This window comes from Podarcis tiliguerta (assembly GCF_965153285.1).
Source record: "Podarcis tiliguerta genome assembly, chromosome: 7".
Lineage (NCBI taxonomy): Eukaryota > Metazoa > Chordata > Lepidosauria > Squamata > Lacertidae > Podarcis > Podarcis tiliguerta.
The window spans coordinates 75,918,334-75,990,422 of record NC_139540.1 but is presented as its reverse complement, the minus strand read 5'-3'; the positions used below and the strand labels follow the sequence as shown (position 1 = coordinate 75,990,422).

Sequence of the window (72,089 nt, the reverse complement as noted above, 5' to 3'; positions counted from 1 at the left end):
TTTAAGTTAAGTCTGCTGCCACTAGATTCAGTGCAAATCCTGAATGTATTGGATTTGTGACCATTATGCTCATTTGCCTTCAGTAGCAGTAAAGCTCTGCTGGATGAAATATTAATTGCCTATTTTTTGGCGGAATCCTGCAACGTGTTTAAGTTTTTACTCTGCTAACAATATGTCGGAGTTCGCTCTGGATCAATATTGAGTAGAATTTCAGTGACAAAAAGAGGCATCGTGGGTTTTATGTGGCGTGAGTCTTACAGAGGTATAAAAAGTACAGTGGGTTTCTAGCTGAGAGGCGAGGTGTTTCAAGTTTAACATGAGAGTGAATACAACTCACATTTTCATTCTCTCTCTACAAGAACATGGGCAACAAACCAACCATGGAGTAAATATGAATGGTAGGAATGGTATTTAAGCACCAGCCTCCACTCACTGACAGAAGGGTGAGGAAGACCGGCATCCAGTAAAATGTGGACATATGTCAGTCATGTTCAGTGTAGGAGAGACTGAGACAGTGTAAACAGGAACAGTGTAAGCAGGAAGAGCAAAAATTCACTCGTGCGCTGAGCAGATATTTACTGAGACCTTTTGCAAGGCATAGGGACACGGGTGGCACTGTGGGTTAAACCACAGAGCCTAGGACTTGCTGATCAGAAGGTCGGCGGTTTGAATCCCTGCGACAGGGTGAGCTCCCGTTGCTCGGTCCCTGCTCCTGCCAACCTAGCAGTTCGAAAGCACGTCAAAGTGCAAGTAGATAAATAGGTACCGCTCCAGCGGGAAGGTAAACGCTGTTTCTGTGTGCTGCTCTGGTTCGCCAGAAGCGGCTTAGTCATGCTGGTCACATGACCCGGAAGCTGTGCGCCGGCTCCCTTGGCCAATAAAGCGAGATGAGCGCCGCAATCCCAGAGTCGTCTGTGACTGGACCTAATGGTCAGGGGTCCCTTTACCTTTGCAAGGCATATTGGTACCCATGGGTGCCACATTAAAAGGTAAAAGTAAAGGACCCCCGGAAAGTTAAGTCCAGTCAAAGGCGACTATGGGGTTGTGGCGTTCATCTTGCTTCAGGCCGAGGGAGCCTGTGTTTGTCCACAGACAGCTTTCCAGGTCATGTGGTCAGCATGACTCAACCGCTTCTGGAGCAACAATACACCGTGACGGAAACCAGAGCGCACAGAAATGCCATTTGCCGCTGCAGTGATACCTATTTATCTACTTGCACTGGCATGCTTTCGAACTGCTAGGTTGGCAGGAGCTGGGACAGAGCAATGGAAGCTCACCCCATCGCAGGGATTTGAACTGCCAACCTTCCGATCAGCAAGCCCAAGAGGCTTAGCAGTTCTAATTTTTGACAAATGGAATACGGATTATTTGATCCCACTTCAATCTCATGTACAGCTTTATTCTCACAATGCACTGCTGGTGACATATAGCAGCAGGTACAGTCATTTAAAACACAGCCAATACATTTGAAGCGCACATTCTTAGAACTGTCTTATTAAAATATCATTTAGAGAAGAAATATTTTGTCTCAATGTGTCCTGATGCTGCTCTTGTGCAGCAGGCATTTTTAATTCCCCAAATGTAAGAACACAAGACATTATATTCCAAGATTTTGAGTCAAGCAAATAACATATATTATAGCTGTTGGAGTGTTGTTTTCAGAAAATATGCACAAGATAGTGTGTTTTTTCACTGGGATAACCTGGAGGAGGAAGGAAAAGTGGGGTCCCATTGATATTCTTGGGTCCATGGGCTCACCAAAGCCTGGAGCCAGACATAACCCATGACATCTTTTGACTAATCTTACCTAACTATTTCTTCTCTCAAAATACCTCAGTTATTTCCCCTACAGAGGAACCTTGAAATTCACCTTCAGATTTCACTTCATGTGAAAATGCAGCAGTGCCTCCACTTATCTGGGACTACATAAAATATGTTACAGTTCAGAAAAGCAAAGTTTGTCATTTGCTTGGTTTGTGACTTTGCTAAGCTTTTATTGGCTCAGAATTTTAATTCCTCTTGAAGCAGTTTTTCCACTTCTAAAAAAAAAAAAAAAAAAAGGAGAAGCAGGGATATGTTTTGCCAAGATAACTGTCTGCCAAATTATGCCAGGGACATTACACAATCAAGTAGCCCCCATACCATGGGAACAGAAGGAAAGTATTTAGCAGTAAATTATGGAAGGATCATAGTAGGCTGTTTTGTGCAAGCAGAGGTGTATTTCAAAGTTTAAAACAGGAGTTTGAATGTCATTTGTAGCACTCTTCACAGCTTAGGCTTGCTTGCTCAATATGTGTGCATTACACCAATAAGGAAACAATGCATAGTAATTTATTTATATCCACCAAAAGGTCAGTATCAAAAATACTTCTTCTCATATTTCTTAAATCAGAGGTTTGTAGACACCATTGCAGTCCTTATAAATATTATTTTTAAGTTCATTTGCAGCCACAAAACGTCTACTTTCTCATAAGGACAACAGCTTATTTACTTATCAGTTATGTCAAAGGGCAAAATGTAGAGCCAAAATGAATTTGCTTCGCAGAATGGTCATCTAAGAAACTTGTCATCTAATATTTCCAAGATATTCTTAGAAGACTGAAATATTTGCTGAATAGTCGCTGAATATTTTGAATGTGTTTTGACATCTGATGATACTTGATTTTCTGCATTAATTTCTTTTCAGCTATTATTTGGCTACATTTGAACATTGATGTGCAATTTTCTACGATGCATGAGATTTGAGACCTGTCAAAAAAATTAAAGCACTAGTGATGATATCTATAGCTCTTAAATCACAAACTTTACACTCAGGTTTTTGGGGTTTTTTGCAGGTGAAGAGTTAATAGAAGGGTCAAACTAGAAGTAACATTCAATGTCGCTTTTAATCTCTGTGTTGTTGTTTTTTAATGCAAACAGCAGCCACTGGGTAAATTAATAAATATCAGCACTGAAGCAGGGAGGGGTGAGATTAATTGGCCCTCTGAAACTGTTATTTGCATCAAGAGGAAATCCCTATTCATCCCTGTGGAGGGAAGTAGGGTATTAACATTCTTACTCTTTCAAATAAAGCTGAACTCCCACTTCAACGGCTTTCCTAAGCTCATGCAGCTGCCACCATTCAGTCTACTTTATCAATAACCCAGTAAATGAGGGGTAAAAGTGTGGAACGAATCCAGACAGATACTGATATTATATTAAACAACACTATTGAAATTTATTTATTACAAGATTATTAAGTGCACAAGCTTAAGCAGTTACTTTAAAATAGTTCAGTGTTGTTCAGTGAGCACATACTTTCCTGATATTGTTATTGACATTAAGTATGAACAGCTTAGGTTCAACTATTAATGTTCTAGTAAGACGGTCACTTTTGCACTTAGTAACCCTCTTAATGTCCTTTAGACAAAAAGGGAAGGGAAAAGGAGAATGTTAGCCACTTTGAGACTCCTTAAAGGGAGTGAAAGGCGGGATATCAAATCCAAACTCTTTTTCTTTTTGGGTTAAGAACTTAATTCATTCCGGAGGTCTGTTCTTAACCTGAAACTGTTCTTAACCTGAAGCACCACTTTAGCTAATGGGGCCTCCCACTGCCGCCGCGCCACTGCTGCACGATTTCTGTTCTCATCCTGAAGCATAGTTCTTAACCCGAGGTACTATTTCTGGGTTAGCCGAGTCTGTAACCTGAAGCGTCTGTAACCTGAAGTGTCTGTAACCTGAGGTACCACTGTAGATAAATAGGTACTGCTGCAGCGGGAAGGTAAATAGCATTTCCGTGCGCTCTGGTTTCCGTCACAGTGTTCCATTGCTCCAGAAGCGGTTTAGTCATGCTGGCCACATGACCCGGAAAGCTGTCTCCCTTGGCCTGAAAGCGAGATGAGCACCACACCCTATAATCGCCTTTGACTGGACTTAACTTTTACCTTTTACCTAGTTCCCTTGGTATCTTCCCCTCTGGTACTCCTGCCAGATACAAGAGACGAGCATTCCTAGATGATTCCCAGTTCTGCAGCCAATCCTCACCTTTTCTCTTCCATCTAAGCCAAGTGATTCAGTAACCTCAAAGGAGGTGGGAGGGAGCTTCAGCCACCAACCCACTCCATCTGCCCCTCAGCTCTTCCTTCCCCTCCCTCTGTTGTCTTCTTCTTCCAGCTGACTCCACAATGGTCAAGCACCAAGAACTCCAACTCTCCAACCAACTGCCATCTAACTGATCAGCACTGAGCCATATATACACTTGCTGTGGTCCCTCTAGTTCAGCCCCAGCCAATCACAGTCTAACAGAAAATTCTAAGCCTGCACCCACCAATCAAAATAGGCCTATCTCCTATCCTTCTTTTGCATCCTGAGACTTCTAACTTACAACTGTCAGTTAAAGGCCCCACATGACAGCTGAACTCACTTTCACTGGACCAGACAAAATGTGCCCCAAATACATTGCAATATACATTACAATGCAAATGTCACAATACATTACAAAATTCACATTAAATCTTAATTCAGATTAATGTCATTGCTTCATAGCACTGATGGGGGACTTTCTCCCAAAGCAAACAGCAGCTTAGGAAGAGTGAATTTCACCAGGACTTTAGCCTTTTCATTTTTGATATTCCGCCCAGTTTCTGCATTTTTTTTTTAAAGAATATATATCTTAAATGCAAAGCTACGTTTAATGTCCCATTTATTTGGCGAATACCAGAACTGTTTTCAGGCAAGCCTTTTTCCTATAGCTACTTGGAGAAAACTGTGGTTTTGTTAATAGGTACAGTTGTATTACAGATTATTTTACAAACCTCAAACCCATAAAAGCTAGGTAGTTCAAGATAAGCCAACTAGTACGAGATAATTATTGTGCATTACAGAAATCGTTATGGATTATGCATAGTGCTGTTGTCTAGAGCAATACAATGTTTTACTGCTAGCTTGCATGCTTAAGTTTATTGACAAGAAACTGTAATTTGTAAGTGCCGCTGTTACTTAACATTGCAATGAAACGATCATATTAGATAGCTATGGAGCCACCGTAAAATTTCCTCCAAAGAAATCAAATGTGTTCTAATCGATAGACTGTAATGCGTATGTAAGTACAAAGTCCCCTTATTCTGAGTCAAACCATTGGTACATTGGTATCACGGCTAACAATAGCCTAATGCAGTGCTTTTTTTCTGGGGGGACGCAGGGGTATGCATACGCCCAAACATTTCATGAATCTAAGTTTGGCCTCATTGAGGGGCAGTATTTCAATATGAATAGGGAAATGAGAGTACCTCTAAACATTTTTTTTTAAAGACAAAGAGCACTGGCATAATGTACCAGTGCCGCATGGGATATCAGGAGGGGCAGCCTTAAACTGGGAGGGCTAGCCGTGGCTGGTACCAATAGGAAGCAGAGCTGTGGGCAAATGGCCTCTCAAGATTCTCCATCCTATTTATGGGCAAATGAATGGAGAGGATAATTCCACCAAATTTCTCCAGGAGGAGGAGAAATTCTGCAACGGTTTATTTATTAAATCTCTATACCGCCCTTCATCACAGGGGCATGGACAATATGAACAGTTTCTCAGGGATAAGGCCACACAATAATGCTTCTCTTTTCCTATGGATGGGCTGTTGTTGTTTTTGCCTGCATCACATTATGGATAGAAAATGTTCCTTTATCACCAGAACTTTGTGTTTTCCTGCCCTTACTACATCTTTTACCTGTGCACACAATCATTTCTGTTCCTCAGCCCATATAGGTTTTTTTCTTGGCCTCCCTTCCTTCAGTCCCTTATATCTTATGCCTTCTCCAAAGACTCCTCTCTCATATGCACTCTACCCTCGTGTCTCCTTCATCCCTTTGTGCCTTTTGAGCCATGTGTCATGAAGTTATCCTATCACACTGAGAGCCAGTGTGGTGTAGTGGTTAAGAGCGGTAGACTCGTAGTCTGGTGAACCGGGTTTGCATCTCCACTCCTCCACATGCAGCTGCTGGGTGACCTTGGGCTAGTCACACTTCTTTGAAGTCTCTCAGCCCCACTCACCTCACAGAGGTGGGCGGTTCGAATCTCCACAGCAGGGTGAGCTCTCTTTGTTCTGTCCTAGTTCCTGCCAACCTAGCAGTTCAAAAGCATGCCAGTGCAAGTACAGTGGTACCTTGGGAGCCAGTATGGTGTAGTGGTTAAGAGCGGTAATCTCGTAATCTGGTGAACCAGGTTCGCTTCCCCGCTCCTCCACATGCAGCTGCTAGGTGACCGTGGGCTAGTCACACTTCTGTGAAGTCTCTCAGCCTCACTCACCTCACAGAGTGTTTGTTGTGGGGGAGGAAGGGAAAAGGAGAATGTTAGCCGCTTTGAGACTCCTTAGGGTAGTGATAAAGCGGGATATCAAATCCAAACTCTATCAACTGCCCTTTGCTTTCCTTGTCAATATTTTGTGTCTATGACTGCCGCTTGCATGTCCCAGCACAAGCATTCAGCTATAATGAGGGGCACCGTTCATATCACAGCAGCTCATTCATCCTTGTTCAGTGGGTTAAGGAAAAACTATTGCTATTGAAAGTTAATTAACCTTCCGATCCAACCTGTTAGGTATGCATCTTCTCCGACTGCAAATCCCTAGAACATGTACCTGTCCAATTAAAATGTCCTGTCTTCTGCTGGCATGTCAGGTAAGGGGAGCACTTTCCCCTACTATTAGGGATTAGCTTCTAATTGTAAAACCTATTTCTGCTTCAGTAATTTCCTAGAAATCGGATTGAGCAAGCCGTTTTGTAAGAAGTTGTGTCATGGCAACTTCCACATTGAAGTACATACTTGGATGGTTCAATACGAAGAGCAGTAGCTTTGCAGAAGACACCAACGGATGGTGAATAAGCATTAATAAGAACGGAAATAATTGCTTTTGCCATTTCCAATACAAAATTCAGGGATGCGAGCAAATCCGGAAAAAAATGATATAGGAAAGACAGATCAATTAATTATATTTCTGTGCCATTTTCATTCAAACGAATCCCAAAGTGGCTTGCAAACTATAAATAATAACACAATATAACAGAACATCACAAATACAGCATAAACAATAGAGAATAGTAAACAAATAATTAGTAAAACAATTACAATCTATAAAACACTATTAACAAGGCAAGAACTAAAAAAAATAAGCTCAACGCCACAATTAAAGAAAAAGTCATATTATACGATTAACAAATCAATACAGCATTTATAATCTATAAAATAACATTGATAACAGTATTAACAAAATAGCAGCCAAAAATAAACTAAGCACTGTTAAGTTCATACACTCTCTCTCTCCACACCCCATGACTCTTAATCTTTGACTCTATTAAGCTAATTGAAATACATACACATAATGCCCATGACAGCAACTCCATTCTTAAGGTCCCTCAGGTTGGAAGTGGGGCCGCATAGGTAAAACCAACCATCCCCAAAGATCAACAGAGTCTATCTTCCCTCACAGTCTCCCCTCCCCCCGAAACAGGTCCCTATGAAGGCTCCTAGGGCTGGAGGGTGGACAAAAACCATGATAGCCAACACAGAGTCTCTCTCCCCTTCCACGGAAATATTCCTTAACTGAGGATTTCACCAAAATTCAACTTCAACCTACCTTTGACACATACACAAACCTCAGCTATTTATAATGCTGAATACTAGTCAGGCAGTACTTTGTAATCTCCGCAACTTGGGTGGCTAAGGATTTTTTGAGCCAGGAGTTGTCTTGCAACATTAGGCTGTGTGCAAACTATACCTTTAAAGCACTTTTGATGCACATTTTCCCCTGTCAAAGAATTCTGGGCACTGTAATTTGTTAAGGTTTGCTGGGAATTGTAACTATGTGAAGGGTAAACTACAATGCTCAGAATTCTTTAAAGGAAAGCTTTGAATGGGCTTTAAATGCATAGCATGCACGCAGCTTTAGTCTGGGACTTGTGGATCAGGTCAGTCCATTTCAGAATCAGCACAAGTGAATTCTTCCCTGCATCCTTAGTTAGAGACCAGCATTACCAGAGATCTTCTTGATCTTAGCTTCAAGAAAGGGACTGCCCAAAACTCCATCATTCAATAGCTAGGGGGTCAGAGCTGAATTTCAGACTGAAAAGAACAAGGAGCAATAGAAAGGCACGTACAAGATGATAATGAGCTAGATAGACAAAACCTAATCTAGTCTATTGCCCAGACAAATATCAAAGCTTGATCTAGAATCCAGGTCAGGGACATCAAATGGGCTGTCTAATGTGGAACAAGGCTGGAGATTTAAAGAGGAGAGACTCTTGAAATCAAGCCATTAAATTATTCTGTAGGACCCCTAGAAACAAGGATCTGGACTCAGACAACACTGAGTCAACATACAGGTTTATTTCAGAGTTCTTTCCTTGCATTCAAATATTTGCAGACCATTTTCTTGATTTCAGTAAGGCTTCTGGCAAAGTCCCCCATAAGAGAAGAGCTGGTAAAATGTCAGATGAACGAGGTAAGTATTAGGTGGATTTGTAGCTAGTTGACTAACCAAACTCAAAGAGCGCTCACAAACTGTCAGGGACTGGGCATAGGAGGAATGGTGGAGACCACCTCCCCAGCCTGACCCCTCCAAGGAGGAGGAAGAGGGAGACAGTATAGATTTACAACAAGGGTTTGTGGGAGGTAGCAACTCAGAGGCAGATGAGGGGAAAAGCTGGGAAATCATGGGAGAGCCAGGACAACCCCCGGCTGACATGTTGTCATTAGAAAGCATTCCAGACCCTCCATCTCCCAGAACCCGGCATGCCTTAAAAGTAGGAGAGCAATGAGGTCAAAGACAGAGGGCACATAGCAGCACCCATAGAAGAGAAAACGAGAATGAGGAATGAGGAAGTGGGAGAGACGAGGGGTGGAGAATCATGTTATTGGGATAATGTTATTATCCAAGAGGCTGGGTTCTATAGCCTCTCTTTGTAAAGACTGAAATAAAAAAGGACGGTAAGAAACTTTCCCTTGTCTTTATACAGTGGTACCTTGGGTTAAGTACTTAATTGGTTCCGGAGGTCTGTTCTTAACCTGAAACTGTTCTTAACCTGAAGCACCACTTTAGCTAATGGGGCCTCCTGCTGCCACCACACCACCGGGGCACGATTTCTGTTCTCACCCTGAAGCAAAGTTCTTAACCTGAGGCACTATTTCTGGGTTAGTGGAGGCTGTAACCTGAAGTGTATGTAACCCGAGGTACCACTGTACTTTCCTGGGCAACCAGCCAGGAGCTGCTGACAGCATCCTGACACAAACATTGCACACCACCTTGGGGAGAAAGTGACAAGTGAGGTACAGCAAGGTTCTGTCCTGGGACCATTGATGTTCAACGTCTTTATAAATGACTTGAACAAAGGAATTTGCAGATGACACCAAACTGGGAGGGGTAGCTAATGTCACAGGAGACAGAATGCAAGATGAACTTTACAGATTGGAGAACTGGGCCCAAACTAACAAAATTAAATTCAATAGGAGCAAATGTTAGGTTCTGCACTTAAGCAGGAATGATCAGCGAAGCTCATGTGAAAAGGATCTAGGAGTATGAAGGGGGCTGGTAGGTGCAACTGACTTAATATTCTTGCACACCTTCTTGGAATCGGGGACCCTTGAAGCATAAGTTATCAGTCATGTTATGGGACCAGGATCCCACCCACTCCAAACCACTTGCTAAATCATTCACTGCATCATTTTGCAGGATATGATATTCCTCTCTAATCACTTGGAGGCTTCTGCTTCTTAGCTGTTCAATGAAGGATCCAGTGCTGGATCTATATAGCAAGGGAGCGCAGCCCCTGCAGTGGCTAAAAAAACTATAACAGAAAAACGTTGGGCATAGGAAAAAGACTTGTATTGCTGATAACCAATGATGTCGAATCTGATAGTTGTTGACCCTTGTGAAACTTTATTTCACTCGTAATCTCTGTAGCAATGGCTGTGGGACATCTGAAGGGGGGGGGGAGAGAATCATTCGCCCTCCTCATTGGTTTGGTTTCCATTGAGCTGGGGGGAAATTGCTTCTTGAGCTTCTTGATTATTTGTTTGATGAATATTTAAATTCAATCAATATTTTATTGGAAAATTGTCCTTAGGCCTCAACTTGAAAGCAGGGGAAAACAAACAGAAAATAGCAACTAATAATGCATTCCACACTAAACAAGAAAAATGGTTGATAAAAAATACATAGATATAATACAGTATGCACAGCAGACAGAGAAAACATGCAGTATTGGATGAAAACATGCTTAACATGTCACAGATCAAAACGTGTCAGTTTTAAAGGCATGTTGAGGATACAATGTAATTCCTACGTCACACTAGGGATGGGCAAATCTTTCAGTCAATTTTTCCCTATTTCTCATTTTCCAGGTCTAAGTTCATTTCACCACACTTCTACACCAGTTTCAATTTTTTAAAAGGAAGTCCTTATGAAAAATTAGCAGCATTTTAGTGCAAGTTTCTTCTAATATGTACATTCTCGTAAGAAATTATTGGTTTGATTTGACTGAATATTTATATTCTGCTTTTACCTTATTTTGCTTTTGATCAAATATTTATATTTTTATATTTTTATAATTTTTCATTTTCAATTTCTGTATTTATATTGCTTTGTATTCTGTTTTTCCAACAACAATCCTGAGCTCAAAGTGGCTCTCAGTCAGGGTTGGCTTCAGGTTTCTGGGGGCCCTCGGGCACAGGGCATCAAGTTGAACCCTCTATTTTATTATTTAATAGATTTTAGATACCACTTGATCATCAGATCTGTTTGCATAAAATATACATTAAAAATGCAGATAAGATCAGATTAGTCTGGACATGCAGTGCTTCCATGAGGCATTACAACAGAACAACTTCCCAAATTAAAGATGTCCATAGGAACAGCCCAGCAACAACTGTGTGAGATGGGAAGAGAGGAGAAAGAGAACGAATACACAAAAGCCCTGTGGATCTGAATCCTAGAAGCTGGCCTGGCCTGTAAAAAAAGAGGAATACAGTCGTACCTTGGTTGTTGAACACAATCCGTTCCAGAAGTCCGTTCAATTTCCAAAAACGTTCGACAACAAAGGAGTGGCTTGCAATTGGCTGCAGGAGCTTCCTGCACTCAATCAGAAGCCACGTGGAACGTTCAGGTTCCAAAGAATGTTCGCAAACTGAAACACTCATTTCCGGGTTTGCAGCGTTCGAGACCCAAAACGTTTGAGTCACAAGGCATTCAAGATCCAAGGTACAACTGTATGCAGTAACACAACCAAGGAAAAGGCAAATAGAATGGGATGGGATTGATGGGCGGCTGGTTGGGATGGGGCTGGAGAGTGTGGTCTGAGGAGAAGCCGAAAGGGATTGGACCCAGCCACTTGCAATAGAAGCGGTTCGGAGGGAAGGAGGGAAGGAAGCTCGCGTTGGCTTTGGTCTTCTGAGCAACGGGAAGGAGGAGTGCCATGGGTTCTGCAATTGCCAGGCAGGCCAGGTTCAGGACCCTGGCGGGCCATATCTGGCCCGCGGATCATAATTTGAGGATGCCTGGTCTATTGGTTCACTCACCAACCACCCTAACCAACGTACCCTGATCCATTTTGGTTTGGATTCAATGAAAATCAGGGACTTCCTGCTCTAGGTGTGGTGATGTCATTTCCACACTCCAGACTTTCCCGGGAATCTATGTTCTTTTCCCCCTGCTACCCCATTGCCTCCCCTCTCTATTAGATGCACTAAAGACAACTTCCTTCCCATGCCTTGGCCCAGTATACCTGAAGGAGCGTCTCCACCCCCATCTTTCTGCCTGGATGCTGAGGTCCAGCACCGAGGGCCTTCTGGTGGTTCCCTCACTGTGAGAAGCAAAGCTCAGGGAACTAAACAGAGGACCTTTTTGGTAGTGGCACCCACCCTGTGGAACGCCCTCTCACCAGATGTCAAAGAGATAAACAACTACCTGACATTTAAAAGTCATCTGAAGGCAGCCCTGTTCAGGGAAGTTTTTAATGTGTGACATTTTAATGTATTTTTTAATCTTTGTTGGAAGCTGCCCAGAGTGGCTGGGGAGTCCCAGCCAGATGGGCGGGGTACAAATAATAAATTATCATCATCATCATCATCATGCCAAATAGTGGCTATGGTGGTGAAGAGATTCCTTGGGATCATGGCACAGGGGAAATGATTTCCTCACAAATCTTCCCTTCGTTGATGTCTTGACAATGCCCTTATCTGTTTAGCCAAGTGTGTAGTTTGGTCCTTGGAAAATAACTCCTCTAGGGATGTGGGGAAGTGTGGCTGGTTAAATTATTGCTTGTGCTGCCATTGTGCTTTGAGGTCATGGTGGAGGAAGTCACAAAGAATCAATGGAAACAAGAGACACTTTGGAGTCAGCAAAATGACAGGGCCCAGGGATTTGTTTATTTCCTCCTCGGAAGTATGCTGAAGGTGCAATTAAAAGGGGAGGACAGAAAGCTTAATTAGGAAGTTGCTTTTCTTCTTGTGTCCCTAAATGTTCCCTGTGTTAATTAAAACTGAAACCCTTAGAGGAAGTTTGCAAACAAAATGAAACAATGCCTATTTAGCCAGATAGCCTGTCTTCTCTTCCAAGCAATTGACTGCTTTGCAATATCGCTACAGTTTGGGTGAATTTGCCCAGAGATAACTAAGAATACAATTGTTCATGAAGGAAACATTAGATTTAACTGAGTGCCTTTTCCCTTCAGTGCTCCAAAGATTCAAATACAGAAAGAAATGTTGATGCAGATATTGCTCTATGAGTAAAGACACTTTTGTTATTGGTTTCCTCCCATGTGCCAACATAATTTATCCAGAACACGTAACACTTCCAGAGTTTAATAAATCCTGGTGCCAAAGGGTGAGTTTCCCTCTTATTAAGGGATGTTTCTATCGCCTCTGGGTCATTCCATTCCATTTTTACATGAATAACATCACTTTGAATACATTTTTTGAACTTCTTCATGCTTAAAGCAGATTTATGAATCAATAATTGTGATATATTTGCTTGTTTAAATTCCTCTTTTTGGAAAAAGAAGTACAGCATGGGGCAATCAGTTTTACAGATAAAGCACATTACCTGCAATGTGGCAGTATTACTATAGAGGTATCTACTGATGAAAAAGTAGCCAGACAGGGCCTGTGGACAACGTAACACCAGCTGAAGAGAGAATCTGAACCATATATTCTTAATGTTTATTTTATTTCAACTATCTATGCAGGCAACTCCCAATTGACGCAGGGGTTCTGCGGGGGAGACCCTCCACAGAGCCCAGAAAGATCTAGTTCAACATCCGGGGAATCTCACAAGATTAAAGTGGCCATTTGCAAAAGAGGACAGAACTTCTATCAGATCTGCAGGAGTTGGTTTGTCAAGCAAAAACCTCCTCTCCTACTCAACTGTTAGACAAATGCAGAAGTCCTGTCCCTTTTTTCACCTGACCATCCTATGTAGGGTTGCCATAAGTCCGGAATTTCCCAGACATATCCGGGATCCAGCCATCGGGCGGTAATCCCTTTAATGTCTAGGAAAATCTGAATGTATGTCAATCCTTATTGGAAGTGGTAATCTTGGCGATTTCTGGGAAAGAAAGCTCTAAAACCTCATTTTTTGTGTGTGACTTTGCATGAGAAGCTCAACCACCTTGCCTTAGAAAGCTCAACAACTTTTCTGTCCGGATTTACACTCTCTGAAATATAACCAAGACCCAGGACCTTGCCCCATCCAAAGGATAAGTCTGCTGGCTGATTTCGAGAAGATAGATAAACTGTTCAGTAGATCCCAGGCCTTCAGGTTTTCTAAGCGATTGGTCCTTTGCTGTAACCACTAGGAAACTATTTCCATACTCCTGGGCAACAATGGATTGCACTTCTATCAGAGTAACATTTCAGATTAATAAACACAACTTTGCCAAACAAGGGAGCTCCTCTTTAAAAAAAAAAGAAGAAAAAGGCTCTCGCCCATCAAAGCCAACAAAAGTGCACTTTGTAATTCTAAGCATGCTGCCAACCCCTGCAGAAAGAGAACCTTTTGCTTTTCATTCTCTACACTTGAGTATTGATTAGCTTAACAGCAGCTGTCTCCGGTTACTTTGAAGAGGCAAATGGCTGTAACACTGACTGATGTCTTCATGTTCAACCACCTGGAAGAGATTAACCTAGGTCTTACCCCAGGTAGGCAGCCTGCCTCAGGAATCGACTTCAAATGTTTCAAATGAAGCTTTTGAGCGCAGAGTGCAACTCAGCCCCTCACGTGAGCTGTCTGATCTCAGCTCTGGCCCCCCTCAAGTGACATTTACAGTCAGGCTGTATTACCCCAACTTAGGCTGAAGGAGGAAGCCACTGTAGTATGCATTTTGCTGTCCAGCTGCTCTGTGCAATGGGGTGCGCAGAAATGAATGTTGTAAAGGATTGGGGTTTTTTTTAAATTAAAGCGATCTTGGTACACCATTGCCATTTGAAGTAGATCAGGGGTAGCGAAGGCAATGCCGCCCCATGTTGTCAGACTACAACTACCATCATCCCAGGTTGCTTGCCATGCTGGCAAGGGCTGATGGGAGTTGTAGGCTACATCCATACCTCACATTCAATGAGTTATGATACCACTTTAAGATTCACTTACAAATCCTATCTTAAGGGCATATTTGTGTATGAATAGAGTGAGCTTGTGACCTGGATTCAGGAACTAAAGTGTTAACCATCACAAAAGAATGGCCAGGTTGCCCAGGTAATGCAACCAGAGACCATTCTCAGGTATCATCTCAGGCAGACAGGATTTCTGCTGTAGGCCACCTCCTATGATGTATGTATGACGATTTTGGGGTGGTCTTTGGCTAAGGGGGTTGGGCAATGTCAAAAGGATTTAAAGGTTCCTGCACACTTTTGTTCTGGGTCTCTTTCTCTCCTTGGGGAGGGAACTCAGTTGCAACAGAAAAATAAATATCGCCCTTTCCACTGCTTTCCACTGGATCCTGCCTCCATCTATTTTTCTCTGACCGACCATGGACTTAGGGGACTCAGAGTCTCATGGGGAGTTGAGCAGCAAAAGCCAAACTCCAATTTTTTCACCAATGGAAAATCGTATTGCGTGGACAGGCGGAGTCCCCCAAACCCTGGGTGGCCCCCGTGTGGAATAATGACTCAAGACAACGTGCTATGGGATTAAAATTGGCCACAGCTTTATTATGTTTCAGATGTGGGTAGACCTTGGCTCAGGCATTGGGTGTTTATCCCTCCCAGTCCCCCACCGGGGATCTGGGAAACATCAGGGTTATCCAGTGTGTGTGGGGAGGGGATGGGCTGGCTCTGGAGAACATATGTTCAAGAAGAGAGAGCCTGCCCCCGTTACGCCGCCGTCACAGGGGAGAGCAATGACAACCTCTAGGCGTACTGCCAAAGCCTCCCCTCAAAACAACCCCTTTAATGAAGAACCTATCACCGCCGCAAAGAGAAGGGGGGCATGGGTCACCTCTACATGCCGAACCCCATTTAGAGAAGATAGACTAAAGGATTCTGCACAAGGTCTGATACCGCCAAAGTTGTGACGTTTTGCTACGGGAAAGGCAAACCTGCCAGCTCAGGGGAATTCCTTTCTGGCCCTTCAACAGCGACCTTGACATAGCAGCGCCCGCATATCTGTGGAGAAAAGGTTAACCTGCAAAAGAAGTCTTAACTGAGGGTGGGTAGGTGGGAGAAACTCTGGATCCAACTGACGATTCTCAGGTGAGACCCTCCCCCTATTGTGTGGGCAGGGTGGTCCCTCCCCCACCTGGCCTGATCACCTTGGCAATGCCTCCCCAGGTGGGATTGGGCAACTGGCTGAGGTAGGCGGAGACCTCCAGGTATCCCACCTGGGGAAGGCGAAGCCAAGCCTGTGCTAATGGTGCCACATAGGGTCCAGGGGGCTGCGCGTGACCATGCAAAGGGTGCCCCCCATTTAATGTGGGGAGTGGTCATTCCTCCTTGGGACCTTCTGAATGAAAAGTGTGTGCTCTGCCATTGAGCAATGGTTCCTGCTCTCCGGTAAAGGGAAAGACACTGCATTAGCAGGCAGGCAGCTTCAGCACACAGCCTTGATGTTGTTAGTAGCATGGTCACAGCAAAGGAAGGCTACGGGGCCACATAAGTAAGTGACATGCCTTAGGAAGATTGGGGCATGAGGAGGGAAATCACCGCAAGCCCAGAAGTGCTTCATCAAACACCCGTATACAAGTACCAGAGATCATCAATCAACCCATGTTGAACGAGATAGTCATTCATGGTACGCTAATTGGAAGGGCTAGGTCATTACTCTGCTGATGCTCCAATGTTTCTTATTGTAAGCTGCAATTTTTTATTGCCCAGTTGCAATAGAGCATCTCAATGTTTTTACCTTCTGTTATTTTACACAAGATTTTATTAAAAGATTGTAAGATAGAAAGCAATATGGGGGATTCTAAATGGTACACTCTGGCTATATATTTTTACTCTTATCTTCCCTCTGACTAATTCTCCATTCATCTGTAATCTCTCTCTCTCTCTCTCTCTCACACACACACACGAGTATCTGATGCCTCGTTATGATCCCATCACCTTGCACACTTCCTCTCTGTGTTGCAATTACCGTAATAAAATTCCTGCAATTTCTAGTGCAATTTGGTGAGATGTATACACAAATGGTAAAGATCACGGTTATGCAGTATTCTGTAACCTCAACATAGTCATTAAAGGTAAAGGTACCCCTGCCCGTACGGGCCAGTCGTGTCCGACTCTGGGGTTGCGCGCCCATCTCGCTTAAGAGGCCGGGGGCCAGCACTGTCCGCAGACACTTCCTGGTCACGTGGCCAGCGTGGCGAAGCTGCTCTGGTGAGCCTGCACCAGCGCAGCACACGGAAACGCCGTTTACCTTCCCGCTATAAAGCGGTACCTGTTTATCTACTTGCACTTAGGGGTGCTTTCGAACTGCTAGGTGGGCAGGAGCTGGGACTGGACAACGGGAGCTCACCCCGCTGCGGGGATTTGAACCGCCGACCATACGATCGGCAAGTCCTAGGCACTGAGGTTTTACCCACAGCGCCACCCACGTCCCTCAACATAGTCATTAATATGGTGTTAATAAGCAAAGGCAAAGAGGGAGACTAGTGTGGTTTTTTATATGTACAATATGCAGCAAAAATAGGAAAATCAATATGCTGTAATTTTAAATGCTACACAGAAAAATGCAGTTGTCCCCGCCCTCCCAAAATTAACTACAGATGTTTAATCCACACCAATCGTGATTTATCCTTAAACATATTTCCTATTCCTCCATTCATTAGGGTTTCATAAAAGGGACTCTGTTTGGAAATTCTGGCAGGGGGTTGGACCTGGGAATTTTTGCACTCAAGGCAGGTGCTTTACAACCATTCCTAAATTCATCTCCTTTTGCTTTAATTTATTCTTCATTTTGTCAAGTTCTCCAGTTAATCACAGATATTCAGGCTATCCTTGTTTACTGTGTCACTATGATTCACAGTGCACGGTGAACTTTAGCCCTCATAATGCAGTCTAGATATTTCCCAGCGCAGGTTATGTGTCTATCGTTTCCCCACAGAACATAATGCAGCTTAACTTCTTTAATTCATGGCGATGTTTATGTCTGACAAGCGTTTTCGTGTTGTTGAATTTTAATTTTTTTTAATGACATTATTTCACCTTGATACTTTCTAAATCACAATAATACTTCTAAATGAGGAAGAGACATGCTGGCATGGTATATTTTTTATGGCAGTGATTGATAGATTTCAATCAAGGAAGTGTAATTGTTATGGGAGCTACTCCTGGCAAAGCTACCGGCTGAACTCATGCCAGCATTCCTGTTACAATTGACTCATTTACAAGGGTTTAAACTTGGTCCATTAAGGTCTGCTCCAGGCTACTGCTAGATAAGCAATGTTGTTTTCAGCGAGGGTTAGGAGTGTCTTGTGATTTTTTTTTTAAGGAAATGTGAATTAAATTGGCAATGTAACTCGAAATCTACAGCAGCAAAACAAACACTAGTTGGTTATGAGGAATGAAACGCAACAGTGGCCAGGTGGGTCAGGATTTCATTCTGCCAGAGTCTGAATTAACAACTGTGTAAAGTATGCTTCTGCCTTAAATATTGTTAATGAATCTGGAACAGTTTAGTTTATGGAAGAGTTCTAGCAGTGTTTCCCAAACTTACCCCTGTTTACAGATTTAGTCTTACCACAGTACCCCTTCTCAGGTGAAGATAATTTTGGGGTAGTTTTAATAATACTATTTTCTCTTTGATTCCCCCCCCCCCCGAAGCTAAAAAAGTGTTAAAGTAAAATATATATTTTTTAAAAAAATCAGCTGTGTACTCTTTGAAATCTTTTTGTGTATCTCCAGGTGCCACACTTTGGGAATACCTGCTCTATCATATAACATCCTGGTTAGTAGATACCTGGATTAAGATATGACCAAGACTTTAAGGCATTCAGTGAGACTTGAGCCATCTTATGTTTTCAGTCCTGTCTCAGGCTCTGTTCAGAAAGGTTTTAGAGATAACACAGTGCAACAGTTTTAAAGCATTCTACTTTGCAAGACTCCTTTCGATATGTTGTTGGATGAACAAGCCCTGTATGTTATTAATTTCACTTATAGATAAAAAAGGTAAAGGGCCCTGGATAGTTAAATCCAGTCAAAGGCGACTATGGGGTTGCGGCACTCATCTCGCTTTCAGGCCGAGGGAGCAGGCGTTTGTCCACAGACAGCTTTCTGGGTCGTATGGCCAGCGTGACTAAACCACTTCTGGTGCAATGGAACTCAGTGACAGAAGCCAGAGCACTTGGAAATGCCGTTTACTTTCCGCCGCAGCGGTACCTATTTATCTACTTGCACTGGTGTGCTTTTGAACTGCTAGGTTGGCAGGAGCTGGGACAGAGCACAGGAGCTCACTCCATCATGGGGATTTAAACCACCAACCTTCTGATTGGGAAGCCCAAGAGGCTTAGTGGTTTAGACCACAGCACCACCCACATTTATATCCCATTGTCTGTCAGGAATCCTGGAGGAGTGGCGTTAAAGAGGGGTTGGCAAGTCACAAGAGTTCACAGCACTTCCTCTTATCCCACAGAGCCATAGAGGGTCACTGCCTTTTTCCATCAGAGTTCAGGCACCCTACTCATCGTTGGGGTCCTGTATACCTACAGTTAGGTGAATGTCAGTTTTGGTTCCTCTCAGTTTCTTTATTCCCTTGTTTCAATTTTAAAGAAGTCCTTGTGAAAATTCACCACACCATTTAGTGTGAATAGACACAATTTTATATGCAATTTTCCTTAACATAAACATTTTAGTCAAAATAGAGCCTCCTAACACAATGCAATTTGGGATCTTGTTTTCACTAATATATGCATTCTTTCGCAAACTTTGTTGTAGTATATGCATTGTATTGTCCACCTTACTTGGCTGGAGAATTGCATTGCAAAATCCAGAGCAGCACACATTTCAAAGGATGGCTGTTAGGTAGGTTCAGCTTTAAAATGGATGAGATTTCTATCCCACCCCTAGCAAGAACAGCAGTCACTATAAGGCTTGCTCCATGCCCAATAAGTGTGGGACACATTGGCACTGGGGCCCATAGATTGCACCAAAATATTGGGCAAGGTTTTGCCCATTATCTTGCCCATCTGATGTGCTCATGGGAAAGCCACTTTTTTCTATTCTCAAAACTATAAGAAGTATGGAATTGGTATTTTACTGTTTGACCTCTCATTTTGGCTTACCTCTTTGGTTTATTGCGACTGGGAGGTTTATATCATTGTGCTAAAAAAAAAAAAAAAGAATATTAAATATTTTCTGTTTTGGGTTACCAGGGATTAATGTTAAGTGGATGTAAAGACACTCAGCTCAGAAAATATAATCTTGCCTCCAATTTTTAATTTATGACTTGCATATCAGATGAAAACGTTTCCGTATGAACTTGTTCTTTATACTACACTCTAATTATCAGGCCACTTACAAAAAACAAAAAAACACACACCAAGAAATGTGCTTTAAATGTCAAGATTTTTTGTTCTAAAGTACAGCATTTGCATTTTATATCATAACAGACTCCAGTTACTTTACTATCCCACCCTAATTATTCTTGGCCGTACAACCGCTGTGGTTCCAGCTATTTATCAGTGTCCCAAGTGTAGGAATGTTGGGAAATTCATCAGAAGAGAAAAGCGAGTTTGCATAACGTTATGAACAGAAATCATGCAAGGAAATATGGTATTGCTTTTACAGGTAAAGGTAAAGGGACCCCTGTCCATTAGGTCCAGTCGTGACCGACTCTGGGGTTGCGGCTCTCATCTTGCTTTAGTGGCCGAGGGAGCCGGTGTACAGCTTCCGGGTCATGTGGCCAGCATGACTAAGGTGCTTCTGGCGAACCAGAGCAGCGCATGGAAATGCCGTTTACCTTCCCGCCGGAACGGTACCTATTTATCTACTTACACTTTGATGTGCTCTCGAACTGCTAGGTTGGCAGGAGCAGGGACCAAGCAACGGGAGCTCACCCCGTCACGGGGATTCGAACTGCCGACCTTCTGATCGGCAAGTCCTAGGCTCTGTGGTTTAACCCACAGCGCCACCCGCACAACTTGTCAGGCAGAATAATCTCCCCTCTCTCCCCACCACACATTGTTTTGAGGATTCTCCTAACAACCTTCGCCAGGCCAATTTGGGGTTGGCAGGGCAGAAGGAGCGAAAGCCCTGTTGTACAAGCAGAGATCCTTGTACACGGCTTCTGGTAATGCACTCCTTAGGTGACTCCCACCCTTAGTCCACAAAATTACATACACATGTTATTGTCTGCATTGTTTTAGGTGTTTCCTTTTCATTGAAAAGCATTGAAGTTCATTATGTAGTTAACAATCGTCATCACCATTAATGCAACTAATTATGTTAGTTTCAGCCACAGGAGAGAGAGCAAGACGAACAATGCAGTTTTTAGCAGAATTCGAAATGTAGAGGCACGGAAACAGCACCAGTTGTGATTAGTAGTAGTAATAATAATAATAATAATAATAATAATAATAAAAAAAAATTATATTTATACCCCGCCATCCCCGGCCAGAGCCGGGCTCAGGGCAGCTAACACCAGTAAAATTACAATAAAAATTACAATAAAAACATAATGGGGGGGGGATTTAAAATACAGGTTAAAATACAATTTAAAATGCAGCGTCATTTTTAAAGTAGTCCATGGGTCAAACTGAATTAGGACAATCATCTAGCCAGAACAGGGCTACTATTAAACAACAGGGAGCTATCAGCATTTTCAGGGGAACCCCTGTGTTTCCAGAAGTAGAAAGAAACAAACCATAAGGGCAACCCCTCCAAAATAATTCGCTTAGGGCTGAGTGGCCACAGAATACTGAGTTTCTGTTGGGGGCGGGAAGAGAATGGGGGCTGTAGGATGAATGCAATGAGGGAAGATATGGCATGGGAAGAAATGGAAGAAAAACAAAGGAAAAACACACAAAAATGAGGGGAGGGAGCTATAGAAGAGCATTGCCTGAGTCTGACAGGAAGGATTGGGGCATGATGTAAAATGAAGTAAGGATGCACTGTCTTATACAGGGCAGAACCGTTGTCAGATTTGACTGACTCTTCTGGCGGAAGTGAGAGAAGCAATCTAGACAAGGGTATCTTCCTTCACCATGGGAAAATAAAAGCATTTCGCGCTGCAATATTTTGCTGTACGTTCCGCTTACTAAGATTAGAAAGTGGCCACAGCTGGATCAAGGCACCTGGTTAAGGAATAGGCAGCTGCTCTTTAAATTAGGTTTATTCTGCATTGGAAATAACAAATGCAATAAACAAGCATAGACATACTGGGAATTATAATGCAGAAAATAAACCGAACAATCAACACGTGCAGCATTATAAAGCCTTTTCTATTGCCAATATAAACGGCAAAATCAACACAAATACACACACACACACACACACACACAGCCTTTTCCCGGTGGCCATATAAGGGCAGACATTTGAACTGATCTGGGTGCAGCGTTTTTTCTTCAGGAGGTTACACAAAAGAGAAAAAAATGAATTTGCTCCTAGAATTGGCCCCTAGAGCATACGTTGTTCTCAAACGTATTTGAAAACACAATGTGAGTATCAATTTCAAACTGATAACAGGGTTGTACATTATGAGCAATTGTACATTATGAGCAACCCATATCACAAGTACTGATGCCTAATTAGTAACGATTGCCACTATCTTCAGTGCGCCACCAAGATTTCTATTCAATCTGATTGATTGATTGATAGGCACCCAGCGCAATTCGTTCTGAGTCCATATTGCAACTGCTCATAAAACACGGCGCATGCCAAATGATTTTTGTATAACCTCCTGCCGCGAAGAACAGCTGAATTTGTTTATTTATTTACAGGAAATATGTAAATTACACACGCAGCTTGAGCTACAACACTGTTAAAGCCAGAAGCAAAAAGGGGTTCATCAAAAACTCACTGAAAATATCCTAATGGTGGTATATGTATGAATGAAGCCTCTGCATCTTCAGTATTGTGTGGATTATTATTATTTTTGGTACCATTGTTTTATTATCTTTTTTTCCATAAAATGCCTACAGAATATTATGAAGCGTTCCATGAATACAAATAATAAATAAATACATTCAGTTAAACGGTTTTGGTCACCCCATCAATTTAGCAAAGGCAAAAGAACCCCACTCACCTTGTGTTTTATGTCTACATTATTAGTCATTTCTAAGACAGAAATCTATGATGCGACTGCACTTGGACAGTACAGTAGGGTTATAACTTTCTGATTTTTTAAAAAAAGATTGCCTGCATCATGAAGGATGAGCTTTTGCTTAGAAACATTGAAAAAGGGACTAATTCTTCTCAGTTGTGAAAAAAGGCCACCATGAAATGAAAAGTTGCAATCACCATATATGTAGCGTTACTACTCGATGAAAATGACTTCAAGAACTTCTCAGAAATATCGAATCCTTACAAAACACGCAATCAAATTGATGCGGGAACTTTATGGTGTTTGCAGCAGAAACAAACTGCAACCTTGATTTATTCTAAGTGATAAGAAGTGATGTTCAATGTACAAAATATTGTCCAAGTATTAAAAAATGTGCAAGCTCTAATTTCCCTGTATTATACTAGGTAAAGTAAAGGGACCCCTGACCATTAGGTCCAGTTGTGACCGACTCTGGGGTTGCGGCGCTCATCTCGCTTTATTGGCCGAGGGAGCCAGCATACAGCTTCCGGATCATGTGGCCAGCATGACTAAGCCGCTTCTGGCAAACCAGAGCAGCGCACGGAAATGCCGTTTACCTTCCCACCGGAGTGGTACCTATGTATCTACTTGCAGTTTGCTGTGCTTTCGAACTGCTAGGTTGACAGGAGCTGGGACTGAACAATGGGAGCTCACCCCGTCGCGGGGATTCGAACCACCGACCTTCTGATCAGCAAGTCCTAGGCTCTGTGGTTTAACCCGCAGCGCCACCTGTGTCCCTGTATTATAATACATTATTATAATTATTATGTATCATATGGTTTCATATACAAAAATTGATTTACTGATTTCAGGGTGAGCTTTTTTCAAAAGATTTGGAAATGACAGTTCATTCCTTCATTTTTTGGCAAAAGTTCATCTAACTAAGCTACAGGAACATGAGGTTATAAAAAAGTTATAAAAGTTATACAGTTCTGGTTGCCTCACCTTGAAAAGAATATTGTAGAGCTGGAAAAGATTCAGAAAAGCACAACTAAAATGATAAAGGGGCTGGAGCAGCTCCCCTCAGGGGAAAGTTCCAGCATTTGGAACTCTTTAGAAAAAAAGGCAAATGAGAGGTGATAAACATTTATAAAATTATTTGTGGCACAGAGATAGTGAAAAGAGACTAGGACTCAGGGACCTCAAGTGAAGCTGAATGATGACAGATTCGGAACAGACAAGTGTCACGGAATTCTACTCAGTATTGATCCACAGCAGATTCCAATGTATAGTTAGCAAAGTAGCAGCTTAGACACGTTGCAGGATTCCCCCCAAAAATAGACCAGAGGCAATTATATTTCATCCAGCAGAGCTTTACTGCTACTGAAGGCAAATGAGCATAATGGTCACAAATCCAAAACATTCAGGATTGGCACTGTCCATAAGAAATCCAGTTGTAGCAGACTTAACTTAAACTTACAATAACTTATAATAAGACTCAACCTTAACACTAAGTATACTATGTACAGAACACCACACCAGAAGGAAAGAGATAAAAAGAGAAAGTGAAACCAAGGCTCCGTCTGGCCCTACTTTTATAGTCAGCATGACCTTGACTGGAAGAGATAACAGAACCAGTTTAAGACAGCTGGACTCAGCTTCTCTGAAGGAATAACCCAAACATTACGAACCTTCTGCTTGTTTCTTTCACACAGAGAAGCTTCCAGAACATTCTTGAATTTATTAGAATAGGAAATATGTCTACACATCAGATCAATACTTTCTGCACTAAGAAATGCAAACTGACAGCAAGTAGTTAAAGTTTAAACCATGGAATTTGTACCCATAAGAGGCAGTGATGGCCACTTCAAAAGAGGATTTGACCTAGTCATGGAACATAGGGCTATTGATGGCTACTGGCCACCATCATAGGTACGTTCTAACTCCACTGTCAAAGAAAGTGTGTCTATAAATACCAGCTGCTGGTATTGCATTTGGGTCCTGCTTTCAAGGTTCCCATAGCTACCTGGTTGACCACTGTGAGCAGGATGAGGGATTAAATGAACCATTGGTCTGATCCAGCAACCTCTTCTGTGTTGTTAACTGTTTCTTCCCATGGATAAGTGCTTTGAAGAGCCTGATGCTGTGAGATTATAGGACAAGGAGAGGGATGAGATTCTAGGGACCTTCTAGCTCTCCTGGAAGGCTGGCTACATTTGGCTCCTCCTCTCTGTGAAAAAAATCCAATTCCTGCTTGTCATTTCAGGAACTTCATCCCTGAGAAATAGTGTTTGGGTTTGCTGTCCCCCCCCCCCCATCTCAGTCCCTTTGCATTTTGTTGAATGCCTTTTAGACTGGAAGCCTGAGGGCAGGGGCTGCCTTCTAATGGATGTTTCTACAGACTTTTATTTTCAGTTTCGGCTGAGTAGCAACCTTTAAATGCATAATACAGATCTGTCTACCTATTTGTGAGGAGCAGGTATATGTGCCAAAGGCACAAAACATGAGAAAGGGGGACTTTTTGACAATTCTCATAGTTTTATAAGGTACAGTGGTACCTCGCGTTAAGAACTTAATTCGTTCTGGAGGTCTGTTCTTAACCTGAAACTGTTCTTTTCCTGAAGCACCACTTTAGCTAATGGGGCCTCCTGCTGCAGCTGCGCTGCCGCTACATGATTTCTGTTCTCATCCTGAAGCAAAGTTCTTAACCCAAGGTAATATTTCTGGGTTAGCGGAGTCTGCAAGCTGAAGTGTATGTAACCTGCAGCGTATGTAACCTGAGGTACCACTGTATACTTAAAAGTGTTATTGTGGTTAATGTTCTTCAAACAGGTCAGGTTTTTATGCAAGTTCATCAGTTCAAGAGCTCACCTTTCAATGGGGTTAAACAAGAGGACAGCTGAACTTAAGGTGGGTGAGGAATCACACTTTAGAATTACCTCTATAGAGCAGGCTTGTGGGACGCGGGTGGCGCTGTGGTCTAAACCACAGAGCCTAGGGCTTGCTGATCGGAAGGTTGACAGTTCGAATCCCCATGACGGGGTGAGCTCCTGTTGTTCGGTCCCTGCTCCTGCCCACCTAGCAGTTCTAAAGCACGTCAAGTGCAAGTAGATACCATAAATAGGTACCGCTTTGGTGGGAAGGTAAACAGCATTTCCGTGTGCTGCTCTGGTTCGCCAGAAGCAGCTTAGTCATATTGGCCACATGACCCAAAAAAACTGTCTGCAGACAAACGTCAGCTCCCTCAGCCTATAGAGCGAGATGAACGCACAACCCCAGAGTTGTCTGTGACTGGACCTAACGGTCAGGGGTACCTTTACCTTTATAGATCAGGCACGTCCAACTCTATAGAGACTGCGATTTACTCCCAGTATGATAAAACTGGCAGTGATCTACCAATTGTCATTGTCCATAGTTGTTGAGCTTTTTTTAGGGGGAAAGACCAGAGTTGTTCACCTTTTCTGAATAAAATCACTTATTCATCAGTCAACAGCCCTCACTCCTTCCCACACTTTGCCACAGATGCATGGAATAAAAGCAGCAGCACTGATGGAGGCAATAGGGCATAGCGCCAGGGGCGGGGCACGTAAAGATCACTCAGGAGCTATTGGGCAATCTCTTTTTTAACTGCCACAATCAACCTGTAGAACCCAGGTGATTACCTGTTGATCACGGTCGACCAGTTGGGCCTTGCTTGATCACCTCTGGCTTAGACTATGTAGAATCTGTAGCTGGAAGATGATCTTGAACTAGAGAGCTACCACCAAGAATGTCTCTTTGTGATGCCTGAACCTGCTGCATAAATGTGTTACCATCTGAATCTTCTCAGTGGGTCTCAGAAATTGTAATGTGGAGCTTCAGAAGAGCTATATTGGTCCAAGATAATTTTGGAATAGATAGATGATAGGTAAATGTTTGTGTGTGTGAGAGTGTGTGTGTGTTATTGTACAAAACTAATGTTAAAATGAGTCATATTATGGCTGTTGCTGTTACTGTGAATGACTGTAGCACTATTACAATTCTCATTTTTAATATACCTTTTGGTAAAGTATTGAATAAATGGAATCCAATTTGATTTTTGTTTTGCTATCACTTCCCTCACTTTAATGCATTGTGTGCTTTCTTAGCCAATACTATAATGCTCCATAGCTTTCTCAGCTATTTATAAACTGACAATTGATACCTAGATTTCTAGTGCTTGGTGATGATTATTATTAGGTCTGCCTCTCTCCTTTCTATTGAACCTATAGTTATCAACAGAATGAATAGCAAAGGTATAAATAGGCTATCAAGGCCCAAGATTATGGCTGTGATTACTTTGATCTCTGTAAAATAATAACAACCGTGAGCTACATCCAATTGTGCTCCTCCACAAACAGAAGGTTCTTCAGGATAGAGAAGAAAAATGTGATTTTGGCCAATTTCCCCTTTTTCTTGCAGCTCCTCCCTGTACCACCTAATGTGCTATTCTAATGGGACTTCCGGCCCATAGGGAAGGTTTTTCCACTGACAAAAATCTCTGCTGGATCGAAGAGTACTCCGTTACTGGAGTTATTTATTCAAAATAACTTCAACAGAGTGTGATATGTGAAACTGGAGTGTGTGGCCCAAAATACAAGATCAACATACAGATTAGACCAGGCTTACTCAACCTCGGCCCTCCAGATGTTTTGAGACTACAATTCCCATCATCCCTGACCCCTGGTCCTGCTAGCTAGGGATCATGAGAGTTGTAGGCCAAAATCATATGGAGGGCCGAGGTTGAGGAAGCCTGGATTAGACTCTTAAACCATCAGAAACATGCTTAGTACCATCCCAGCTGCACTGTATCACCAAGCACGACATTTACAGAGCACGCAATACAACAGCAGCAAACTTAAGTCAGATCATCCAACTTCTTCCTCTATCTCTCCTTCAGAGGTCTACCCACCTCAAAGCCAACTGGCAAAGTCCAACTGCCAATGTGTCTGGGTTCTTTCCTTCTCCTCTTTTCTTGTATTCTGTAAAGAAGAATTCTGTAATTTATTATTTATACCCCGCCCATCTGGCTGGGTTTCCCCAGCCACTCTGGGCAGCTTCCAAAAGAATATTAAAATACTGTGATACATCAAACATTAAAAGCTTCCCTAAACAGGGCTGCCTTCAGATGTCTTCTAAAAGTCTGGTCGTTGTTGTTCTCTTTGACATCTGGTGGGAGGGCGTTCCACAGGGAGGGCGCCACTACCGAGAAGGCCCTCTGCCTGGTTCCCTGTAACTTGGCTTCTCGCAGTGAGGGAACCGCCAGAAGGCCCTCGGTGCTGGACCTCAGTGTCCGGGTAGAACGATGGGGGTGGAGACGCTCCTTCAGGTATACTGGACCCAAGCCTGCCTGGTCACGTCTTCTAATAGGTAATGGGAAATAGTGGCTGAATGTGGCTTCCTGGTTTGTTTCCCCACTTCCATAAGGGGAGGAGTAAAGGATCTGAATGCATTTACATCAAGCTAGCACATGTAAGTCAGGATTTGATGGTGTAAATGAAGCTTCAATGGTAAGTAGTTTCAGGAAGAAGCTACTGCCAGATTGGTTTCCTTGTGAGGAGAGGTTGTTTATTGTGTTTTTCTGCTATTTATTTACAAACATTCAAGCCGAAGTAGGCACACACTGGAACAGAAAAAACACTAATCTCTACAGCAGCATTTCTTTCCCCATTAATCCATAGCATATCCTTCCTGCTTCCCTCATAGCTCTTTCGTGCCAGAATGCTACAAATTTTTGTCTCCTGCGCTGCCTAACTTCCAACTGCCTCTATTTTTCATTCTCTATTCATGCAGGTGGGGGGTGACCACCAGCCATCAAAAACCATCAATGCTAATTAAACGGGGTGCCTTCTGGCCATGGATGCCCATTTAAGAGACATCTTTGGCTGTTAACTATAGAAAAGAGCAAAAGTGAATTACTTCATTTAAGAAGTAACTAGAACTGTGCTGAAAATGTCACAAATGTATTTTTCAACCTTTCTTTGGTAGCTGGGGCTGAAATGGAACCCTCTCAAAAGATTATGGGAGGGGGTGAATTTTTTACCAAATCGCACCCCCCCCCCAAATCAAGGAGTCGGTTGTCACCTTATTTAACCTTACAAGATAGCCAAGGAGTTATGTTTTGTTTTTGTTTGCTATTTTACTTGCTTTTGCATGGATAGGCGGAGTCCCCCAGATCCCGGGCAGCCCCCCCTCCGTCATGTGGAATGACGACTCAAGACAACGTGCTATGGGATTAAATTGGCCACAACTTTAAATTGGCCACAACTTTATTATATTTCAGATGTGGGTAGAACTTGGCTCAGGCATTGAGCGTTATCCCTCCCCAGTCCCCAGCCGGGGACCTAGGGAACATCAGGGTTATCCAGTGTGGGGGGGGGGGATGGGCTGGCTCTGGAGAACATATGTTCAAGCAGAGATAGCCGCCCCCGTTACGCCGCCACTGCAGGGGAGAGCAATGACGGCCTCTCGGCGTACGGTCAAAGCCTCCCTTCAGAAACCCCTTTAACGGGGAACCCTGATATCACCGCTGCAAAGAGGAAGATAGACTAAAGGATTCCGCCCAAGCCCTGATACCGCCAAAGTTGTGATGTTTTTGCTACGGGAAAGGCAAAACCTGCCAATGCAGGGAAATTCCTTTCCGGACCTTTAACAGCGACCTTGATGTAGCAGCACCCGCATACCTGTGAAGAAAAGTTAACCTGCAAAATAAGGCTTAACTGACGGTGGGTAGGGTGGGAGAAGCTCTGGAGCCAAGTGAGGATTCCCAGGTAAGATCCTCCCTCTATTCTGTGGGCAGGTAGTCCCTCCCCTACCTGGCCTGGTCTCCTTGGCAACGCTTCCCCCAGGTGGGATTGGACAACTGACTGGGGTAGGCGGAGACCTCCAGGTATCCCACCTGGGAGAAGGGGAAGCCAAGCCAGTGTTGATGGAGCCGCTCCAGATCCAGGGGCTGCTGCGCTCGTCCACGCAAAGGGCGCCCCCCGTTTTATGCGGGGAGTGGTCATTTAAAAAGCAAAACAACCTACAACATCCTAAACATATAAGTGACATATAGTTGAATCTCTGCTTCACTGTAAAACTTCTGTTCTTCTTTACTTATTCTACTGTTTTGTTTACATTGTCATCTTATACCATCATTCCACAGAAGACCATTTGTGGTTGGTGGTTGTCAGTTCATAGAATAATAGAATCGTAGACCTGGAAGGGATCCCAAGAGTAATCTACTCCAACCTTCTGCAATGCAGGAATCTCAGCTAAAGAACCCCTGACAGATGGCTATCCCAACTCAGTTAAAAAAAACTTGTAATGAAAGAGATTCCACCACCTTCCAAGGCAGTCTGTTCGACTGTTGAACGGCTCTTAGCATCAGAAACTTATTCTTAATGCTTAGTCCAAATCTCCTTTCTGGTAATTTGAATCCATTGATTTAGGTCCTACTGTCTGGAGTAGCAGAAAATAAGCATACCATTCAGATAGCAAGTTGTCTTCCCACCTTCTAGCTATTGTCAGGTGTGCTGCTGATAGGAATGCTTTCCTTTTTATCACTTTTTTATTTTTTAAAAAAGGAAGCTCTGTCCTACTCTGTCCTCCTGCCACTCTCTGCAGTGTCCCACCAGCCACACCTCTTGGGATAACTTCTTGACACACTGTGCAATATCATATTGCTCCCCAAGGCATTCCAGGAAGTTGTGGCCAGCACAAAGCAACATGAAACTCTCTCCACAATTTTCTTCCATCTGCACTTTCTGCAGAGTTGCATTAAGGTAAGCAGCAACCACCTCCTGAAAATTTCAGAGAATGTTTTTAGCCACCCTCCCACCAAAAACGACCCCTGCAATTTTCTCAGAGGGATAATTTGTCATGGGAAACTGGAATGGGAAACCTAGTTCAGCAATCAGCTTAACAATGCTGTATGTATTGATAAACACATACCTGTCTATATTACATTAGAATGGCATGTAAGGATGCAGGTGGCACTGTGGTCTAAACCACTGAGCCTCTTGGGCTTGCCGATCAGAAGGTTGGCGGTTCAAATCTCTGTGATGGGGTGAGCTCCCATTGCTCTGTCCCAACTCCTGCCAACCTAGTAGTTTGGAAGCACACCAGTGCAAGTAGATAGATAGGTACCGCTGCAATGGGAAGGTAAACGGCATATCCATGTCCTCTGGTTTCCATCATGGTGCTCTGTTGCGCCAGAAGTGGTTTAGTTATGCTGGCCACGTGACTCAGAAAGCTGTCTGTGGACAAACACTGGCTCCCTCAGCCTGAAAGTGAGATGAGTATCGCAACCCCATAGTTGCCTTTGACTGGACTTAACTGTTCAGGGGTCCTTTACCTTTTACCTTTTAGAATGACATGTGTTCCAGAGTAGAAATCTGGTGAATTCTGATTCATATTTATTATCGTTTTATCTTTTAGGTAAAAGGTAAAGGGACCCCTGACCATTAGGTCCAGTCGTGACCAACTCTGGGGTTGCGACACTCATCTCGCTTTATTGGCCGAGGGAGCCGGCGTACAGCTTCTGGGTCATGTGGTCAGCATGACTAAGCCGCTTCTGGCGAACCAGAGCAGCGCACAGAAACATCATTTACCTTCCTGCCGGAGCAGTACCTATTTATCTACTTGCACTTTTGACGTGCTTTCGAACTGCTAGGTTGGCAGGAGCAGGGACCCAGCAACGGGAGCTCACCCCGTTGCAGGGATTCGAACCGCCGACCTTCTGATCGGCAAGTCAGTGGTTTAACCCACAGCATCACCCACGTCCCCAAGCGCCACCCGCGTCCCATCTTTTAGACAACCTTATAAAATAAACAGTTCCACATACATACTATTTTTGAGCAGGGTCACTCTGCAGCAATGTTATGGACACCTCCTACCAAGCTACCAGGCTGTTGCTTGCATCTTTGTACACAAGCATAATTTAACAACAACAACAATTTATCATTTATACTCCACCCATCTGGCTGGGGTTCCCCAGCCACTCTGGGCGACTTCCAACAAAATATTAAAATACAATAGTCTGTCAAACATTAAAAGCTCCCCTAAACAGGGCTGCCTTCAGATGTCTTCTAAAAGTCTGGTAGTTGTTTTTCTCTTTGACATCTGGTGGGAGATTCCCATTGTGGCTTCTAGCTGAAGGTTCCTGCAGATTGGCTAACCGATTTTAAGGCATATCCATAGACAATCTGTCCTCCCTCATTACATTTTTTCCTGTTAATTTCCTTAAATTTTCATGTGCTTACAGGCATTTTGCATTCTGAGAGTCATCGCCATGATCTCCACACTATGTTTCTTCTTCATCTCCTATTTTGCTGTTTATGTTTTCCAGTTGGAATGATTCATTTTGGCTCATCAAGTTTTGAGAGATACCAAATGGGAAACAAAACAACAGAAGCACAAATTTGTGCTAAGCTATACAGAAACTTGGAAACAGAACACCCAGAATATCACATTGTGTATGTAGCCTGTTGTGCGGAAGGGACTAATCAGGGATTTAATTCAGCCATGTTTTGGCAAGCTTAGCCCTGGAACTTGTGCTTAATGCTCAGTATTAGTTGGAATCAGACTGAACAATTTGTGCCTGTGTATGTCCACAGGATTTTTCATTTCCCGTGAAGAGTTTATGAAAATAACGTAGAAAAATCTTTTAGGGACTTGGTATATGTGTACAGCAGAATGATGGGAATCAGGTGGTAGAATGAAGACACAATGACAGTAGACTTTAGGGAACAACACAAGAGAAAGGATATTGTCACCATGTTAACATATGGTATGCAGGCCTCTTTTTAAAAAAACATGGAGGAGCATTTAAAAGCATCCCCGTACCCCTGCATTCTGAAGTAGTAAATTCCATTTTAATCACTTCAAGATTCTACCCACCTTCATGTGTAGACCACACCTCAGACTGTACCACTTCAGAATGCAGGTGGGGAACACCACAATGAGAGACTGAAGCAGCCCACTCTCTGTCTTTATATAAGGCTGGATCGACAGTGATCTTCTAAATGTTACTAAATAAAATATTCTATAACACTTAATAGCAGATTTCTACTGCTGGTGGCTTGCTGCTCGGCAGTGCCCTCTGGTTCACATTTTAATAATGCATTTTTAACGTTATAAATGACAAGTGTAGATCTACCCTAAATCATCGCTCTCCTCTGATTCTCTATTCAGTCAACCCAACTGTAGTCCTAGCATAGCTGCCTGATTCTTGATTATGACATTGAACATCAAATACCATATTACAAAGTAGGAATGTTTCCAGAGCTTGAAAGAATACTATTACTCTTTCTTCTCAGTCTTCCTTTGAACACACAGCCAGCAACATTGAGCTCCATGCCATTGAAATCCCTATTTGTATAATGGAAAATTTACCATTGCTGCAAACAAAGCACAACTGTGAGATTATTAACTAGCAGGATAAAGTGATCCATGTAACTCAACATTTTCCACACTGACTGGCAACAACAGTGATGCAATACTACTTATCTAATGCCAAGGGACCAAGGGAAGATTACTCATCACTAAAGTAAATGCCAGGTGTAAAGATTTTGAGAATATGGAAGAGAGTTAACACGTGGAAATATTGTTTCAAAAAATAAAAAATAAAAAAGGATCAGGCTTTATGCTTTGTACTTTCATGGAAGCTGCTATATTTTAAAGGATTTTGGTCCCGCTATACTAAGGAATTGCTTGGCACATAAAGAATTACCAGTAGATCATAATTTGTCATCGTGCCAAGTCCCAGAAGACGACCATAGGTCAAGTACCTAAAACAACTTAAAATGGCAGTGAGAACATGGGGGGGGGGGGGAGGCGGAGAGTCTAGAAAGCAACACACGAAACCATTTCAGCTAACCAGACAGCTTTCTGTGAGCTTAAACCCAGATGAATGTAAAGCCCAAAAGTAATTTACATTTGATGCTGATGAATGTACATCTGAAGAATAATTCATACCCTACTGCTGTGTAATAAAACTACTTGAGAGTGTGTTTTTTTAAAAAAAGGTGTCACAGTAGGAAGACTTGAGGGGAGGAAACACTGCTCATTTGCATATATCGGTGCAGTTTTATCGAATGACAAAATGAAAATGAACAAAACAACTTGTTGTAAGGCAAATAGTGACTATTTTGACCAGAGGTTGGGCTAAGGAAATGCCTACTGACTCTATTTTCAAACAATAACACAGTGAAATCTCCCTCTTAGACAGCAGGGGGGGGGGAGAGATACTATAATTTGTGATAATTTTGTTTGAATTACCAACATGGTGAATTTTGATGTAGTAGCATCCAGTGCTAGATTTCTCAGCTACATTGTCCAGTCTGCTAACTTGGTCTAAGTAATAAGTTGGTTCACAGCCACATATATATCTAACGGGAAGGCAGTTATGAGCTCATACTGCCACAGTAGGGGTGATAATTCCAGTGGGCAGGGATTGGGGGGGAAATAGGTTCAGTCTTCTAGAAACAATTCCAGAAAAACAGAGTTTCAGACTTAAGAAGCACCAGGAACCATCGTTCCCATGGTTCCCAGTCACAACCAATGTTGCTCATCCAGTATTCCCCATGGTTCCCAGGGAAACAGAATGGGGGGGCATGGGTAAGTGTTAGCAGAGTGACTGAAATAAAGCAGATGGAGTCCAGAGAGTAAATAAACGGATAATGTTTTAGTTAGGTGAATGGAACATAAACCGTATATATATTGAGGGAAACCTTCTTTTCAGGCCTAGTTGAGGGCAAGGAGACATATTCAGCCACACATACGGAGGTAAAACTCCTTCAGAAGTACTTTTCCCTCCAACTCCAACTGTCAAAGGTCAGCCATCTTCCTCATTGACAGCTAACTCTTAACTGACTAGAACTTCCAGCCGATCAACGTCTGCTGTCATCCAAGCCAACAACAGAATTAAACCCTTAGGTCATGCACTGAGTAACCCCTGCTGTTCTACTTCCAACAGTAAGAAGAATGCTTCGAAATGCTTGTCTCAAAGGGATAATTAATAGGCCATGGGGGGGGGGAGTGCTCAGAAAATAAAAACTTCAGGGAAGGTCTACCCTTCCCCTCAGTTTTTCACTTTACTTATAGCATGGGTCTGTGGCACATTACTGAGCTCACTCTCTCAAGACTTTGTGAAATAATCAGGGGACCTTTTTACTCTTTAGGTCAAGGTTTCTATGCTGTGTGATTTTAAACATTTGGACTAAAATATTTGAGGAGATTGCCCCCACCCCCCACCCCAAGTTGACAGGCATTGCCATTCAAATGGCATGTATGCACCCTGTCTCATGATCAATTAGGTAGGGTGGGATTGCCTGGGTCCACCAATATTTTATTCAAGTTGGCACCCCTGTTTGTCTGAATGCAGCATTTATCTACTCGTCACTTTCATTTCATGTAATTAAACATTCCCACATTCAGATTACAGAGCTTGTGATTCAGTGTCTATCACCATTTCTCCAAACTTGGGAGCAGAGGTGAGTGAACTTGCCTATGGAAACACAGAGTTGCTATCGCAACAAAGGCCCAGTAGAGATGGGAAGTTTTATATCACTTGTTCTGCTCATCTTCTGGATCCCAGTGCACAACTAGTCCTTCTTTGGTGCCTTTCTACTGCCTAATCAGTGGTGGTGTAGTGCCAGTGCCTAGAGCCAGTGTGGTGTAGTGGTTAAGAGCGGTAGTCTCGTAATCTGGGGAACCGGGTTCGCGTCTCCGCTCCTCCACATGCACCTGCTGGGTGACCTTGGGCCAGTCACACTTCTTTGAAGTCTCTCAGCCCCACTCACCTCACAGAGTGTTTGTTGTGGGGGAGGAAGGGAAAGGAGAATGTTAGCCGCTTTGAGACTCCTGAAGGGGAGTGAAAGGCGGGATATCAAATCCAAAACTCTCTCTCTAGTCGGCTCCTAGTGGGGAAGTCCTCTGGCTGCTAGGTGTATACTCCTCCACCAGCTCTGGACATTGACAGGTCCAACACCATCTCAGTTCCTGGAAGTCTGGGCTGAAGAGGAAGAGTCTTGGGTCATGGTCCAGTTGTAGTGAGTGAGGCCATGGGGAGGGGGGGAGTGCTTAGAAGAAGAAAAAAATTCAGACTCTCTCCACTGGCAGTCCTACAAAGAGTGCATTGCAATAGTCCGGCTATGATGTAACTGAGATATACCTTTTGCATTATGAATGCTCCTTCACCCATTTAGAAGAGAAGATGCTTGCCATCACCTGGATGACAGGAAGCCTTGCATCCGATCATCTAACGAGGGCAGTCTCCTGTAATTGCAATGCATGCAAAATGTCAAGAGAGGAAGTGCTCTTGCCACATCTCTGGAGCTGAAACTATGTTGCACTGATCGATGCTCGTGTCAGATGGTGAGACGAATGAGAAAAAGTTCCTAATCACACCATTAAAATTGATGATGGATCTGATTAGTGTGATTTGGAAGAGGGTAGTCTGATTTTTTTTGAAACTGAGCAATCAAAATACTTACTAAAACATAAGCTAACATGTAAATGGTTATAGACAATTCAAGGCTAGCATCTCCCTGAATATTTTATCCTTGGTGAAAGCACTGATACCAACCCTGTTGGACGTGTTAATTTATTTTTCATTATATTTGTGTATTCAAATTTCCTATACATACTGCCAGATGAGGACACTATTATTATTTCCCCATGGAAGAATGTGTAGTTGTCATAATTCTTAAAGAAATTATTCTGAGCTATCCATGCATTGACTTTCAAGCTACTTTACATGGAATGATAATTGAACACGCATACAGTAGCGTTGCGGGGTGTACCAATATGATTCCCACCCCCCAATGGTGTGAAGTTAGCATAACTTGTTATAAAATACATCTCTCAAAGGACTGCCTTGATCCTGTTTCTAGCCCTTATTGTAAACATGTTCTAGAAGGGATGAGTAAATATTCTGACCTCCTAATACAGTGGTACCTCAGGTTACATACTCTTCAGGTTCCGCTAACCCAGAAATAGTGCTTCAGGTTAAGAACTTTGCTTCAGGATGAGAACAGAAATAGTGTTCCGGTGGTGCAGCAGCAGCAGGAGGCCCAATTAGCTAAAGTGGTGCTTCAGGTTAAGAACAGTTACAGGTTAGGAACGAACTCTGGGTGGCTGTGGGAAAATCACTATATCTCTGTCTCCTTCTCAATTCTCTCAGGTTGTTGTGACGATAACACGGCAAAGGTGGGAGGAAACTAGAGAATGAGCTAAAGTACAGGACAACCAATCAGTTAACAGCCATTGTCCCCTGTCAAGATTCCACATAAGAATACTGTTACTGTGAATGGTGAAATGGAAAAACATCCCATACTATCTTTCATGGCATCCCATACTATCTTTCATGGCATTCTTTGACACGCATGAACAGAAAACAAAGAGGAAAGTCCATGTATTAGGCCTGGCCTCCAGTTTTCCCAGCTTCCTTGGACGATAAATGTCAGTCGCAATTAAAGTTACTCAATTTCTGATAAAAGCTGATGACCTAGAAAACAAAGCCAAAGACCTAAGGCTAGCTGGGATGCCAGCAGAAATGAAACCCTCAGGATTAGCCCGTCTTCAAATCCCTCTTGTTCTGTGACAAGTTTCATTAGCTGCTGACTTAGTTTAAACTGTCTTGCATTGATAGGCACTTAATAAAGGTGCAGCCTCACAAAGCATATTTTCAATATTCACTCTCAACGTAAGTAAATGCCCTTGAGAAATCTCTGCTGGAGGAGAAGAAAGCACCATCCTGCAACCATTTTTTTTTTTTATAGCTCACTCTTTTGCATTTCAGTCCAAATGTTTAAAAAAGATTTGTATATTCATTTTAGGACACCACCACCCCCCCGGCAAAAAGGTAGAATAAAATACTTTTCATGAGTATATTCTGTTGTGTAAAATTCCCTTCTCTACACAACTAATTAAATACACATCAATATCAATCAACCAATTCACAATACCAAATTAACAATACAGTGGTACCTCGGGTTAAGTACTTAATTCGTTCCGTAGGTCCGTTCTTAACCTGAAACTGTTCTGAACCTGAAGCACCACTTTAGCTAATGGGGCCTCCTGCTGCCGCTGTGCTGCCGGAGCACGTTTTCTCTTCTCATCCTGAAGCAAAGTTCTTAATCCGAGGTACTATTTCTGGGTAACCTGAAGTGTATGTAACCTGAGGTACCAGTGTACCAATATTATAAATATGTCAGCATTAATAATGAAATACATGTTTGTTTCAAAATATACTACAAATACATTAACATCATTCAATAAATACTCACATCACTGTCAATAATACTATCTTCTTTGGCGATCACTCGTAGCCAAGTAAGATTGTATTCCATAAACACAGTTTTAACAATGAGTCCGTAAGTGACTGTGGAGGCCAATTCTGGATCCACACGTCCTTCCACAGTGGGGACATTGGTTTCCAGGCAGGAGTTGATCTCTGGAAGAAGCAAAGATCACCAATGTTGAAGCAATGATTCTTCAACATCAACTTTATTGGACTGGTCATGTTGTGCGGATGCCTGATGATTGTCTTCCAAAGCAGCTATTCTATTCCGAACTTAAAAATGGAAAGCGTAATGCTGGTGGTCAACAAAAGAGATTTAAAGACTGTCTCAAGGCAAATCTAAAAATGTAGTATAAACACTGACAGCTGGGAAACACTGGCCTGCAAGCACTCCAGTTGGAGAACAGCCTTTACCAAAGGTGTCATGGACTTTGAAGACACTCAAACTCAGGATGCAAGGGAGAAACGTGTTAAGAGGAAGGCACGCTTGGCAAATCCACACCGTGACCAGCTCCCACCTGGAAACCAATATCCCCACTGTGGGGAAGAACGTGTGGATCCAGAATTGGCCTCCACAGTAACATACGGACTCATTGTATAAATGTATTCACACCCACATTTAACTCGAAGAAATCCAAGGGCTAAATCCTGAGCAACTTTTAACACATGACTGCTGTGTTTAAAAGGCATCCCCAAATAAAAGGGAGAATAGGGGGGAAATGGTAATGTTAAAGCTATGGTTTTCTCAATAGTGATGTATGGAAGTGAGAGCTGGACCATAAAGAAAGCTGATCGCCGAAGAATTGATGCTTTTGAATCATGGTGCTGGAGGAGACTCTTGAGAGTCCCATGGACTGCAAGAAGATCAAACACATCCATTCTTAAGGAGATCAGCCCTGAGTGCTCACTGGAAGGACAGATCGTGAAGCTGAGGCTCCAATACTTTGGCCACCTCATGAGAAGAGAAGACTCCCTGGAAAAGACCCTGATGTTGGGAAAGATGGAGGGCACAAGGAGAAGGGGGCGACAGAGGAAGAGATGGTTGGACAGTGTTCTCGAAGCTACCAGCATGAGTTTGACCAAACTGTGGGAGGCAGTGGAAGACAGGAGTACCTGGCATGCTCTGGTTCATGGGGTCACGAAGAGTCAGACATGACTAAATGACTAAACAACAACAGTAGTGTTTTACCTTGAGAACAATGATTGTCCCTGTTTTATTTTTTATTTTTAAGGAACAACTTACTGTGGCTTCTTTTGAAAAAAACTTGCATTCTCCTCCATTGAGAATACAACTCAATACACCTTGCAGCATGCTAATTTTAAATGCTGTTTGTAATATCTTATGAAATAGATTTTCTAGGGTGTTTTTTCCCCTCTCCATACACCATACCGACTATGCCAAAGCCTCAGTGCTAAATCCCTTAACAATTTCATTGGCATATCTAATCGAGTTACATAAAGATTTAAGTCATTTGGGGAGCTGCAGTGCCTCATCCGCAGCTTTACAGCAGACGGTAATTCCATTTATTGAAGGCTTGAAAGTATTTAGGTTTAAAATGCAGAAGACAAGAAATGACTCAAGCTTCCAAGGCAACACATCTTATGAACTGGTCCAGCGAACATCCAGGCCTCAGGGCAATAGAGGTGGCAGTGGGTGACTGGCTTCACAGAGCCAACAGATGTCCAACAGCAGGGGGGGGGGAACTAATGGTGAAGAAATGCCCCACAGCTTGGAGGGAGGGTTACTGAGGAGCTTTAAGGTGTGCAGGAAAGGGAATGGCAATGGAGAAGGCATAAGTGTGTGTGTGTGTGTGTGTGTGTGTGTGTCAGAGACATGGCCAGCAGAGAGGAATCTTGCAGAGGGGGAGGAAGAGGCAGAGGAAAATAGAAACTTGATTCTTTCACGCAATGAAAGTGAGATACAGTGGTACCTCAGGTTAAGTACTTAATTCGTTCTGGAGGTCCGTACTTAACCTGAAACTGTTCTTAACCTGAAGCACCACTTTAGCTAATGGGGCCTCCTGCTGCTGCCGCGCTGCCAGAGCACTATTTCTGTTCTCATCCTGAAGCAAAGTTCTTAGCCTGAGGTAATATTTATGGGTTAGCAGAGTCTGTAACCTGAAGCATATGTAACCTGAAGCGTATGTAACCTGAGGTACCACTATGCCCTTCTCGCTCTGGATTGCTGCCTGTAAGTTTTTGCAGCAGCACAGAGATGAAGGAGCAGGAGGCAAGTGGTGGGAGGGAGTTATATTCAAGTCCCAAGGAGGAGGAATTGGCTGCACCCGAGTCTCCAAGAAGTAGGAGGCGGAGCAAGCGATAAGAACAAAGGATGACCAGCAGGAAGCAGGGCGGGCCTGGGGTATATCTGGCCTTGGGAAGGGCAGGAAGCCAGTTGAGTCAACTGACTCCGACAGTGAGGAATGAGTTGTGGGAAGCTCGGATTGCTGGAAGCCTGTTATTGCTAATAAAGGTAGACTTTTTGTTGTTGGAATTTTTATTGGCTAAGTCAAGCAAACAACGAGAAATGGAGCAACAGAGAAGAACCATAAAACTATATACAGTGGTACCTCGGTTTTCAAATGTAATCCATTCCGGCAGACCGTTTGAGTTCTGAAACATTCAAAAACCGAAAACTCAATAGCTTCAGGATCTTGCACTGAGTGGAAGCCACGTGGCATGTTCGACTTCCGAGTTGTGTTCAAAAACCAAAGCATTTACTTCTGGGTTTATGGCATTCAAAAACCAAAATGTTTGTCAACGGAGACGTTCGAAAACCGAAGTACCGCTGTACTAAGTCTATGTTTCGGCTCTATGTGTACCCTAAATTATGAGATGATTCAGGGAAGCTTCCCATGTTCCTGAGCCCTTCCCGACTCAACTCTGCTCCCTGTTTGGTCTGGTGTGAGTGACCTCCTTCATATTTCATCTTTTCCTGTCATTGCTTAATATCACTATTACTTGTTAACACTATACTTTGCAGTCGTCATCACCATCATTTGTTGTAATTACAAGTTGGAAAATAGTACAGCTACAACTCAACGTTTCCCCCTCCTACTTGCAATCTTGTCCTGTATGGCTTGGTGTGAACTGGAGGCAGCATCGAGAAATGCTTCTCACTGAGCCTCAGTATTTCCCCAATATTATCATCAGTGTTATTTACATTTCCTCTACTGTTAATCTGCGAGTTTAAAAGATGCACTCTCTCTCTCAATGTTCTTTCCTTGCTGCTGGGTCTGACTTTCTGATGTTTCAGCTAGAGAGGTCCAAGAGGCAGTGGTGTAGCGTGGGTTGTCAGCACCCGGGGCAAGGCAAGTAATTTGCGCCCCCCCGCTGCACTGTCCCTCCCCCAGATGGTCCCTCTCTCTCTCTCCGCACCGCACCGCACACCTGGCACCCTCCCCTCCACAGTGGGCGGCAACCCGGCAGCTCGGATCGGATTCGCACAGCCAGGACTGCAGTGAGAGAGAGTGAGTGAGCCAGGTAGGGGCAGAGAGCTGCGAGTGCGAGCGCGCCCCCCCTGCACCCCCCACGCTACGCCACTGCCAAGAGGTTACCTTTGCTGTGACTCAATAATTTCCCATCATTCTGATGGCAAATCAGGATTGGGAGAGAGTGACTATTCACATTCCAGATTGTGTTTCCTTTTGTTAAAAGATAAATAAATCTGCATGAAAATTCGTAGGGAATTTCCATGTGCATTTTCCCTAAAAGACACATTTCCTCTCATATAATGCATTTTGTTCATTGTTTTCACGAATATCAGCACTTGTATCTGTATGTGTTCTTTTCCCTAACATACACTTTTTTGGTACATGTTTCTAGGTTGCAGATTGCATTGCAAAATTCAGCCAAAGACATAATTACTTTTAAAAGATGTTTAAATTGGCGATTCCCCCCCAAAACTGAAGCTTTTTGGTTAGGAATAATTGGGACATAGGTTCCAAAGAAGCTGACTAATATTTTAATGTATGCAACGACCACAGCCAGAATCTTATACATGCAGAAATCGAAAGACGAAGAGACTCCAACGAAAGAAGAATGGCTTATAAAATTAATGGATTATGCTGAAATGGCAAAATGGACTGTAAAACTAAGAGATCAAAATGATGAACTGTTTATGGAAAACTGGAGGCCTTTTTGGACTGACAAAATATCTTAGCGATATGAAATTGTGTGCAGGATTTGAGATATGAGCAGCGGGGGGTGGGGGATGAAATGATGTTAAGATGGACTTAGGGGGTTTAGTAACAAGTATAATGCAGCCACTAAGGATAAGAATAAAAACACCAGTGCAGGAGGGGTGGGGAGTCAAAAAGAAAAAAATGTAAGTGAATGATACATTGTGTAGTAAATTTTTTTAAAAAGTTTTGAAAAACCCATTAAAAATTAATAATAACAAAATTCGGCGAAGGGTGAATTTTGTGGTTCACTTCCTGCATTGGTTCAGAAAGTGCAAATTAGGTTGGTTCGCCTTAAAATATATACTGACCAGAGTTTACTCCCATCCCTCGAGTGAGCAATCTGCTCCTACTTTCAGAGCTTTTGTACTTGGCTGCAACACCAAGGGTTGCTTCTGTTGGGAAACTGTGTACGTGCAGCTACTCACACAGAGTCAATTAAGGTTTGGCAGACAGCCAGAAGGTCATGTGAAGTCTGCCTGGTGATAACAAAGGCATGGAGACAGCTCCCTGATTGGTCAAGCTCTCTCAAGGGAGTGATAATTAATGGCCTACTAACTGGAAGAGTTCAGAGTTCTGTGTCAGTGTAGGAGTTTTGAGTCGTGTCAGAGAGAGCTAGCAAAAAATCTGTGTTCTGTTCCTGTAAATAGTCTACTGTATATAATAAACACCTAACTACAAGTTCCTAGTTCCTGCTTCGTCTATCCTGTCAGCAGCCAAGTTGCCAATTGCTTCCGTGGATTCTGCATGTACTCTGCTAGGTCTGGCTAAGGTCCTGCAACTAGTCAGAAAGTTGCGAAACACCAAATAGGTTTTTCAGCTCAGCAATAGCTTTTACCTCAGCCTGTCTTGAAGAATACATTTCCCTATGCATATATATATATATATATATATATATATATGCTTTCGTAGATTTTCACGGGTACAGGAATGCAGGTTTTGGTGTCCTCGGGTGTCTTCCCGTGTAAAAGTTGGGGTGTCTAGGCGACGTTTCGACGAGGTCTCACTCGTCATCTTCAGGCTGGTGCTTTCGGCTTCTTGTTACTGGAACAGAGCAGGATCTCAGTGTTTGAGTTCCTATAAATACTGTTGAGGAGGTGTGGTGTATAGCCTCCAATGTTCTGGGCAGAGAGGAGGTTCCCAGGCTAGTGTGCCTTTTCTTCTTTTGTTCCTTAATTACTTGAGGGATATCTTGAGTGATTTCTTGAGTGATTTCCTGAATCTCACTTAGGTGGGTCATTAGGTGTGGATTAGTTGCTAAAGCCTTCGTGTCTTGAACTCTTGAACTTTGTGAAGAGTTTTTCTGAGAAGATGGCTGTACTGCACTTGGTTGTGCTCTGGCTTGGCTTCGTGTATAGGGGCGAGCTGTGGTTTTGTGGCCTGTGCCAGCCAGATCTGTGTAGGGATTGCAGGGGGGTGCAGCATCCGGAGGTGTCACCCTGGTTTGGCTACTGGATGGTGTCTGTAATTTATCTGTGGAGAGGGTCTGGGTTTGGGTCTGGTGTGGTTGATTGGTGATGGCGTTCTGTGTGCCTCTGGATCTGGTGTCAGATTTTGTGGGGAGGGCTAATTTCCAGATGTCTGGCAAGCGGGATGTGTCGTCACGCTTGTTCATGTTGTGAGGGTGTTTCTCTATCTCGATGGCTTCCATGATTATTCTCTTGTGGTGATGTTCCATGTTAAAGAGCAATTTGGAATCTGCAAAATTAATTTCGTGTCCTGTTTCTTTCATGTGTTGGAAAAGAGAGGAAGTTTTTTCTTCTTTTTTGACGGCATTCTTGTGTTCTGCGATCCGTGCATTTATTCGTCTGTTTGTTTGTCCAATGTACGTGGCTGGGCAGACTTTGCAGGGTATTTCATAGACCCCTTGGTTTTCCAACTGAATTTTATCCTTGGGGTTTCTGAGGATATTGGCTATTTTTTGGTTGGTGCAAAAGGCTGTTTTGATATTGTGTTTATGGAGGATTTTGCTAATTTTATCTGTAGTGCCCTTGATATAAGGAAGGAGGGCTATGCCATTGTTTTCTTCTGTGTCTTGGTTTTTGGGGGGTGTTTCTTTTTGGATTAGCTTCGTAACCCTGTTTTGCTGGTGTCCATTGGCAATTAACACATTTGAGAGATTCTGTAACTCAGTTGTCAAGTGGTCTTCGTCAGCCAGGCGTTTGGTTCTGGAGATGAGAGTCTTGGCTACGGAGTTTATTTGTGCAGGGTGGTGGTGTGATTGTGCATGTAAGTAGGCCACACGGGAAGGAAAAACTGGATAGCTTCCTCACACATCTCAACAGCCTACACCCCAAAATACAATTCACTATGGAAATAGAAGCCAACAACCAACTTCCCTTCCTTGACGTCCTAATCTACAAAAAACCTGATGGCTCCCTAGGACACACTATCTACCGGAAAAAAACACACCAACCGCTACTTACATGCACAATCACACCACCACCCTGCACAAATAAACTCCGTAGCCAAGACTCTCATCTCCAGAACCAAACGCCTGGCTGACGAAGACCACTTGACAACTGAGTTACAGAATCTCTCAAATGTGTTAATTGCCAATGGACACCAGCAAAACAGGGTTACGAAGCTAATCCAAAAAGAAACACCCCCCAAAAACCAAGACACAGAAGAAAACAATGGCATAGCCCTCCTTCCTTATATCAAGGGCACTACAGATAAAATTAGCAAAATCCTCCATAAACACAATATCAAAACAGCCTTTTGCACCAACCAAAAAATAGCCAATATCCTCAGAAACCCCAAGGATAAAATTCAGTTGGAAAACCAAGGGGTCTATGAAATACCCTGCAAAGTCTGCCCAGCCACGTACATTGGACAAACAAACAGACGAATAAATGCACGGATCGCAGAACACAAGAATGCCGTCAAAAAAGAAGAAAAAACTTCCTCTCTTTTCCAACACATGAAAGAAACAGGACACGAAATTAATTTTGCAGATTCCAAATTGCTCTTTAACATGGAACATCACCACAAGAGAATAATCATGGAAGCCATCGAGATAGAGAAACACCCTCACAACATGAACAAGCGTGACGACACATCCCGCTTGCCAGACATCTGGAAATTAGCCCTCCCCACAAAATCTGACACCAGATCCAGAGGCACACAGAACGCCATCACCAATCAACCACACCAGACCCAAACCCAGACCCTCTCCACAGATAAATTACAGACACCATCCAGTAGCCAAACCAGGGTGACACCTCCGGATGCTGCACCCCCCTGCAATCCCTACACAGATCTGGCTGGCACAGGCCACAAAACCACAGCTCGCCCCTATACACGAAGCCAAGCCAGAGCACAACCAAGTGCAGTACAGCCATCTTCTCAGAAAAACTCTTCACAAAGTTCAAGAGTTCAAGACACGAAGGCTTTAGCAACTAATCCACACCTAATGACCCACCTAAGTGAGATTCAGGAAATCACTCAAGAAATCACTCAAGATATCCCTCAAGTAATTAAGGAACAAAAGAAGAAAAGGCACACTAGCCTGGGAACCTCCTCTCTGCCCAGAACATTGGAGGCTATACACCACACCTCCTCAACAGTATTTATAGGAACTCAAACACTGAGATCCTGCTCTGTTCCAGTAACAAGAAGCCGAAAGCACCAGCCTGAAGATGACGAGTGAGACCTCGTCGAAACGTCGCCTAGACACCCCAACTTTTACACGGGAAGACACCCGAGGACACCAAAACCTGCATATATATATATATATATATATGCATTCCTGACTGAACACTGCTGTCTTGTTTTATAAAACATCTTTGGGGAGAAGAAAAGTGCCAGACTTGTTTCAAGGCCTGCCAATGAATGTCACCTGAAGGTGTGTTGCCCTCACTGCTGTCTTTTTTTGTTCTGTTTCAATGTGGCTGCCTTCATGCGTTTGAACGCTTTCACATTACATTTTCCAATAAATTAATAAGCAAGAATGAGAGAAAACATGATACGCAATCCATGTGCATCTCACACAGAGAGCTCTTGTTTGGTTACCTCTGCCTTCTTGTGTGAAAAACAAGGAGAGTGTGAAGCCAAACCAGACAGAATAGCGTAATGAATGTTTCTATGGCTACAAGGGGAGTTGCTGTGCACTGAGCCTTTTCGATGAAGACATTAAGACAGTTTGACAAAGTACCAGTAAAGAGGGGAGAAAGGAAAGCTAAAGAACTGAGAAAGGTCAAATGTGGACTCGACACTTGTACAAAGCATGACACTTTTATTTGATTACAAAGAAGCCTGCAAATTAATATGCCATTGTGGCAAGAGTAACATTTCCAGTTTTAATACTATTCCTTCTCCGAGTTCTTGGGAGTCATGGTTAAGAAAAATATGCAAATCTGTGCTTTTTGTTTCTTTCTTTGATATCATACATGATGTCACTTAACAATAATTTTCACTGACAGTGGCAGATCTTCAGCAAACTGGAAACCCAGAGCTGTGAATCCTATAGGCAAAGAAGAACAGTTGAGAGATCATTTACCAAGCAAAAGGAGATTGGTGAGTTGAATTAAAATATGTTCTTACTGCTAAGTGGGGTGGGATTGGAGAGGGGAGAGTATGACAGGCAGCACATTTTCCCCCCAGACGCTTCTTCCACAAGTGGCCAAATTTCTTAAGCTTTTTTGTTGCAAAGCCTTCATAAGGCCAAGAGTCATGACACACCACATTCCTTAACATCTCTGTATATTGCCTTCTAACCCTCCTTTCCCCCTTCCAGCACACTTCTTTCCAACCAGTGGCATGAGGTACGGGGTGGCTGCCCCAGGCACAAAATTGAGGTACTGCCTCAATACAGCTGTGTGCTTCTATTGCTGGGCTCCATTGAAAATGGTTTCTCCATGCGAACCAGGAAGTGATCTCTCTAAACAATGAAACTACTCTTTCTAAAAAAAAAATCTCTGTGGCTGTGAACTCCTGGGTGATGCGGATGCCATTAGGCAGTTCAATGTGCATGCATTTTCTTGGTCCCCCTCCCTCCCAATACCCCTCTCCGTAAGGACCCAGGCACTGGCAAACCATGTTATGCCACTGTTTCCAACTCCAGACTTGCTTTCTTCTCTCTCACAAGTCCCAGCTAAACTGTTGCTTCCTTTCCCCACTCTCCCAGCCTTGGCATCCGGAGATAATATGTTACTGTTTCTAACCTGTTCTCTCCTGTGCTTCCTCTGCCCAATGACTGGCTGGTAGCTGTGGGCCATTGTGACCTCAGAGTAGCTGGAGGCACCATGACTTCCAAGCCAACTACTGATGTTGCAGAACTCTCTGTTGCCTGGTTTAGAATGTAAGTCTGGCCAGCTTGCCATTCTTACATATACAACAAATTGAATGGCTTCCCTCAGAAATTCTTCTGCGGCTTAGAAGGATTCCATACAGAGACTTTTCTCTTCATTTTCCTTTTTCTCCAATTGTATCTCAGGCAAAGCCCCACATAAAGCTCCAAGTGAGGAGAGGAGATTAAGCCTAAAGGAACTGTGGACAAAACCAAGAAGAAACAGAACCTTGCGAGGGAAGTAGCTCTACTACTCATGCGTCTCTCTAATCAAGTTCCATGAAGCTTTCCCTGTGGGTGTGATGCAGATAAAAAGAAACATGACTTTAGAAACCTTCACTGGTGGCCTGATGGATTGACCAAATAATGAAAAGACAGAAACTGCAGAGTTGAAAACACTGTTAAGCAAGGCAAACAGCACCAAGCAATGCAAAACCTAAGGGATTATTTACAAGACAAGAGTAAACAGCTGTGGGCAGTGCAGAAAAACATTCATCCACAACAAGCAGCAATTTCCTGTTGTGTCAAACCCAGGGCCAGATTCAGTATCTGCAGGTTATTTTCCTTTGTGCATATCCAGTTTTAGCTTCAAAAATCTGGGACTCCAGTTTGGATGTCTTTATATATATTTATTTAAACCCCACCATTTCCCCTCAAGATGACTTGCAGCTAAAAATAAGAAATGTTTAAGACATACCAAAATAATATTTAAAAACAATTGAACATTGATAGAATGAAATCTCTCTCCCTCCCTCCCTCTCTCTGCAATGTATTAGACAAAACCACAGAAATATACGAAACCTCAGAGCTTCCCGCCTCCTCCCAGGATCTAGATATCGAAGTCTGCCTTTTGGTCTTATTCATGTTTATTCAAAGGCAAGATAGTCTGTACCCTTTCCCATGTACCAAAGCAAACTGTTAGCTGAATTTAGGTTGTTGTTGTTGTTGTTGTTGTTGTTGTTGTTGTTGTTGTTATCATCGCAAAAAATATTAGTTTTCCAAATTTATAACAAACATATCCACAAACATAAAAAGAAAACATCAAAAAACAAGCAAACAAACACACATATATCCTAACTGTAAAAATTCCACTTTTGTTATTGTTGGTGACTTCCTCAAATCCCCCTGGCTGAGTTTCCATATACATCATTGTAGCAGTTTCCCAAAACTAGTTTCACATAAATTTACTTGGTTCATTAACATCTTTCTTTCTTTTCATTTTGAGTGTTAGTATTATTATTAAGACTGGTTTCAGGACAGCATTATCCACTGCACCTGAGGAGAGAACCCTGGCTCTAAAATGAAAAGACTCCTACAATCAGTGGAGTGGCTGAAGTTTCGATGTGCTACCTGAGACTGAGGACAGAAACCGCAAGTTGCTAGTAGCTGTGAATTTGGTGCGTGGTGCTCTGATCTTAGGGGACAGAAGGGCAGACAGCCAGGGGCAGAGGAAGGGGTGTGCGGTGGGGGCAAGCCGCCCCGGGTGTCTTCGGTGAGGGGGGTGACATCGTTTTGAAAGCTGGGGGAGACTTGGGAGTCATGGGTGCGGCGCGCCAAATGTCTGCCATCGGCGGCTCACTCCGCCCCCGGCTGCAGGGTTCAGGCACCGTTCCATGCACCCGTGGCTATTTCACGCCTGGGAGGGCACCTTTCATGCCCCTTGGGAGTGCACCCACTCTGGGCACAATGAGAGGGTGAAATACTTTGCTAGAAAAATGAAGTTGATATGAGTTACTCAGTTTAGACCCAGGAAACCGTTCTAATAACAAAATAACCTGACTGTCTCATCCAGCATCCTGTTCTCACAGTGCCCAATCAGATGCCTGTGGGAAACCAGCAATCAGGCATTGAGCATAAAAGCTCTCTCTCTTCCTGCGGTTTCTAGCAACTGGTTTTCAGAAGCATTGAAACCAGTACGTTTCCGAGCACAATTCAAAGTGTTGGTGCTGACCTTTAAAGCCCTAAATGGCCTCAGTCCTGTATACCTGAAGGAGCGTCTCCACCCCCATTGTTCAGCCCAGACACTGAGGTCCAGCACCGAGGGCCTTCTGGTGGTTCCCTCATTGCGAGTAGTGAGGTTACAGGGAACCAGACAGAGGGTCTTCTCGGTAGTGGCACCCACCCTGTGGAACACCCTCCCTTCAGATGTCAAGGAAATAAGCAGCTACTCTATCTTTAAAAGACATCTGAAGGCAGTCCTGTTTAGGGAAGTTTTTAATATTTAATGCTGTACATTGGAACCTCAGGTTAAGTACTTAATTCGTTCCGGAGGTTCGTACTTAACCTGAAACTGTTCTTAACCTGAAGCACCACTTTAGCTAATGAGGCCTCCTGCTGCCGCTGCGCCGCCAGAGCCCGATTTCTGTTCTTAGCCTGAAGCAAAGTTCTTAACCTGAAGCACTATTTCTGGGTTAGTGGAGTCTGTAACCTGAAGCATATGTAACCTGAAGCGTATGTAACCTGAAGCGTATGTAGCCCAAGGTACCACTGTACTGTTTTTAATCATTTGATTGGGAGCCACCCAGAGTGGCTGGGGAAACTCAGCCAGATGGGCAGGGTATAAATAAATTATTATTATTATTATTATTATTATTATTATTATTACTGCAGCCAACTGTGGAGGCAAAGCGTGTTCTCCAATAAATGAGAGCACGTGTTGCGGTGTGGGCCACCGGGCCAGGCCTCTTGTTGCCAGGCTGGTTAATAGTTATTGCCTGGCATTTGTGATTGGAAACCCGGGTTGCTGGGGCAAATTATATGTTGCAAATTGGGTGGGTGGGACCATAGTCTTTAAATATTGGTGCACTCTGGTTTCTCTTTCTCTTTGCAGAGTGCATCGGATCAGGAGCAATCTTCTCATTGTCTGGTTACATTTCTTTATTCTCCCCCTTCTTTTTAATCCTCTCTAGTCCCTTAATTAATTTAATTCCCCTCTCTAGTCCCTTAATTAATTTAATTCTCCTTTTTTCCTGTTTGATTTCTCACCCCACCCCTTTCCCTGCCATTTGGGAAGATTCTCCCTGTACCTGTGAGCGCTGCCTGTGCATAATCCTCCTGGGCTTGCCTTTCCCAATAGGGAGAGAGCCCCCATTAGGGGCTTTCTTTTGCAAAGAGGTTTCCCCCATTTTTGCCTGTTTAATTGTGGGGCTAGTCAGGGCTGTTCCCAGCCTAGCTAGAATCACTTCGTTTATAGTATCCCCAGAGGTTGGCTTTATTTTGGTTGCATGCAGTGCTGTTGGCCAAGTTTTAATTTAGCCTTGGGCAGGAGCACTATATTGAGTTCCTTTAATATTGCAATGAGACAAAAAAGGCAGAGAGCAGAAGCTGGGAGGCCTTCACGGCCTTCTCGGCCTGCACATATCATTTAAGCCTAAGCCTGCTACAGTTAGCAGTACAGCAATTGTTAAGTCTCTGTGGCATGTGACTCACTTTCTCTATAAGAATTTATCTGTTTGCAGGCTCACTTTTTGCTAATGTATATCTTAGGCAGACAGAGTGGAACCAGAGGCTCTCTGTGCCTCCAGTGAGCACTCTGTGTATGCTCTTTAACTATGCTGTTTCTGAACAAGTTTATTTTCTTCAAGTTTGTTTGCCCTGATAGTGGCAACTGCCATTTTAGAGACGAGCCATTGTGGCTTAGTGGCTAGAGCGCAGGACTAGGACCTGGGAGACAGGGTTCATATCCCCCACTTAGCCATTGTTATCACATAACAAAACAAGCTGCTCCTTTTGGACTATTCTGTTGCTTGGTAGTTCGGCCCACTTGTGATATTGCTCCTAAAAAGAACTTTGGGTTTCTTGAGGGCGTGCTTCCCTCTAAAGGGCAAACAGGTGTACCTGGACAGGTGGTGGGCTGCCTCGAGTTTGTTAACTCATTGGAAACATTTATGTCTGGCCTAGCAGGTGATCTTAGGGCTTGGCCCTAGAATTGATGGCCTCTGGCAGCGTTTCCGGCCTGAATAGCTTCCCCATGTGGTGCACAAAGCATTGGTTTCACCAGTTCCTCTCATTTAGTTTTTTGCAGACTATGACAGAGCCTTTGCAGATGCCTCCAGAGATTGCTTCTCCTGCAGAGGTTGACTTGCTGATGGCCTAGGTGCCTTATTCCAGAAGGAAGCATCTTCAGAGACGGCGATCCAGGAGCAGGGAAAAGGGGAGCAGGGATGATGCTTACACCTCCTTGCAGGTACGTCAACATCAGATGTCTACTACCAGACTTTTAGAAGACATCTAAGGCAGCCCTGTTTAGGGAAGCCTTTAATGTTTGCTGCATTACTGTATTTTAATCTGTTGTTGGAAGCTGCCCAGAGTGGCTGAGCAAGCCCAGCCAGATGGGCGGGGTACAAATACATCATCATCATCATTATTTATTATTATTATTATTATTATTATTATTATTATTATTATTATTATTATATTGTGGGAGAGTGGACTAGATCATCCTCAGGGTCCCTTCCACCCCACTATTCTTTAAGTTGCAGTTCACTATGGGAATGTTAGATGCAGGGCTGCCATTATCCCCTCAGCTTGCTAGGATCACAGGGACGGGGACATGTGGACCACTTGCGCAGCTCCACATTTCAAATGGAAATTCCCTGAGCAATAGAATCTTAAGCTGTATGCAGGAAGCTGGCCCGGCAGCAGCTTTGTTGGGACTTTTTAGGGTTTCTGGCCGGCATAGGCCCTGTAAATTTACACATCATGGTGGCAACTCAAGGCAGGGCATTCTGCCCAAGTGGGGGCTGGGGACTAGCAAGCAATAACTCGATACCTCTCACCCATATTTCCATAAAAATATCTTCCTTGAAAGCCTGGCTAAAAGGTTATCTAGATGGGTCAGTGGTTTTGTGCTTGTGAGAAGGGTTTTTCCCAAGGGTTGGGATTCCTCTGGCTTTTCAGCCAGTGGCTCAGAACACAGCAACTCAAAGCCAGTCAGAGAGCTACCTGTGGTAGCAAGTAAGAAGGTTAGGAAGCAGCTTTCATTGGGACGTATGGAGGTATCCCCTTGATTCTCCTGCTATTCCTATTTTCATTTATCCCCTTTGGGGATCGTCCCTAAGAAAGCCCCATATAATCCCCTTTATAATTTATCGCATCCCATAGGCACCTCAGTGAATGACTCTCTGGAATTGTTCCGTGAAATATGCATCTTTGGATCAGGCAGTTGAGCTTACCAACAAATTGGATGAGGGCCTGGTTGGCATTATGCGATATTGAATTGGCTGTTAGGCTGCTGCCGGTTCACCCTCTAGATTATATGCAGTTGGGCTTTAATTGGATGGTCCTTGCATTTATAAGGCGATGCCAATGGGTTGCACTATAGGCTGTGCAGCACTCGAGTCCTTTAGCATCTTTCTGGATTGAACATTGCGAGTCAAGACTCGTTTAACTGGGGGTACCATTATTTGGATTATCTTACTGGCTGGTTCATGTGACATCAGCCTCTGCTAAGGCTTACTGTACGCCCCTTTTATTCCCTGAGGAGCTGGGTGTTCCCAGTGGTTAGGACAGTGGCTCCACTGCCCCTTTAACGTATTTGGGGGCTAGCTGGATACCGTTGCTCATACCTCTGCTTGCCTGTGGAAAAACTGTTTGCCGTGAAGGACGTTATTCTTGTAATACTTCCTCTGATAGCAAATGTTGCTTTGTCAGATTCTATCATTGCTAGGTCAGTTTTAAAAAATAAAATAAAATAAAAATGGCATGCAGGGTGGTTGTTCCAGGCTGCCCCTTCCATTCCTGCTTGGCCAGGTGGTCTCATGGCCCTGGGTCCCTTCATCATCCTGTACAGTGGCCTTGAGCCTGGCAGGGCAAGGCAATCACATGTGACCTAACTTTTCTTGAGTTTTCCCCATTGTAGTGTCAGCGCACATCTGGACTGAGGAGTGCAGGGACCGTCGGGTCTGTCTTGGTCTGATAACCAGTCAGTGTGAGGGTCCTGGCAAAATGGTCCTCATGCTTCGGCAGTCTCCGCCCCCCTTTTATGTGCTTTCCAGCTGCACTGCTTAAGGTTTAATATTGCGTTTCTGCTCGCTTTATTACGGGATCATCTATTGTTTTCGCTGTCACTATATCCCGTTTTCAGTTAGAGAGCTTCAGATCCTGGGCTCTGGACGCCCAGCTATAGCCGGATTTTCTGGAGCTCCTGTGGCGCTTTGGCAACAATTGATAATTAAGAGGAGGAGTAGCTTACATTTCCCCTTCTGCTTTCAGGTCTTATGAGAAGGCCAGGACTGATTTCTTAGCGTTTAGCTGGCAGTCCTCGGCCATTCAGAGGAACTTGCCTCCATTCTCTGAGCAGGACCTGCAGTAATTCGCCCACCTGCTGCAGATCGGATGCACTGTTAAAACTATCAGAATTCAGTCCGCTGCAATGTCTGCTGGAGTAAAGCTTTAATTTTTCAGAGACCCTTCTAAAAGTGTGTCGTGCGCAGGGTCTCGGAAAGTTGGTAAAGGCTCCAGCCTTCACAGGACTGCAGGCAGGAAGCCGGTCAATCTTGACCTATGCAGTATCCGCAACAAGTTAATACTTGTCTCCTAGTTCTAGTTCTAGACGAGACTTCTTTCAGTATTCCATTGTAATTTTGGTGTACTGAGGGTTGGGGAAATTGTGTTGGAGCCAGCACGGGGCTGAGAGTTTGGAGGCTTATTGCCTCTGGATGTTTCCTTATCTGCTTTGGAGCTTGTCATAAGTGTCTGGAGCTCTAAGTCAGACCTAGTGGGCAGGGTTGCCATCATCGGGCTTCCAGTCACAGGTAAGGTGGGCCCTTGCCCTGTTATTGTATTCTAGAAATATTTGGCTTTTCGTTCCCCTGGGGGCTGGCCCGATTCTAGAAGTTGCTGGTTCTCGTGAGTTGCTGCTTCGGGATATATGTGTTTCCCTTTTGGAGTTGAGACTTGTAGTGCACAACTCCAAAAACTGACCAGCTGGGTCGGGGGGAGGTTGTCCGCCTCCCAGTGACTGGGGAGGTGGGCCCGTTCCCGGTCAAGGATGTAAGGAAGTACTTGGCCTTGAGACCTCCTGGGGACAGCCCCCTACTCATGCAATAAAATGGTCACCCTTTGGCACGACACCAGTTCACATAAGTCATACGTAAGGCCATCTCTGCTTGGGGATCTCGGCCTCTGGTTTCGCTCCTCATTCCTTTCGCATAGGTGCAGCGACTATGGCAGCCCATTGGGGCTTCTCAGCCGCCAGGATCAAGGATTTGGGGAGATGGAAATCGTATGCTTTCAAGGGTTATGTGCGAAACAAAATGCTGAGTTTGGTACTAATGCTTGTTGTTTCAACCCTTGTAGATCCCACGCTGGTCCGCGTCTGGATAGTGGGACACAGCATCGTTCATTGGGCTGGCAGCAGAGCGAGGCAGTCTGCAAGGGGAGCGTGTCTCAGCCTCCCACAGCACGTGCAAGTGTCATGGTTTTCCAGACGCGGAATGTCATGGGGAGAGTTTATGCCGCTGATTGGTCACCGGCTGCTTTCGTCCAATCCCTGTCATGGGACCAGGGCCGCCCAATCCCTGTCATGGGAATCCTTGTCATAGGACCGGGCAATCCTTGTCATAGGAAGGCCATAGTGGTGCAGCTGGGAAAAAATGATGTGGCAACTATTGATTGCCTTGCTTTGCGCACCTCAATCCAAGGGATTTGGAGGCATTGGCAGCCTTATTACCTTCAGTGAGAATAATTTGGTCTCACCGGTTGCAGAGGCAAACCTGGCGCGGTGTTCCCGCCCGGAGGCCGCTGTAAGGGCCAGGAAGCGCATTAACTCTGCTGTTTGAGTGAAGGTATTGGAGCTGGGTGGTTTGGTGATTTCGCACCCAGACATTAATTTTAAGGCTGAGGCCCTTTACCGGGCAGATGGAGTGCACCTCTCCAATTTGGGGAATGATGTTTGGCTGGATGTGGTGGCTAGTAAATTGGGTTCATGGTTGGGTTTGTGAGTGGTTGGCGGCGAGCGTTAGAGCTCGTGTGGCGGTTAGGCATTGGTTATAATATGCTGGTGGTGGAGGGGTCTGAACAGGCGGTGCCTGCCCCTCCTACTGCGCTGAAGGGAATTCTGTTAAAGGAATCCTGGGGCTTGCCATGTTTTCGTCCAATCCCTGTCATGGGACCAGGGCCGCCCAATCCCTGTCATGGGAATCCTTGTCATAGGACCGGGCAATCCTTGTCATAGGATTATGGCAAGCTTTCGGGGAGCTGCTGGGGAGAGCGGCGTGGGTCCGACGCTTAGCTCAGGTGACCCCCCAGTTTGACTTTCTCTTCTACTGGCTACCGATCGGACCTCGGGATGCCAGTTCTGTCCCAGGCGGGGGGACAGATAGTCATAACCAATGTCTAAACAACCACTCACTGATTTTGTATTTTAATAAAGTTGTGGCCAAAATAGTGCCCAAAAACCAAAACTAAATTACGTGTTATGTGTGAAGTTATTTGAGGGGTGGCCTGGGGACCTACACGCGCAAAGCGTGTTCTCCAATAAATGAGAGCACGTGTTGCGGTGTGGGCCACCGGGCCAGGCCTCTTGTTGCCAGGCTGGTTAATAGTTATTGCCTGGCATTTGTGATTGGAAACCCGGGTTGCTGGGGCAAATTATATGTTGCAAATTGGGTGGGTGGGACCATAGTCTTTAAATATTGGTGCACTCTGGTTTCTCTTTCTCTTTGCAGAGTGCATCGGATCACCCGCCCACCCGCCCTCTTTTCCGGTTGACCTTGCTTTGCCTGTCATGGGGGTCGTCTGCCTTGGCGCAGGGGCCTAGTAGGAATTTTGCCATTTGGTGATTGGCTGTGCCATTTGGTTTTTGCCTACTACTCTGCAATTCGTCACAACTTGTAAGGTTGCGGTTAGGCATTGGTTATAATATGCTGGTGGTGGAGGGGTCTGAACAGGCGGTGCCTGCCCCTCCTACTGCGCTGAAGGGAATTCTGTTAAAGGAATCCTGGGGCTTGCCATGTTTTCGTCCAATCCCTGTCATGGGACCAGGGCCGCCCAATCCCTGTCATGGGAATCCTTGTCATAGGACCGGGCAATCCTTGTCATAGGATTATGGCAAGCTTTCGGGGAGCTGCTGGGGAGAGCGGCGTGGGTCCGACGCTTAGCTCAGGTGACCCCCCAGTTTGACTTTCTCTTCTACTGGCTACCGATCGGACCTCGGGATGCCAGTTCTGTCCCAGGCGGGGGGACAGATAGTCATAACCAATGTCTAAACAACCACTCACTGATTTTGTATTTTAATAAAGTTGTGGCCAAAATAGTGCCCAAAAACCAAAACTAAATTACGTGTTATGTGTGAAGTTATTTGAGGGGTGGCCTGGGGACCTACACGCGCAAAGCATCAATAGCGCTCTCTTCCATGAATGTGTCCGGTCCTCTTTTAAAGCCTTCCAAGTTGGGAGCCATCACTGCCTCCTGTGGGAAGTGAGTTCCTTAGTTGTATTTTGGGTTTGCGGAAAGTAATGGCCAGCGATGATTTTTATTTCATTTAAGAAACCAAAACAAAACTCAAGTGCAATTTCATATAACTTTCTAATGTGAGCGGCTAGATGCTGGAAACTAAGGCAGATGGGCTACATTTTACTAAGAAGAATAGTACATCCATCATCTGCAAGTTAGATGTTTAAGGCTTAATGAAATATTCCAGCCAAGGCAAGCAGATTTGTTCACATGTCAATAACTGGAAAACTGATTATTTTGCAAGGAAAATAAAGCAAAGAAATAAAATGACTCAGCCATTAAGACAATCTACGGAAAATTTATGAGTCTGCAAAAACCCCCGGCTTGCTGAGCAGTGGAACAAATTGGAAAAATCGAAGAGAAAACTGGATGTGAACCTTTAAATGTGCTTCTGACCTATGCAAAGTGACTTTGCAAACAAAAGAAATAAATGGCATCATATAGTTAATTATTAAATCAGTATACATATGGGGGAAAAATCTGTTTGCAAACTCACCAGGAGCTCCTCCACACAGTCTGATTTTTTCTCATGTTAATCTTTCAGTCCCAATTCATTCCTTTATTCATAAGTCTGAAAGCCCATTACCTTAAAGGGTTTTTAATGCTCTCAAATTTGTCTTAAGTAACACAGTGCAAGTAAAAGCCAGTCAAGTCAGGTGTGAAAGTCTAGCTGAATGCCATACTAAACGTTTCCTGAGAATATTTTGTCTTTGGAAGACAGGTCAAAATTTCATCAAGCGCTGCTTCAACTGGAAACACACTACCTGTGGGGAGGAGGGAGAATTAGAAACAACAGTTGACTAAAAACATAGCACAAGGCAGTAAGACAACATGTATACCAAACATGGAGAAGATAGAGACAAAGAACTGAAGAAGCAATAGAAAGTGGGACTGCGAAGAGATGGAAGGGGCTGTGCCTTATTGAGATACAAGAAGCAGACAGGCTAAGGTCCCTCCCCCAACACACACACACACACACACACACACACACACACACACACACACAATTTCCCTCCCATTGATACAAACAGCAGTGGTTCTGGACTTGGCGTAGAGACCATCTTATCCTGGAAAACCTGCTCCCTGCCTTGCAGTCCTTTTGCCACCTGGCCTGGGAGGACTGACTCCACCTACAAAACCTGAGGCTGCTGAACAGACTCTTCGGCTGGGGTGTTGTTTGGGGCTTTTTGCTGTAAGGGTGGTGGTGGTTGCTGTGGTTGGTGGGTTGCTGTTGTTTTTTGTATCTTTATTTTAGTTCTTGTGATTCATGTAGAAATTGTTTAGTTTGGCTGTGTATTTTTTGGATGTCTTCCTTATTGTTTATGGCTACTATTGTAATGATCTACGGTACCTTGATCTACCACTGTGATCTACCCTCCCACCAGATGTCAAGGAGATTTTTATTTTATTTTATTTTATTTTATTTTATTTTATTTTATTTATACCCTGCCCTCCCCAGCCAAGACCGGGCTCGGGGCAGCCTACATCAAGTATAAAAACAATTGATTAAAATACAACTTAAAAACAGGAATAAAATGCAACTTAAAATGCAGCCTCATTTCAGTGGAAGTCCAGATCAAAAACTGTTTGGGGGGGAGAAAACATCAAATCTTTACCAATGCCAACTAGCCAGACTGGTCCTACATGGGCCAGAAAAAAGCCAACGAAGTCCCCAAATAGGGGTTCCATCACAGCAGGAAAAGGAAAGACGGGGAAGGGATAATAATTATATGACCATCCATTAACATCTGAAGGTGGCCCTGTACAGTGGTAACTCTGGTTATGAATTTAATTCGTTCTGGAGGTCCGTTCTTAACCTGAGGTGCCACTTTAGCTAATGGGGCCTCCCGCTGCTGCCGCTGCACGATTTCTGTTCTCATCCTGAGGTAAATTTCTTAACCCGAAGTACTACTTCTGGGTTAGTGGAGTCTGTAACCCGAAGTGTTTGTAACCCGAGGTGTTTGTAACCCGAGGTACCACTGTATTGGGAAGCTTTTAATGTGTGGTGATCTGTTGTGCTTTTGTATATTCTGTTGGAAGCTGCCCAGAGTGACTGGGGCAACCCAGTCAGATGGGTGGAGTATGAAAAAATATTATTATTAAGTTATTTTATGTTGTAAGCTGCCTTGAGCATGGTTTGAACTCTGGAAAGGCAGCATGCAATCAAATTACATATGTATATTCATGCCTCTCCTGACATGCCCCCCAGAATGCCTCTTGTTTTCCCTCTCCAAGTCGGACGTCCAACATGGTGGAGGACTTTACCACCACCTCAGAGAGGTGGCATCTCTCTCTCTCTCTCTCTCTCTCTCTCTCTTTCTCTTTCTCTCTTTTGGATGGACCTCTTTCTATGCACTGAGAGAGGGAGAGCCCATGTACCCTTTGATGCCCTCCTAGGGACCACAAAACTGCACCCTAATACATTTTTGGACATAATTCTTATGGGAGTTTTACTATCTCATACCACAATTGTCATGGGATATCTTGCTTTATAGTGTTTAAACTGCCTGATTCTAAGGATGTGTAATAGAGACCCACAAGACCCACACATGCATATATATTGGATTCCTCCCCCCAGTCACTGATTCACTTAGTTCTTCCCTAGGCATTCAGAGCTGCTTAGGAATCTAATTGCCCACATCACACCCTGATGAGTTGCTTTTCAAAGTAGCAGCAAAGTCTGAAAATCAGAACCCAAACTTACAAGATTTCAGGCTGTTCCTGTGGCAGATAGAATTCATATTTCAGACCTTAGTTCATCTAATTTAAGGATTTCAGCCACATTACCCACATATATCTCACAAGGAACTCTGTTTTCCTTTTCCTTTTTACAGGTTTCCTTTTGATTTGGGATCTTATTATTTTGAGCTATTGGTCAAAGAAGAACAGTCTGCCTTTCATTCTGAAACATAGCATTTTGAAAGGCACTATAGTATGAAAGACGGTCCTTTTTATTATTGCAATAGAAATAATAGGTCTGGAAACTCTTCTTCTTAAGACTGTGAGATGGTTTCATTTGACATCAAATCAGACTCATTTGGATTCAATAGTAAGAGTTCAAGAGTGAGCTCAACTGCCTATTATGGAAATTAAGACTCCGCCTTCCATGAAGACTAAAGAGTATTATCATATTATAGCATAAAAGCCATAACACTTATGGACTGGTGCAAGTGAACTCTACAGGTGCAAGATTAGGAAACACTGAGGATTTTATTACTTACCATGAGTAAGTAATAAACAATGAGAAGCAAGGAGAAATGACAAGCATAGCTGCAGAAGAGATTGAATTTCTCAGACTTTTCCAAGAATATACAGGATACATATAAACTGTATACTGTTGTTGTTTAGTTGTTTAGTGGTGTCCGACTCTTCGTGACCCCATGGACCAGAGCACCCCAGGCACTCCTGTCTTTCACTGCCTCCAGCAGTTTGGTCAAACTCATGCTGGTAGCTTCGAGAACACTGTCCAACCATCTCGTCCTCTGTCGTCCCCTTCTCCTTGTGCCCTCCATCTTTCCCAGCATCAGGGTCTTTTCCAGGGAGTCTTCTCTTCTCATGAGGTGGCCAAAGTATTGGAGCCTCAGCTTCATGATCTGTCCTTCCAGTGAGCACTCAGGGCTGATTTCCTTCAGAATAGATAGGTTTGATCTTCTTGCAGTCCATGGGACTCTCAAGAGTCTCCTCCAGCACCATAATTCAAAAGCATTAATTCTTCGGCAATCAGCCTTCTTTATGGTCCAGCTCTCACTTCCATACAGCAGTACTGGGAAAACCATAGCTTTTACTATACCAGGAGGAGGAACCTGCAAGCTACTCCAGTATCCCTGCCAAGAAAACTCCATGGACAAAGACAACAGGCAACTGTATACTAGGCTTCAGATATTAATAGTGCAAGCACATTGGAGCCACAGCAAATGGTTATGTGCACTGACGCCTGAGCATGCACTGTTGCCAGGATAATTAGTTGGCATGATGTCACAACTGATAAAAGAGTTCTGCAGTTGCCATGGACTCTTTACTTACTGCGTCTTAGTACTTGAACCTGTCATGTTCACTCAGGAGCATAGGCACATAGAAAACTGCCATATGAGCTCGGACTTTGGTGGCAAAGGGGTGGAAGGAAGAAGAAGTCCCGACAATAATGGATTGGCATAACAAGCTGCAAGAATTTGCTGAAATGGCGCAGTTGAGAAATAGTCTGAGAGGCAATTCAAAACAGAAATTTATGGAAAAGTGGGATAGATATAAGATATATGTTCAAAAATGCAGTAAAGGTTCGCTACCTATGCTAGCGTTCGATTGAATTTGGAGAGAGACTGAGTTGAGAAATAAGACCAAGGGTACATATTGATATAGGCATGTATTAGATAAAATATAAAGAAACATACAAGAATAAGAGTACATTCATTTGTAAAAAAGAAAAGGAAAAAGGAATATAAACATGGGTCTCAGAAATATGCTGTAATACATGAGCTTCAATTGCTCCAGAGTAATGATAGGACAACATTTCAGAGGGAACAGGTTGGGCATGGTTTGCTTTGGTTTTTTTGAAAAAGTACTGCACTATGCCTTCATGTCTTTTGGGATTCTTCAAACATTTAACAGAAACTTAGGGGAGGAATCTTTCTAGGTTTTGAAACGGTCTCTTTTCACTTTGCCTGAAGATGCCTTCAAGAAGCTGAAATGTAAGATATTCATCTTGGCTCACATTACCAACCTTTCAGAGCAGATTATATCCCCAACCAAAAAAACTTCCATTATTAGGCTTTTTTTGTTTGAAGGCTTCTTTTCTTTGGCCCCAAGCTTGTTGAAAATACTAGCCATTCATTTCCTAGTGACATGCTGCAGCATAAGAATTGTTCTTCCCTTCAAGTAGAAAAATTTGATTACCAGTATTTATCACAAAAAGAAATGGAAGAGAGAAATATGTTTTCTGATTTTCAAGAGAAGATCAGTGCTGCCACCTTTTTTTAGAAAGGGAAAAATAAAAGGAATACACTGGATGGCAATTATATTTTAATAATTTGGCTTGGAATCTTAAAACGAGGTCTTGTTCCTTGTTCAAAGATTCTCTTCTTGGCTCCCTGAAATAACAAGACTAGCAACAAAAGGGAACTTTAGATTAGTCAGATCATTGCAATCATTTGAAGAAACCTTCCTCAATAATCCACAGTTTCTACCCAAACTATAGCTTTTAGCATAGTGTCACCAGTAGGAACCAGACAGAGGGCCTTTTCAGTAGTGGCACCCAACCCAGCAGATGTCAAACAGATAAACAGCTATGTGATTTTTAAGAGACATCTGAAGGCAACTTTGTTTAGGGAAGTTTTGATGCTGTATTGTGTTTTTACTGTTATTATTTTTGTTGGGAGCCACCCAGAATGGCTTGGGCAACCCAGTCAGATGGGCAGCATATAAATATTAAATTATTATTATTATTATTATTATTATTATTATTATTATTATTATTAGTTTGGAATGCTGCTCCTACTGAAATAAGACAGTTCTGATACTTCATCATCTGCTGACAATCTTCTGTTTAGAGAATTGTTTTGAATCGGTTTTGGTCTGCTGTATTTTAAGTTTTTACACAATTACAAAGTGTTAATAATCCTCTTGAACACTGCCATGATATTGTTCATGAGTTGGTGATTCATAAATACTTTAATAAAACAATAAAAGCAGGGGATTAGACAAATTCATGGGGGACAGAGCCATTACTCACAATGAGGCAATCGCCTCAAGTAGCATATGCTGGTGGGCAGTCTCAATGACTGTGCCTTGGGATGGAAGGGATGAACTTCTCCTTCTAGCATGCTGTGGTCCTGACAATTAAGCCACCCATGCCTGTGATTAATTAACAAACCCACCCCTGAAGCTGATCGTGAAGCTGAGGCTCCAATACTTTGGCCACCTCATGAGAAGACTCCCTGGAAAAGACCCTGATGTTGGGAAAGATGGAGGGCACAAGGAGAAGGGGACGACAGAGGACGAGATGGTTGGACAGTGTTATCGAAGCTACCAGCATGAGTTTGACCAAACTGTGGGACGCAGTGGAAGACAGGAGTGCCTGGCATGCTCTGGTCCATGGGGTCACGAAGAGTCAGACACGACTAAATAACTGAACAACAACACACATTTAGCATAACACAAGGCCAATTTATCCCTGAGCTATATGGCTCAGCTCTGCAAAGTATTGCTCGCGCATGTGCACACAAAGAGACTCCAACTCCTCCAGGACATGTAGGTCCCCCTCCTATGCTTATACACACATTGCCTGTCATAGAGAACATTAAGAAAGTTACTGGTATGGACTCTGTTTCTACACTGCTAAACCCATTGCCTGTCAGCTCCATCTTAACTCTCAAAACACTGATTATTTTATTTATTTATTGAATTTATATACCACCCTATACCCAGAGGTCTCAGGGCGGTTCACAGAAAAGATCACAATATATAAAATCAAAATAAGAACAACATCCCAATAACACCCTCCCAGAAAAAAGCCACATTTTAAAAGGGTATAGGATGTCAACCAGGGCAACCAGAGGCCTGGTTAAAAAGGAACGTTTTTGCCTGGCACCTAAAGGTGTATAATGAAGGCGCCAGGTGAACTTACCTGGGGAGAGCATTTCACAGATGGGGAGCTATTGCAGAGAAGGACCCGTTCTCATGTTGCCACCCTCCGGACCTCTTGAGGGGGCACATGAAGGAGGGCCTCAGAAGATGATCTCAGGGTCCGGGTAGGTTCATATGGAAAGAGGGGGTCCCTTGAGGTATTGCGGTCCTGAGCCGTTTAAGGCTTTGTAGGTCAAAACCAGCACTTTGAATTGGGCCCAGAAACTAATTCGTGACCAGTGCAGTCAGACCAGGATCGCTATATTATATGTTCAAACCATCCTGTTCCAGTGAGCAAGCTGGCAGCTGAATTCTGCACTAGCTGAAGTTTCTGGACTGTCTTCAGAGGCAGCCCTACGTATAACGCATTGCAGTAATCAATTAAATCCCAACCCAGGAATCAAAGGTGAGGAAGACACCCAGAAACCCAAGCGAGTCAGGGCATCCACAGATCCATTAAACTTCTATTTCCAGTATTTAGGCATGAGTGCCAATGCTTGTGTAAGCAAAACACAAGGGGGAGCTTCGGAGAACCTAATTTTTTTCAGAAGTATGAATGAATGATTTTTTTTTTATTTCAGTCACAGACCAGTTCCAGCCCACATACAATATCAAGGAAGTCATAAAACACCACAGGGATACATTTGAATTTGCAATTAGGTATAACAGGGGCAATACATATATAGCAACAGTTAAAAATATATAAATTAAAACTTAGTCACTAACATATAACCTAAAATTATCATTTAAGGCCTTAATCATTATGATAGCACAGCTTGTTCCCTATGTTTTATGGCAATTGCACAAAATTTGGCTACCCTTAACGTGATCTCAGGATCCTTGTCCTCTACCAGGGATTTTAGACATTGAAGTTCAGATTCATTTGGAGATTTTTGCATAGCAGGGGTGATAAATACTGAGCGCATATCGCCGTAGAAATGGCAGCGTAACAAGGCATGAGAGACAGTTTCTACCTCCATCAAGCTGCAGGGGCAGACTTGTTCTGTGTAGAAGTTTGAATATACTGTCCATAGAATGCTGATGGACTATAGTAGATGTGTGAGTCAGGAAAACCAGGTGGAGAAGGGGAATAGTATCATGAAGGAAGTCAAGACTATCTGGCTGGGTGACTGGATACAAGAGAACTCCACATTGCAGCATTTAGTTGCTGGACCTGCATGTGTTGTCCAAAGCTGGCAGAATTGGAAGCTTCTATTGAGGAGCGTCATTCAAGAACTTTTAAGAGAAATGAAAAGATTTTGGAAAAGGCGAATGGCATGACTCAGAAAGGGTCCTACACCATTTTCCATTTTCCATTTTGGAAAATGGAAAGAAGCAGAAGTCCCAGCTAAGGAAGAATGGATACAAAAACTTATGGAACATGCAGAAACGAAATCAAGACAACAAACTTTTTACAAAAGAATGGAAATGGTTTATTGACTATTTACAGATAAATCATAAACAGATAAGAACATTGGCAGGATTATTGAAATAACATGCAGTTTTATAAGAGTATGTATTTATAGTAGATGAATAAATGAGCAAATTAAGTTAATTTGGATATGCAGAAGATCTTAAAAACAAATTTCAGGAACCTCAGAAAGAGGGGGAAGGAAGTCAAGTTTGGAAATGTTAATATGATTGTAAAATTAGTGAAATGTATAAGTCTGAAAAGCATAAATAAAATGTAAAGAAAGAAAGAAAGAAAGAAAGAAAGAAAGAGTCCTACACATTGCTCCCTAAGAGATTTAAACCACGGCAGGACAACTGAAGGACGTTTTCGTTCCATTTGAATATACACTTTACATCTCCATTGTTCCATTTTGTAATTTGCGGAACTGAATGTATGTATATCAAGTAATTTAAGTTTTTCTTTCTTTTATATTTAAGCAATCCAAGCCAGGCCAAAATATAAAATGAGAGATTCATTTTCCGCAAGGGAAAAAAGGGCAATTTAACGAAATTGACCTAAATATTTAGCCATGCTCCACTTAAGGATTAGAAGGAAAGATTCAACCACTTCTTATGTTATGAAAGAGCAGCCTTCCATCCCCACTTTTAAGTCCCCTTTAAGCTCCTCTCAGAGATCAAATGAAGTTTGTTTGCCAAATCTCTATGTAAGGAAACCTGTTCTGTATTAGACTTTTAAAAGAGAGAGTGAGAGAGAGCAAAAAGTGTACTAAGCTCAGTAAATCCGGTTAGCAGGATAAACCTCCCTAAATCATTTTGCCCCCTCCTCGGATATTCTGGAAGCAGCATCAGCAGCAGTTTTTTTTTGTAACTTGATCCTATTTTCTTTGTGGTACAGCTTGCAAGCCCTCAATTGAACAAGGTAATTCAAAGTAGCCGCATTCGCCCAGCACAATCTCCTCCTGCTCGTTGGCACATATTTGGGTTGGGGTTGGGAGTGGGGGCAGCAAACTTCTAGATGTAACAATTTTAGGAATGGGGAAGGAAGGCTGAGCATTTAATACAGCCTTTTGGGTGCACAATCTATAATCGCCGAAACCCTATAGACGGTTAGGCTGTTGAAATCCCAGTGGCTTCCGCGGAATTTAAACAATCCAGCTGTTCAGAGGATTGTTGCAGCCAATATGGATAAGCTGAAAGCACAATGCAAAAACGCCTTTGGAAATTGTTAAAGTTCTCCCCGGCTCCAGATAGTCAAGGCAAACTTTCCCTCCCACTCTCTCACTCGGCATTAAAACTGGAGGCACGCTTTGCTCTTACATTTGAAAATAGCTTTTTATTTTTACCCTTATTCATGTGTAAGAGTGAATTGCGCTGACACTCGCTGCACAAGCTGTGTGCAGATGCTTCAAACAGACAGAGGCAATCCCAGCAGAAGGGAAAAAAGCTTGCTGAAGGCTTGTGAACGGAGCAAAATCCATATGTTTACATACTTGGCTCCAGCAGATGTTCTTTGAAGCCATCCTGCTTTTAAAATGAGTAATGTGTTATGTACTGAAGTTCTCACCCTGGGCCAGCAGGGGGATACTGTAGATAGTTCAGGTCCACATATGCAAATAAGGGATTGAAAGTGACGTTCAGTGATTGGATAGTTACAGAAAGTTGTTATAGTTACGTTGTACTGGAGCTCTATATAAGCAGGCTGGGTGAACCCTTCAGTTCAGTTCTGTTCTGACCTGTGAATAAACAAGAGCTGTTTGGAGAATCACTGTGTCATCTGATATGTTCACTCACAAATTAACATAATGACCAAATTAGGTCACAGGTGGCGCTGTGGTTTAAACCACTGTGCCGCTTGGACTTCCGGATCAGAAGGTTGGCTGTTCGATGCCCCGCGATGGGGCAATCTCCTGTTGTTCGGTCCCAGCTCCTGCCAACCTGGCAGTTCAAAAGCACACAGTGCAAGTAGATAAATAGGTACCACTCTAGCAGGAATGTAAACAGTGTTTCTGTGCACTGCTCTGGCTTCACCAGAAGCGGCTTAGTCATGCTGGCCACATGACCCGGAAAAACTGTCTGCAGAAGCGGACAAATGCCGGCTCCCTTGGCCTGTAGAGAAAGATGAGCACCACAACCCCAGAGTTGTTCGCGACTGGACTTAACTGTCAAGGGTACCCTTACCTTTAATGGCCAAACTGCATGTGTGTGCTGCCAAATACAGTTCTTTCCAAGGATATCAGGACAAAAGGAATGAGGAGGTGGAAGCAGAACCAAAACAGTTTTTTAAACAAATAAATAGCAGGCATGCAAAGCATAAAATAAAACGTACCCGACAGGGGCTACCCAATCTCCTCTTCAGCTGCCCGGAGCCCCAGGTAGAGCAGCAGTAGAAATATCCTGACCGTCGGTCTCCCAGCATCTGGTCCTTTGATCTGGGTAGAAGCTCTCTGGGCCCCTCCCACCTATGGCTTTTATAGCCTGCCTTGATGTATTCAAATGCAACTGGCATTACTCATGATTAGCTCAGGACCCTGAGATGGAATTAATACAGAGCGGCTGAGAGTCTCCCACTACCTGCAGCCGGGCATCCAGCTATCACTTGCAACACAGAAGAACCCAAGAAACTCCCGACAGGTGTGTGAAACACAAGAATCCAGCAGACCACAAACTGGGGATGTTAAAGGAAAAGGGACATGCCACCTAACTCCTCGAAATACAATTGTCTTCCGCATTTCCACTACAATGTTTCCCTAAAGGAACAATGCAATAGACAAGAAGCTGGTGTGAAGCAAGGGTGGCATAAGTTAAGCTAGTGTGAAGTTACACCGGATCCAAACTCCATTCAGCATAGGAATTGCTGCTGGCTGAGCTCGCCTAAGCCTGGCAGAGGTGAAACAAGCCTTTGAAATAGACTTTGTGTTATGCCATCCATTTTTCCAGTCTAATTTGCAGTGTGCTGTCAGGTCACATGACTGAGTAGAATGGGCTTAATATCCAGAATACGTCCACCACCTTCTGATCACCCCCCCCCCCACTATGCCTCTCCCTGTCATCTTACAACCAGTCCAATGGGTTGCACTGCTGTCAGCTTCTTCCCCTTTAGCCTCATTTTTGCCTCTGAAGCTCAGCAGGGAAGAGGGTGTCCTTTGTTCTGGCTCCCTTGGTCTCCTTGCCTTCAGCCCACTAGTCCTAATGGGCACCAACCACCACTAGTTTGGGGATGCTCTATTTCTGAATTTCTGCACTAAGCAGAAGGGATGGCTTAAGCAACCTACAGGACCTCCTCCGACTCTATGATTCTTTGATTCCATTAACTGTGCAAAGACACAGCAGGCAGACCCTAGATGGGTAGATAATTTGGACTCATACATGCCTTAGCACACAGTTTGGGGATTGCTGATATATACTTTATACTGCCAAAACTGCATCAGCTTCCCCATAACATTTCTACAGCAGGAGTCTTCAGGTTATAAAATTGGCCACTGAAGAAGATTTATTCCCCTAATTGTTCATGAAAACGCAGATAATGAACATAAAGTAGGCAATAGCAGAGGACCAGGTGTGTTTCTTGGCCAATATATGCCCTCACTTGTCTGAGCCAAGAAGCAAGTTGCAGATGGATGGATGCTTTAACGTGCCCAAAGTGGTTATACAGTGATGGACAAACATACAGCTACTGTCCATATGCAAGCCTATTGAAATAGCCATTTAAAAAGAGGAAATATCATGCAAATTGTGATTTGCCAAGCCTGATAGCTCCTGGGGTGTAGTTATTCCATGCCATTATGGAAGACGTGCCTGGGCATTTCCTGGATCGTGCAATCATCATTAAAGCAACATTTGAGGATTCTGCAATCATTCTGATCTCTAGAGCACATGAAGCAACACTAACAGCAAAATTAAAAATCTGCCCAATGTGTCTCTTATTCTGCCTGCTGCATGTTCTAGGTTTCCTCCTTAGCCGGTCCCTCCTTCTACACCCCCCCCCCCATTCTCTATTGATGCTAACTGTCAGTACAGTAAATGGTTTCCCAAGATGAGTACCCAATTACTGTCCTACTATGCACATAGATTTTCCTGTGACAAAGATAAAGAAATTGATGCTTCATTCTCTCCCATAGCCATGATGAAGTGGGCTAGTTTTCATTACAACCATAGCCCAACATCTCTCCCCCCTGCATATATAGTGGTTCCTTCACTTCTGGATATCAGTAAGACAAGAAAAGTTTGTGTGTCTGCTTGTGTGTAGGGTGGGACTGCAGTTTCTGTCAGCAAGGGCTAAGCCACCCAGTCTCAGTGGAGGTGGGCAGGCTGTTTCTTCACTAGAAGTGTCCCTAAGCATTGTCCCTCCCTATCAGTAAGGTAATCTACAAGTCATTAACACTGCGAAAGTTCAAGAACTCCCACCCAGATTTACACACAAAACCGCAGTAATAGTTCAGGAAGAAGCTCTGCTGACCTTTCTCCCCTCTTTAATTCTACCTACAGAACCCACCTCCAACTTTTTACCCCGCACCAAAAGCCAGGGAACTTGTGTCCACCAGCTTCCATGGTGGGATAATGACTCCAGATCACTTTCCTGCTAAATCACTCTCCCTTTGTCAAGGCTACATCTTTTGGCCAAGGAAGCAGGAGAGTTGTGGTGTTCATATGGAGCCCTCAATCATTTCATGGACTATTGACCCGTACACCACTAATCCGCTGCCACCAGCCAGAATCTCCCTGGTAAAACACTTAGTTTCAGTCGGGTTCTCAAGTTAACAACGAAGATTGTAGTTTATTGCAAACACAAATAAACTTTAAATGCATTCAAAACGCTCTTACCCTTTACCCCCTTAGTCTTATTTTCTCCTGTCTCTAACTCACTCTAACTCCTCTACCTCCCCTCACACAAGAACCAACTGCGCTAACTGTCTATTTCCAACTGTCTTCCAACTGCTTTCCCAACTGCTTTTTCCCAGCTGTCTAAACCTCTGGCTAAGCCTTTTAAAAACAGGTAGGCTCCACCTCTGGGCTTTTCTATTGGTCTACCTATTAAACCTTTCTCTCCCCATGTACAGACATTTCCAAAAGAACAGGCAAACACCACAGTCCTCTCCCCATGAACCCCACAATTCAGTCTTCATGAGATCTCTCCTGGGACAGATATTTCCAGCCCAAATTAGTTTGGCTCCCCTTTCTACCTTCGCCAGCATTTTCTATTGTCCTTCCATGTTTGTTACACTGTGTTTGGTCTAGTTAGGAACCTATGGAAAGGCACCTTGTGTTCTTCCCTTGAACCACTCCCACCAGTTAGGAGGGTTCCGGTTGCCTTGTTTTGGACAATGCACTGGGTGGAGTTCAAGGGAAACTTTGGCTGGATGGGAATGAAAACAATCCACAATGGCCCTGCTTCTTGCATTCTTTGAATGTTTTTTTGTCTGGCAGAGATGTGTCCTCAGACTCTGCTCACGGCTCTTAACTTGCCTGGGTAGAGGACAGAGAGGGGTGTCTGAGTATACAGAAACTATCCTACCATACAATGATAACATTTACATTCATGGATCTGTCCACTTTGCCTCTGACCCATTCTTGACACGTGCGCCCCCCCACCCTCCCCAGAAGGCTGTTCAGAAGCGAATGTGTCCCTCAGGCTGAAAACATTTCCCTACCGCAGACTTAAATTGGGGAGATATAGCAAGTGGGATATTTTCTTGAGCTAGTGCTTTTGCAGACATATTTGCAAGGCTGTGGTAAGTCACCATGCTCAAAGTACTATTGTGCGGGTTTTTTAAAATAAGAAAAACTATTAAAGTTGCTGCTGAAGATTGAATTGAAAATACTACAGTCAGGTAAATATCACCTGTATTTGGGATATATGGAGTTTCAATGGAAAAGAATACCAAGAAGGATCAGATTGTCTACTTAGATCAGCCAGTTATCTCACTAGTCTTCTTTTTTTGGTGGGGGAAGAAGGGGGCTTTTAATTTTAAAGAAGACGTTCTTAAGGCAGATGAGTTACATAAGCATGCAGAGTAGAGTGGGGTGACAATCCTAACCATATTTTCTTTATTTACTTCCGCAGACATTCTGGGACACGAACCATGGGAGAAGAAAGAAGATGAAATCAAATTTGCAATATAAGTTACAAAGAGAGAAATCTATGGAAATCCCTTCCCCCTCCAACCCTTGCCGATACCTGCATAAGACAGATAGTGAAGGGAGAAAAGCACTATGTCGTCTTTAGAAGCCAGGCTCCGCTCACTCACTCGTCCTTTCTTATCTATATTCATGGGTTTTTCAGGGGCCCAGCAGTTACATGTCAGAATGATGAGTCTCAACCTTGTTTCAGGATAAAGCATCAATCTGCCGGTGCATACTGAGTCTGACCTGATAGAATTTAAGAGGTACTGTAGGCTCTGTGATTCCTCTACAGAATGTAATTTTTGAACTCAGTCCTCAGTGATAGACAAGATATTCTATCAAAGCTGCCTCTCTGAATTGAGGAAAGAGCTGTCCCAGGAGTATATCTCGAAGGTTTTGCCAATCTGTGTTCACGTGGAGACTAACAACCGTCTTACAAGGGACTTTTCTCCCTTCTGCTTAGCATGGACCTAGTACGCTCTGTCCTCCCACCTTTCACTTTACTTCCAGACAGATGCAATATATTATTTGTCTGCTATGTGCACTTATTTCCCTGCTGATCTAGGAGCGGCCGTGGAAAAGGGGAATTTCATGTTGGGGGCCGTTTGATAGCAGGAGCTGAAGTGCTTCCTCTGAAGTGTGAGATCGGAAAGAAAGTTAATGGTAATGACTGTTAAATCTTATGTAAGCACAGCAGATTTAATGCTTGTTGGGGAGGGTGGGGATGAGTAAGTGTTAATTAAATACCATATTTTTCGCTCTATAGGATGCACTTTTCCCCCTCCAAAAATTAAGGGGAACTGTGTGTGCATCCTATGGAGCGAATGCAGGCTCCTTGGCTTCAGTGATAGCAAAACGAAGCCTCCGAAGCGCAGAGGGAGTGCTCCCTCCACATTCTGGGGGCTTCGCGTTGCTTTCGCGTTGAGAGCCGGTGTGGTGTAGTGGTTAAGAGCGGTAGTCATGTAATCTGGGGAACCGGGTTCGCATCTCCGCTCCTCCACATGCAGCTGCTGGGTGAC

At 43.5% G+C, this 72,089-nt stretch overlaps 1 long non-coding RNA gene across 1 annotated transcript; it reads right to left on the bottom strand.

The window, feature by feature from the left end:
* Positions 1-46,390: 46,390 nt before the first annotated feature.
* LOC310681728 lies at positions 46,391-48,407 on the bottom strand. Its single transcript, XR_014513557.1, has 2 exons — positions 47,339-48,407; positions 46,391-46,638 (listed from the first exon to the last, which is right to left on the bottom strand). It is a non-coding gene; the product is annotated as an uncharacterized lncRNA (long non-coding RNA).
* Positions 48,408-72,089: the final 23,682 nt, after the last annotated feature.